The sequence below is a fragment of the Conger conger genome, chromosome 17 (genome assembly GCF_963514075.1).
Source record: "Conger conger chromosome 17, fConCon1.1, whole genome shotgun sequence".
Lineage (NCBI taxonomy): Eukaryota > Metazoa > Chordata > Actinopteri > Anguilliformes > Congridae > Conger > Conger conger.
Window position 1 is genome coordinate 34,551,813 of NC_083776.1, and position 72,089 is coordinate 34,623,901.

At 44.5% G+C, this 72,089-nt stretch overlaps 1 protein-coding gene across 1 annotated transcript; it reads left to right on the forward strand.

Annotated features, from left to right (window-relative positions):
- The first annotated feature begins 11,333 nt into the window (after positions 1-11,333).
- prkx (protein kinase X-linked) lies at positions 11,334-59,458 on the forward strand. Its single transcript, XM_061226084.1, has 9 exons — positions 11,334-12,095; positions 31,286-31,454; positions 33,156-33,419; positions 35,922-36,041; positions 46,193-46,288; positions 50,895-50,952; positions 56,097-56,174; positions 57,615-57,764; positions 58,432-59,458. The coding sequence occupies exons 1-8, from the start codon at positions 11,909-11,911 to the stop codon at positions 57,738-57,740; spliced, it is 1,098 nt and encodes a 365-aa protein (XP_061082068.1). The 5' UTR covers positions 11,334-11,908; the 3' UTR covers positions 57,741-57,764; positions 58,432-59,458.
- The last annotated feature ends 12,631 nt before the right edge of the window (positions 59,459-72,089 follow it).

The window sequence follows — 72,089 nt, forward strand, 5'->3', positions numbered from 1 at the left end:
ACCCACCGCCCCAACTCTACCCCACCCAAAAGCCCCCACCGCCCCAACTCTACCCCACCAAAAAGCCCCCACCCACCCAACTCTAACCCACCCAAAAGCCCCCACCACGCCTACTCTAACCCACCCAAAAGCCCCCACCGCCCCTACTCTACCCAAACTCTACCCCACCCAAAAGCACCCACCGCCCCAACTCTAACCTAACCAAAAGCTCCCACCCACCTTTACACTACAGGGCTCATAAGTCCAAACAAAGCAAATCACCAGGCATCGCTGATGAGAAAGCATATCGGCGAGGATGCATGTCCTCCTTGTAGCCTTGGAAACAATTTTGAGATCAATGAATTGTCTAAAATGAAGCAAAAACTGTTGACAGGCTTGTCTCTTATGAGAGACCAGCTACAGTATCACAGGTTGCCAAGTGAAAGTCACCTGGCCACGGTTGACCAATCACCTGAACAAATGTAGCCAATGATGTACTCGCACGCTTTTCCAACGATAACGCAATCAATCACAACCACAATCTTAGAAAACTAGACTGCGTTTATAACTCCATATGACATGGGGAAAGCAGAGGGCAGTAACCAAACCTGTTCCTCAGTCACCACAGGGTCAAAGGAGTCTCAATAATGACGTCTGAAGGCCCTGAAAATGTTCAAAAACAGGCAGCATAGGTGGTTTAGGCACAAACTGTTAAGGTAATAATGCGTGTGCGACTGACTGCTGCTTCTGGTTCAGGTCAGGATCATTTGGTTAATTAATGGTCCTCTTAATTGGCCTCATCTGCATGGGGTTCCTCTGGATACTGCAGTTTCCTCTCACAGTCAGAAGACACGCAGGTTAGGTTAATCGGAGAGTCTAAAACCAATTGAGTGAATGATGGATTGGCGGCCGGTTCAGGGTGTGTTCCTGCCTCTCCAGCACCCTCTGTGACCCTGACAGGGAATGAGCAGGTAACATGACGGATGGATGGATGGATGGATGGATGGATGGATGGATGGATTAATTGGCCTGATTAATTGGCCAAAGTCAGGACAGAGTGCACTGGAGCTCTAGTGAGCACGTGACGTGAACCTCTTATCACAATTTTAGTTAGTCTTAGATTTACAAACCTAAAAGCCTTTACAGCAGCTTCATCGTCTAACTTTCCTTATTAGAGACCTCAGTGAGTCAGTGTAGAGTACAATAGAATGTATTTCATTGTTTGAGTTCTTTATTTTATCAGCAGAAGTAAAAAAGATTTTTTTTTTAAAGCCCACTGTTTCAGATTGATAAAACCAGGATGGGCATCCTTTCTGTCAAACAGTTGTACTTATCGTTAATTCCAATCTGGTGTGTATGCCTGCACTGCTGGAGATGGGAGAAAATGTCCAGGATCAAGAATTATTCCTGTACCTAATTCTGTTCTTGACATATCACGGAATTTCAACAGAAAAACATTGCTGTTATTTTAGTTGTCCTGCCTGAGGAACATTCTTCATTGTGTGTGTGTGTGTATGTGTGTGTGTGTGCGCGCGCGTGTGTTTGATGGACATGCTGCACTTCAGTTGAAAGTAGTGCTACCTTGTTTTGTCCTTGTTTTGTCCCTCGTGCAGGCTGTACCATCCCCATGGGTCCAGAATAAGACCTGAACATGGCCTAATCGTACACACGCAGATTTTTCATTTCTTGTACACATTTTGGATTATGATTATTCAGTCAGCAGAACAGCATTCACAAATATTCCCCTCACTATTTCAATTCAATTTTTTATCCAGTTATACCATGTTATGTCACAGTCTAGGAATCACTTGAGCACATACATACTCATGTGCTGTGCTTTGTGTGCTGTTAATTGAGCCTATTGCTGTCGTCTGATGGCAAGAGCATCAGGGGTCTGCTGTGTATGTACAGTATGTTTCTTGAGAGATGATATAGGAGTGGAGAAATTAGGAAATCGAGTGAAGGAACTGAGGATAACTAAGGGGAGGATGGGGTAGGAGGAAAATTAAGGCTTTTTAAACAGGACGGAAGGGCGGTTTTTGTGACTTTGTGTCATGGTAATTTATATTGGAAACATTGGAGCTCAGCATGGACAGCTGATGAATTAGCATATGCAGCATGGGAGTTCAACTCATTTCCTGTTAAGCTGGCATGTGCAGTAGCATCTATTTTAATCAACAGCGCTGATTTAATTTGTCCAATTAGTTAAATATATTTCAATGGATCCAAAATCCATTGGCATGAAATGCTTCAATGTAGAACATATAAAATTTAAAGAGAATTTTAAAGAAAAGCCAAATGGAGTAAATTATTATGCTATTAAGAAATCAGCACACGGCTGGTGTTGGCTGGAGTAAAAAAGCTAATGAGACCTGAAGTTCAGAACCCCCGCATTACAGCATACTGTTGAATCCATGATTAAGTTACATTACATTACATGTCATTTGGCTGACGCTTTTATCCAAAGGAACTTACAGTTGATTAGACTAAGCACAGACCCAACGGCTATGCGGATTTTATTGTGGCTACACCGGGGATCGAACCACCGACCTTGCGGGTCCCAGTCATGTACCTTAAGTACTATGCTACAGGCCAATTGCATAACCTTAATTGCTTCAGCAAGTACCTGTATGTGTGTCTGTTATATTATAAGGGTGTCTGTTAACCAAATAGACATGCTTGTGTTGGTAAATATTTGTTGTACGTCGCTCTGGATAAGAGCGTCTGCCAAATGCCAAAAATGTAATGTAATGTAAAATATATTTTTTGTGTACAATCATTGGCTAATCATATTTTTAAGTAAAAAAATCTACATAAGGAAAGCAAAAATTTGCCTGCAGGGCAAGAAGTTTCTTCTAATTACTATTTAATGTTTTGGACAACAAGCCTGAAGGGAAAAGTCCTTTGAGACATCCAACACACAATCATGCAAAGTCAGTGGTGCTGTCTAGACTTTTAAAAATTCAGCAACAGAAATAGCACTCCAAATGTAAAGCAGTTGTTATCAGTCTTACTACAAACAGGTCAGTGTTTTCTCTTCATACATTTATGTAATATGCTATTCATAAAATACACTCTGCTATTCATGTTCCTGGAATGTGTAGCCAGACATACTGTTCTCCTGTATTGTAATATAACCATAAAATAACAAATCAATACACTTTAAACATGCTTAATAAGGCAGCAACCAATCATCTGTGTCTTTTAAAAACTGTCAATCAAGCAACAGCATAGACAAAAGGCCGTATGCTGTTGGTGTTTGTTCATGCGCTAATCCACAGTCTCTCCTCTTATCTCAGGTACATCTGTGTTATAAAAACACCTAGCAATGTCACTTCTAATTGCTTTATTATCACAAGGGACTTTTTTGAGTTGAGCAAAAATAAGTGGGTTTTCCAGACTGGAAAGAGAAAGTTCCCTTGAGAAAATCACTGACATATTTGTATTCAAATGGGACTAAGGAAAACACAAGAGAATATACTGTGTATACATACAATTTTAGATTTTTAATCAAACCATTCACATGTGGTTAAAGTCCACCATTTAAACGTATTTTTTATTTCAACTTTGTATACATATTCCCCCTTTTCTGGCTCCCATAATGTTTGGGACATATTAATGTTACGTAAACAAAATTAGTTTCTTCTCTGGTGCTCTGACAAACCTGTACTGCAGCAATCTAGCCCCAGCTTGTTTCAGTGGCAAGTTGCCTTAAGTCAAAATGCATATTCTATTGGATTCGGATAGGTTGAATGATTTGGCCAGCAAGTAATTCTCCAGTTTTTATCTTTGAAAAACTTGTTTGTACATCATTAATTCATGTTAACTACATTAGCTATTGCCAATTCATATTGGAATGAAAAAGTCAGTTAACGTAATTAGAAGTTCATCCTATGATTGCCAATAAATATAATGTAACAAATATGTTAGTTCTTAATGCATCAACAAATGAAAAGTTAATTTCATGCTTAATGTATTTGTCCACCATTAATTAATGTTAACAACTCCATTAGTCAATGCCAATTCATGAACCTCATTGTAAAGTGTGACCGGAATCATTATCTTGCTGTAGGATAAAGCACCGTCCAATGAGTTTGGAAGCATTTGCTATAACTTGAGCGGAACGTCTGTACACTTCAGAATTCATTGTTTCACTGCTATTTTTATCAGTAGTTACATCATCAATGAAGACAAATCAGCCAGTATCTCTGGCAATGTATGACAAGACCAAATGCACTTTGGATCTGGAGCAGCTCCTTTTGGTCTCCACCCGCTGCTCTTGCCCTCACTCTGATGCAAGTGAATGTTGGTCTCATTTGTCCACAACACCTTCCAGAACGCTACAGATTCTTTTAGGTACGTCTTGGTAAACTGTAACCTGACCATCCTGTTTTTGCGGCTAACTCGTGGTTTGCATGGTCTCTGTAGCTTCTTAGCCGTACAATGGCTTAGACTTTCATTAGCACAGCTCTGGTACTCATGTTGACAACTGCCAATAGCAGACTCCAAAGGCAATCAAATGCCCAAAAGCAAGACTAGATACGGCAGAAAGCTCACTTATGCCTGAATAAGGAAGCAGTTGAACAAATGACTACTCAGAAACCGAAACAGACTATGTACAAAAAGTGCTATCATTTCTAAATGGTGAAACCAAAATGTATAATAGTTATACATACAATATAGTGCCTCAACCACTATATGACAGTGCCACTGCATTACATTTGAATCCCAGGCAAGTATACTTCCAGTACAGGATTCAATTGCAGTGGCACTGTCATAAAAAGTAACAACAAACCTGATTTGCTACTGATTTAAATTTATCCCTCCAGCTTTGTAATTTTGATGACTGATCTGCATGTGAATAATGGGACTCCCCGTATGCAATCAAAACTGGAAAATATATTTATAATAATCACAAAAGCTGAACACTTCTTGTCAATTAGCTTTTTTGACAGTCGATTCATTTGAATGTTGAAAAAACATTACTGCAATTTCAAAAGTATTTGCTAGGGGGCAACAGTGACTCTCATTGCAGAGGGCACTGGGGAAACAAGACCAGAAAGCTAAATGCACATTAGAGTAAAATATGATTACAGTGAAATATTGTGAAATCAGCATGGGCCACAGGCCCAGGCCAACACTCCACATACACTCCGCATATGAATGTAAAAACACCTACAAGTAAACCCTGAAGTGCATTTCACTACAAGAATTTTAAAAGTCTCATGGCCCAGCATGCGTATGTAGCAGACAGTTGAGTAAACAATTACATACATAAAGTTGTATGAAATTAGAGCACAGGATTATCATTTACTGTGGTTCTGCAATATTTACATAACGCATGTGCACAGACTAGTAGAGATATACAGCGGGTGCTGGTTTCCTGTGCTGCAGCTGCTGAAGGGTGTCAAAATGCACCTCTCTAAATTCGGAAGCTTTAACAGCTGATATCTAAGGAAGGTCTCTCCAGCGTTTCAACACTTCCGACAGAAGCCTTTTTATAAACCCTCGGACTATGTGGCCCAAATGTAGTACGGTATATCATTTTTCTTCTGAGTTGTCTTCAAGTCCCCCTTTGCTTGGAGCTAGTGCACAACAGGGATTTGACAACCTGCCTGCCTCCATACAGATTTTCTTTTTTGTTCTGTGACAATATCTACACAGAAATAGTTTGAAATGGAACCATTCATTATTAAACAGAATAGCTTCATGTGAAGGTGAGGATTTAGGTTAATGTTGTGTATCATCTGGCTGTATAAGTCTAAATGATTTCTTATAAAATAATCCCACTCCTGTCTTTTTACTGTTTAATTTATAGGACCGTTAGCAACAGTCAGTAATGTGTCAGAATGTTACATTACATGACATAAATCAGGATGGAATTCACCCTGTGTCTCCACCTTGAGCTGAAAACATCAATTCAGACTGCTACAATGTCACTTGATAAGAAATGCAAATGTATTAAATAGGGCGAAAGGATTTAATAGACAGCAGAGTTCCTGATTATGTATCTCCTTGACATGACCTTCTGGCTTTCTTGAACCAAAACCAATCAATTTCTTTTCAAGTTGGCGTACTCAGACAGCATTAAGAGTATGCATACAAAGCCAGGTGTTTTATTTTACATAAATTTAAAGCAAAAGGTTGAAACTGGAAATGATTACTCACCATTAAACCTGCGGATCTAATTAAATGTGCTGAGAAAGGGTAACAGCTTTCGATTTCCGCCTCAGGATTTCTGAAGCACTTTTCACTGGCTTGCTATAAGGCCTCCCCCTGTGTCTCAATTCCCAAAAGTTAATCCATGTTCCCTCTCTGTGCAGCCATGGGAGGTCTCACTGCAGTACATCACAATAAACAAGACAAATATGTAACTCTTAGATGGGTTTGATTCTACTGTCACAGGCTTGCAGCATCAATTCCCTCCCATTTGCTATTGACCAGAATATACAATTGCCTTCAGTGGTGTGCGCATTATTATAAATCATAGAAGAACAAGTATTTCACCACAAAAGGTGTACCTGTTGCATGAACTGGCCAATCCCAAGATATTGATGAGAGAATCATAGCAAGAAAGTTGGCATGGGAGAGAAGTGTGGAGGCACTGCGCTTCGGCATTATGTCAAAGCAGATTACACTCACTGAGCACTTTATTAGGAAAAAATAATAATACTGGGTAGGGCCTCCCTTTGCTCTCAAAACAGCCTCAATTCTTTGTGGCATGGAGTCCACAAGATTTTGAAAACATTTATTTTAGATTCTGTTCCATTCGGTTCCATTTTGACATGATTGCATGAATCTGCAGATTTGTCAGCTGCACATTTATGCTGCGAATGTGGGGTGGCCTATGTGGTTAAGGTAATTGACTGGGACACGCAAGGTCGGTGGTTCTAATCCTGGTGTAGCCACAATAAGATCCGCACAGCTGTTGGGCCCTTGAGCAAGGCCCTTAACCCTGCATTGCTCCAGGGGAGGATTGTCTCCTGCTTAGTCTAATCAACTGTACGTTGCTCTGGATAAGAGCGTCTGCCAAATGTCAATAATGTAATGTAATCTCCCATTGTACCACATCCCAAAGGTGTTCTATAGGATTCAGATTCGTTGACTGGGCAAATAGGCTGTGGCATTCAAGCGATGATTGATTGGTATTAACAGGCCCAAAGTGTTCCCAGAAAACATTCCCCACACCATCACACCACCACCCCCAGCCTGGACCATCGACACAAGGCAGGTTGGGTCCATTCATGCTGTGGGGATTCATGCTGTTGGCACCAAATTCTGACCCTACCATCTGTATGCCTTAGCAGAAATTGACATTCATCAGACCAGGCTACATTAGTCTTCAGCTGTCCAGTTTTGGTGAGCCTGTGCCCATTGCAGCCTCAGCATTCTGTTCTTAAAACATCCTGTTTGAGTCTCCAGAAGTCCCAGTGAAAAAGCAATATCTTTTTCGCTATCTACAAAACAGTCATGAATGTACCGTTCTCCTCCGGACTCTCATTTATGGATGTAGGCGGTCAGAAGGGCTGTTCCCTACCATATGGATGGGCTTGTCACCAAACCGTTTTTACAGCCAGATGCTATATCCACTAGGATGGGTTTTTAAAAAGCCTTGCCTCCTGAGCCTACTCTGCTTGCAGCTTTGCCTATAACTAGACATGCAAAATACAAACATCTCAAATGCCAAGCCTGCCCTTATAACTTTGTCACGTTTGAGTAGATTGAAAGGACCAACAGACCGTGTAGCTGCAACTGCCAAAATTCCAGTCAAACGTATAGAGACAGTGTTATTTTTCTGTATAGATTTTTTATTTTTATTTTATTTTTTTATGTGAAAGGAATATGTATTATTGTGTCATTTTGAATTATTGATTTTTACCGCTGAAGCTATCTAAGAGGTCAGTAGCTTTGGTTGTACAGGCATCAATTTTGGTGTCTTTGGATTACAAAGACTTTACAGTCACATGACACACAAGATATAACTGCACCAACTTGGTCACATGGCACTGATGACAGCTAAGTGTGAACCCTATTTTAGGAGTGCAATGGATATAATTATTCACTGTTTGGTACACAGCAGCACAACTCTGTCAAAGCTTTCATATTGTATTATGGAGGCCCAAATTCAATGAATTTCAAATATACTTACTCAAAAAATACATATAATAATGTAATAAAATAACTCATAATTATTGTTAATGCTTGTTCAATATAACTGGAAATAAACATAAAATGTTCTCTAGGAAAAGAAAACAAGCTATTTCATTATTCAATGTTGAGGACAAATCACTAAAAGAATTGCAAATGTAATATCCCTAAAATATATATTTTGTGTGTGTGCATGTGTGTGTGCGTGTGTGTGTGTGCGTGTGTGTGTGTATTTGTGTGTGAGAGAAAGAAAGGGAGAGTGGTCGATGCGTTAAATACTGTATGAACAAAACAAGCTACTCAATCGGCCATCTAAAGATTTCTAGTTAAGCTACATAGCAAGCCTGCATGTGAAATAGAGAAAAGACAAAAATATCTGAGTCCTTTCAATTTCAAGAGCGTGTTTGAAAAGGCTGCGGAGGAACAGACCTTTTGTGTTCAGAGTGTGCTCTACACACTGCTCCACGCTGAAGAGAAAATGGAAGCACTACAGTATATTTCAAACATGGAGCTGAATTCCCTTCTCTTCCCCCTGGGGAGACGGCATCCTTCATGTCCTGGAAAGACCTCCCAGCACCAATGCAAATTGTGTGAAAAAGAAAACAAATCAGAAACACTAAGAAACTGAAGAGAATCGTTGTGTTTTAATGTGCAATACGTGTGAATAAAAAAAGCTACGTTACTGTATAATCATTTCTATCCAGCAGCCAAAGTACAATATTGCACTGCTACTGCAGTGTCTTCTGATTTCATATATACTCAGCATTCACTTTATTAGGTAGATCTGTACACTAGCTTGTTTATGCAAATATTAAATCAGCCAATCATGTGGCAGCAACTAAATGCATACAAGCATGCAGACATGGTTGAGAGGTTCAGCTGTTTTTTAGACCAAATGTCAGAATGGGGAATAAATGTGAACCAAATGTGAACCGTGGAATCATTTTTTGGTGCCAGACAAGGTGGTATCTGCTGATCTCTGGGATTTTCACACACAACAGTCTCTAAAGTTTGCAGAGAATGGTGTGAAAAACAAAAAACACCCAGTACGTGTGTAGCAGTTCTTCGGGCAGAAACGCGTTGCTGATGAGAGAGGTCAGACAAGAAGGGCCAGACTGGTCAAAGCTGGTACAATAACCATGTACTACAACAGGGATATGCAGAAGAGCATATCACAATGTGTCAAACCTCTAAATGGACAGGCTACAGCAGCAGAAGACTCAAAAGTAAAATAAATAAGTCTAATGAATACCTAATACAGTGCTCACTGAGTGTATAGTACTGCAGTGGTGCATTTGGGTTGCAAGCCCAATCAGACTGTGCTATGTGAGCTGCTCTGTTGTAACTTGTAAATTGTAACTGAAATACTTTCATGGATTTTGGTATCCAGGCAGATCTCAGAAAACAGAAATAAAAAATAAAAAAAGAACTGTGTCTACGCATGCATCATTGGTTGTGTTTGTGAACAGAACTGATGGCTGAAATCCATTACGACTAAACTCCATTAATGCTTCAGTCTCTTCTGTGGGGGATGGTGTGGCTCAGTCCGTTGGAAAACAGGGTGAGGGATTCTGTGCTATTTGTAGATGCTCTAACGGAGTGGAACTGCTGATGTTCTACTATACAAGTCAACCCCCAGTGCTTCACCTTCAGCTTTGAAGGACCCCTTTGAAGGAATCAGGACATAGTATCTATTGTATTAAATTACATTTTATGTATGGTGTTATAGTGCGTTTTAAGAAACAGTGCCACAAAGATGATTTAAAGAAAGGTCTGAGGACTCATTCAAGAGTGGTACATTTTAGTTTGTCTGAAAAATATGAAAACAATCTGTTTAAACTAATTCAATGTATTCAATTTGACTGTAATGCAGCATAACTGATGGGTATATCACCCATTTTATTTTGTTTCTGGACAATTGTAGCCATTTTTTCCAGATAGCCCCACCATCTTAAACGTCTACATAAAGGTTGTTGCTGAGTTCAGCACCAATGTGAATCACTGCTTTGTTGAAAAGAGACAAAAGAGAACAGGAAAGATTCCAATCTCATCTTATCTAAACCTGACTGAACATTCAATGTGGAACCACAGTAAAGTCTTTTTACCGTTTGGCTCTGTGATTTAAATAGATATATATATTAATTCAAGCTAGCTATAAATGCATGTTTACTTATAGTTTCAAATTTGCCCAATTTCTCTTGAGCCAAAAGCTTTTAAATAAGAAGATATATTATTTGTCAAAATAATTGAAACTCAAGTTCGCACAATCTAATGAAAATGTATGCTTGACTTTAAACTACTTTTTTTGTCATTGACCAGGCAGGCAGTATCCTTGCAGTGTGGAAATAAATCAATACATGAAACCCGATGACGACTGCACTGTCACTTTTTACAAAAGCAAATAATTGTAACATCCCCAATACTTTTAAAATCTCTATTCACCATAATGCAATTGTACCATGTCTCTGGACTTCTGCTGAAATGTAAACATTGTTAACATTTGCCTTCTTTTTTTTTCTTTAAAAATAACTTTGATGCTTACTTGGTATTACATATCTATAACTTTAACACATACACTACGAATACACTACAGCATTTTTCAGTTAAGATTCCATCAAAAAAATCTGCATATCAACATTGTGGATTGGTCACATTATGATGATGCTTTTGTTTTTTGTTTTTTATTGTTATTTTATTTATAACTCAGATTAATTAAAGAGGAGCTGCAAAGCAGTGCAGCTCAATTGCAGTGTAATCATTTTTACAGAGGCTTATAAGATTGTTAATTTAAGAGATTCTGAAGATCCTGGACAAACCAAAGAGGCTTCTCAGGACATCCTTAGCTCAATATGTAAACATGTTTGAAATTTACAGTTTACAGTGGCTTCAGCACCGATTTTCACCTGAGTACGTTGCATGGTCTTGTGGCTGAGGGCGTCCTTTTGTTCTATTACACCAGCATCGATAATTCGTTGACACGTGATGTAATGCGTTTCCACGTTTTTTTCTCTATGGTCAACTCCCAAGGTGTGGTGCAGAGGGAGCAGTGTTTCCATGGACGGAAAAACGAAAAGCGAGATCGCCTCTCCCAATTAGCCCCGCCTCTTCTATGAACTCATTGGTCAGATCTTTTGCGGCGTATCTTTTATTATTGGTTACCTTACTGTCAAGTTGAACTTTTGTGTCTCCCTTCCTTGTCTGGCGAGTTAGCCCGTTAGCTAGCTACATGTAAAGGTGTTTGAAACTGCAGCTAAGTTAACCGATGGGAAGCCGGGTTTAGGTTACGTTGAGTGGGGCGTTGGAGGGAAGTAAATAATTCAAACATTTAAAATATCATAGTGCGACTGTCAACATTAGCGTAGTGATGTAAGAGACATGTTCCGTGACTACTCCAGCCACATCCAGCTCTTGTAGAGTGCACCGTGCGAGGATCTGCCCGATTCGGAAGTTCAGTCTGGCTTTAGACTGTTTCATTTCTTTAGTGGTTGTTTCCACGCGAACTAGTGGGCTTATCGGTTGATTGGTTCGTATCGACGCTTTTGGGAATGCAGCTAGCTGGCTAGCTAGTTGCCAGGCAAACGTAATGCAATTCAGCAGGGGAAGGAAACGAGAAGAGTCGTTGCCGTTGCGGTCCAGACAAAGAAATGCGACGATAGCTGGACAGAATCAATGAGCGCTAAATCGATAACGTTTTTCGGAGGGGAAACACTTGTGTTCAGATAATAACAGGCAAGAGAGATTTTGGCAAAGTAACGTAGGTTAACGTTCACCGGGGCGGAATATGGCATCATCCAGAGCTAAGAGTGGAGTGAACAATGAAAGCAGTTCATTTCGGGAGGGTGCCAACAGCACTGCCGGTGGCACAGACAGTCCCACAGCCAGTCCCACACTGGCTGCGGCGGCATCACTGTCAGTCACCAACAACAGGACATACTCACTTGATGACTTGGATACCGTCGCTACAGTTGGTGAGTATCCAACTCCGAAATCAAGTTATCTAACGTTAATCGTAGAGAATAACGTTGTAACCAGCTGACCTAACGTTTGCTAACTAGCCTAGCCTATGTTGCAGAACTCCATCACAGTGGTTTAACTTGGTCTATTTTTTTTATTTATTTTTTTATTTATTTATTTTATACTTTGCGTGTGTCTATAACGTTGCGGCAGTAAAGTTATGTTCCCATGTATTCACGTGAGTTCTCACCGACAAAGCCTGTCAAGTTTCCAGCGAACTTACCTAGCTACAGTAGCTAACGTTAGTTGCATTTACAGTAAGTTAAGTTTAGCCATTGCTTGCTAGTTTCAGAACGACATTCTATGAGTTTGCGTTAATGCATGCTGTGACCAGCCCTGCCGCATGTTAAACGTCAGCGAAGTAACATTGGAGCTAACTAGCTATAACATTAACGGTAACTAAGTTACTTTTTCTATTTTTGTTATTGCTAGCTTGGCCTTCGGTATTAACTAGCTATTACTACTTTAGAACGGCTGATAACCTGGGCAAAGAAGCAGTTGCATTCGTAGTCCAAGTAATGGATAAACAAACATGGGCAGATTCCTAGATAATTTACACTCACCATCACAGGCGACACACAATGCTAACCAGTATGTAATGGCTAGCGTTAGATAAAACAAGTCCCAAATTGTTGCTAGCTATGGAGCCAACGCTAGTATTTTTAAGCATTAACTTATCAACCCTTTTCCCACGCAGACTTTTTATTGAAGGTGAAATGAAGACTCAAACTTCATAATAAGTGGATAGTGTTAGATAACTGGCATCCTTAAGTTACATATATTACTGTATGCATCTTATTGTAATTATGGGTTCTTCTAAAAATAATTACAATTATTCCTCCAGCTAAGATCCACTTTGGGTTCAAACAAGTTGTGACAATACCAATCGTGCTTCTTTTGGATGGAAAGCAAACTTACAATTCTTAAAATTCTAGCACATTTTAATTTGACTTACCTAAGGTGAGATTGTTAGATGTGTGAGATGAGCATTTTTATGCATTTATGGTTTAAATGCATTCACGCTACTTGAAAAGTGAGGTGAAAAGTTGTAGGCAATGGAGGTACTACAAAGTCTCCAGTGGTGTGAATTTGTTCTGTGTATTTATTCTATTTATTTCTGAAATTGTTCAGTGTGACTCCCAATTCTGAAGTTTTCTTAAAAACACTTTAGAGTAATTGTAAAGGTAAATCTGTGAATGGCATCACCCAAATTCCTGAAACTTGTTTCTCCTCTGCTCCCTGTCCAATAGCCAGACTATGATTTATAATCATATGATTTATCTATGATTTCTTTAGTGATCTTGTTGCAATGGAATGATTGGGAAAAGCTTTTGGATTTGGCAATTCTCTGCAGATACCAGGATTATACAATTATCCCTGATACACTTCAGTGGATCCTGCTGTCTGTTGGTAGTTGGCAATGTACTGTATCTCTATCGGATGTTTATGGGACAACCTGACCGCCCTACCTTAGGTTTGACAGGTGGGCATAGGGTGTTATGCTGGGATAGAGCGAGTGTGAGCTTGGTCATCAACACCCTATTGCTATTGCTTGATGGCAGACTTATATAAGGGCCATGTTTATTTGAGTAAAGTAAAATTATGGGTTTTTCCTTTTTAATTATGTATTTATTTTATTTTTTTCTGTCTGCCCACTGAAAATGTGAATGAATACTGGTTTTGTTTATTAGCTATCTTGGTATCTAATCCGTATTTCGAAAACCAATTCAGTTGGGTCCTAAGTTATCGCTTCAGCTTAAACTCTGTATTAGGGTTTTATTTCTTTTTTCTTTTTTGTTGTTGTTTTTTTTGCAAAAAGAAGTCCAGTGATCATTTCCAGCATTCCTTTCCATTAATGTAGGCTATATCTGGTGAATTAGACCTAAACTCGTTCTGGTGCACCTTTGCTGTAAAGTTTTGCATTCACATTTTATTTTGAACCTGCAGTGTACATCGTGTCCTGGAATGTTGTCAGTTAACTGATTCATACAGGATACATGGAGGTTTTCTGGGCCCAAGGTTATCGCAAAGGTATTAATGCAGGAAAGGGGACTGATGGGTCTTCCAGACATGAAATCTCTCATCACAAGTTCTCTCTCAAATCTATTGAAAGACGTTGACTCTTTATCGGTCAGCTCTCCAATTTGTCAAACACTTAATTGGATGAGCATGATATTTGCATATCTGATTGGCTGATTGGGATCCAGAACGTGTCTGAGGTTGGTCTGTCCTTGGGTTTCATCTGTCACATTAAGTTTGTAAATTGAAGATGACGCTTTGCCGTAAATCACTGGTGATGAAGTATCCTGACTGAGTGGTATTCTCTGTCAGCTCTGCATGTAAATATTTAATGCTGTTAGTTCAGCTGTACCAAACAGAACAGCTGCATACACATTGGCAATTGCGGGGGGGCGGGGGGTTAGGTGTAAGTGTTTATTTGGTCACCCAAACACTAATAATGTGCTGATATTAATAAAGTGAGCCGTGTGATTCGTTATGTTGGATCCTTTTGCTTTCTTTTAAAATTCTGTGAGCCTTTCTTCCAAGTGGGGTGCTGAACATGCTATTTTGTTCTTCTGGTACTGCTTCCTAAATATTCTATTTGTCTGGAAACGAATGCTCTTCCAATATAAACTCGTAATCTTTGAAAATGTCTATATCCCTCTGCTTTGGGGCATCAGTTAGAAAACCTTGGTGTGCATGGATTTAATTCTGAATTCAATAGATTTGATCTTAACTGAAAATGAACACACTCATTGATTTGCAGTTGGGTGCAAAAATTCAATTTTTTTTTACTGTTCATAAATTATATAAAAAAAGGAAAAGGGCCCTGTGCAAAAGTTTGGAAAACTTTTTTTGGATTATTATTTGTTACTTCAATGAGTCAGGTGAGTATAATCCCAGGGCTGAACTTTTTATTCTGGATTCTTTATTCATGCCTTCTAAAGTATGATACTGCAGTGGCTGTTCAGTCTGGTTTTGACAATCATGGGTTCCTCTAAATAGTTGTCCAAGGATTTCAGAATGAATATTGATTTGTGGTTCATTTCCACCAAGAAGGAGAATGCTACAAAAACTCAAGGTGTCATACTACCCACTGTCAGAAACATTATTATAAAATGGAAGATAAATTGAACTGTCGAAGTCAAGGCAAGGTCTGGAAGACCAAGAAAGATTTTAGATAGAATGGCCCGACACCTGGTGAGAAATGCTCAGAAGAACCCACACATCACTGCAGAAGAGCTGAAAAAGAGTAGCAAACACAGGTCATGTGAACAGCTAGACAACAATACAACATACTTTAAACAAAAAAGACCTATCAGAAAGATCAACCTCAACACAAAATTGATCGTCTGAAGTATGCAAAATAAAACATTGTTCTCAATGTGCTTTGGACTGACGAAACCAAAATGTGAACGTTTTGGCCACCACCAAAGAAAGTATGTTTGGAGAAAAAAAGGGTGAAGCTTATGTAGAGAAGAACACCTTGCCAACTGTGAAGCATGGAGGTGGATATTAAGAAATTCTAGAGGCTAATGTTCAAAGGTCAGTCCAGACATTGAAGTTGGATGGGTATTCCCCCAAGAAAATGATCCAAAGCATACCTAGAAATCAACCATGAGGTACCTCCAGGAAAGATGGATGAATGTTTTGGAATGGCCACCATAGTCCCCAGACTTATATTATTTAAAATCTGTGGAGAGATCTCAAACATGCTGTGCATGCAAGGAGGCCGAAAAATATTTCTGAGCTAGAGGTGTTCTGCCAGGAAGAATGGGGAAAAATTCCAAAAGCAAGAACTGAAAGACTCTTAGCTGGCAACAGGAAGCGTTTACAAGCTGTTATAGTTGCCCGAGGAGGAGTTACAAAGTACTAACTGACAGGGTCCCCAAACTTTTGCACAGGGCCTTTTTATCAAGCAGTGATTAATGCTGGTAAATGCAATGAGTTTCTCACCAAATTAACGACCCTACGTTTGAGATCTGCTATTGAACGCAACCACATGCACTACTGCCTTAAGGCAAAAAAATAAGGGACAGATGGAGTTCTGAAATGCCAGATTGTTTTCCCCCTCACTCGATCCACATTGTACCGTGTCTTTGTACTAAAAAATGTTGAACTTTGAATCCTAGGCAGATTGCTGCTGGCGGGAGAACTAGTGAGGGCCCAGGTCTGATAACTAAAATGTTTGAGCTGCTTTTCTGTAAATGTGGTTGATTCACATATTGTCACTTTCTGGTTACTTGTAGTGCTTTTAGATTTAGATTTCTATTTGGATTTGTATTAAGGTGTTGGCAGTGTTTGTAGAAAAGATTTGTACCTAAGTAGGCAGCTGGTCTGTGTAATATGCAATTGCTTTACACAATGATGGTTCTCCTCCCCTCCCATTCTTTTCATATCAAGTTTCAGTTTCACAATTTTATATCAATATATGAAAATATGTAGCTTATAATGGCACCAGATTCTAAGCAACATTGGCATGTGCTGTTGGCCATGAATACTGAGATACAACCTGCCGCCATAACCCATAACTGCTTGCTGTGGCAATGTAGGGCCTGCTTATTAATTTATGCTCGTATATTGTGAGATGGACATGAATTAATCATGTCTGTTTGCAAGCTGTATTTAATGTGAGTTTTGAAATCTTGGTCACCCCGAGCAGTAAGAAAACCCTCTGGCATCTCAGCAAAGGTATCTACTGGATTTACAAAAACCGGATGAACCTGTCCGTTCCCTCTCCCCTCCCCGCATTAAGCTGATGTGATTTTTCTGAATTTGTATCTGTATTGCTTTACCATACATTAGCAGTTTATGGAGAATTATGAATTGTACGGTTTCACCTGTGGCAGTCCTCTAGCTTGATTATCCACAGATGGACGTGCATCTGAATGCTAATACTTCTGTGGCTCGCATCTCTCTGCTGTCCACTGTCTTGCTCCTGAATACTGGTCTGTGGAAGCAGTTCAGCAGAAAGATGTTTTAAGGATACAGAGCTGTTGGCTGGTTTGGAATTACTAAATGTCTGATTTTACCCAGACTGTATAACCACAAATGTTCGAAAGCAAATGCCTTAAAACATGGTGTTAAGTGATTAATATTGGTGTCTAAGTGCTCCAAAACTTTTTATCAAAAAGCAAGACATGAAGGCTGTTCAGTATCCGCAAGGAAGAATACAAAAACATCAAAATGCCACATGGAAATGGAAAAACTTTCTTTTTAAATAATTTATCACATGCACAGTTGAAAGCTGCAAGCTGAAAAGTGTACCAAAAATAAAACAAGAATACTCGTTTTGAACAGTGGCTTGTCCTCAATGGTTTTCACTGATGTATTTATTTATTTTATAATTTGTATTTTCAGCCTTAATAAAAATGTCTCTGTACCAGTGCTAATGGATCAAGAGGTGGTCACAGATAGGTGACTTGACCAGGTTATTAGGTCCTAAGTCAGATGGCAGGTTGCCTTGTTAAGTTGGGTTATTGTTATGGTTTATAGCAACACAACTGTTGAAAACTGCTTAATGGTTCTGCTTAATTATCTTTACAATGGAGTTGGCTTATAACTGATTCAGAGAAAACGAAGCGAGCCAATTTGAGGTTGTTAATTTGGTCAGGTCATTTTTGCAGCTTTAAGGCATGCTCTCTGACTGACCACCTTTTTCCATTTATGTTTTGACATCACTTGTGAGTTGTGATCCTGTGCAATATGCTTCCATCTATTTATTTAAATAGCTTATCTCATTGTATTGGTTGTATTACTTGTGTTTCTTTTGCTAGCCAGCGGTACTATGTTGACGTTCATATAGTGGTTTTTACATGCTCAAGGCCTGCTTGTGCTGTTTGTTCTGACGGCTTAAAATTGGATTGTGGAAAAAAGAAAACTGCTTCAACGCAGAATAGTTTCAACGTTGTCGTCCCGGTTGCAATCACACAGCAGGGAGAACGGCACGCCAATCTCGCCTGCCCTGGAACGGCTGGCACTGCGGTAAAACATGTTGCCAGTTCTGACTGTTCTGGGATCATCGGCTTTGTGTATACAGAACTTAACACGGGCCGTCACAAGCTGCTGTCGCTTGTGATATTCCCGTCGTTCAGGAGAGACGCGCACACTCCCCTATCCATCCTCCACTTCAGTTCTGGTGACAAAAAAAGCTTTTCCAATATTTGGGATGTACGTATGACAGGAGGAGCCCATGCCGTTGCAACGTATGACCATCTGGCATATTTCATCCACATGTTTTTCACAATGCATTTACAGCAGAAGAAAATAAAATAAAATAATAAAAAATAAAAAAACAACTCTCAAGAATCTCTTCTGTAGAACAAGCAGGGAGAACCCTGGCTCAAGAGGCTCAAGAGGGGTGGGCCAACTTCCTGTAGCTGACACAGGGTGCCCAGCAAAGTCCGTCAGTCAATTGGTGGGCTGAAAGGGACTGACTGAGTATAACGGTTAAAATAAAGCCCTTTTTATATATATATATATATATAGTTATGCCACTTTCAGGCCATTTGTATTTTATAATGATCAGTATTTTATTTATTTTATTTTATTGAGAATCCCAGAAGGTTTTGAGTATTCTCATGGACATAATTGTGCCTGGACATTTTATTTTTTATTTTATTGAGACTCCCACAAGCTGTTCAGCTTTTTTGAGATGGTAACACCTGCCCAGGTTGTTGATTTGTAAAGAGATGTGATTTTCTTTTTTCCCCTGGCAGTGCTGTTAAACTGGCAACATTCCTGACATGTTTATGAAATGCAATAAAATAATAGTTATAGCCTACTTTTAATACCATTTCCAATAATGTTAACCCTTTTTAAAAACCGAGGTGCATTAGATGAGTAATAAATCCTGATATTCAAGCATAACATCTCGAAATATGTGTTAGTCATTTGGGGTCAGGTAAAATTACAATCAATTGTGTATATGTAATTCAATTAAACACTGATCAGTGCAATTTAGACCACAGCTGGTGCAGTGTGTTGGTTTTGACCTTATTCCAGATTTAGTTTTTATCTATTTTGTTTTGGACACAAATACAGACATTTCTTTTTTTCTAGAACTCAACAATTCATACGATGCATTGCTGTTTGAACTAACAAACTAATATTGGAATGGATAAAACTGGGCCTTTAAGTTTTTCCGTGATGTTTTTCTTTCCAGTTTGAATACTAACGCATTCTAATAGTCGATGCGTTTGACCCTTGTCAAACTGCCCCATCCTGCTTTGCTGTGGGTGGCGAGCAGGCAGAGCAAATCAGAAGGCAGATCAGAGTAAATCTGCCCCACGCCTGTGATTTTCCCCTCCCCCCACCATAACTGCCAAGTTCTTTCACCAATCCAGCTGCGCTAAGAATACTTCCCTCTCTGCCTGCTGGGTAAACCTGGACCATGGCCCCAGAACCGTCCAATCCCATATCCTGATCTAATCCCATCGCACACATCACTGCCTCTTACTGTACTCTCTGCTATTTACTCTCACAGACTGTAGCTATGAATTATTTATGGTAATGCTGTTCAATTTAAATTTAGCTTTACCAAGTCTATAGGGCTTGAACTAACGGTTCGGATGAAGGTCCTTTAACTATACCCAGTATTAAATTGCTGTGCAAATGTTTGTCTGTGTGTGTGCAATACTCACACATTATTTTGCTTTGCTTTTTGAAGTTTACATTTCAAATTTGGTGGCCATAGATGATCACTAATCTTACGTTTTTTTTTTTCCATCAAATCGTATGGGATTTAATGCAAGGTAAAGCTGAGCATTATCAGCATGCCAATGCAAATGAATACTGCTTAAAAATAGAAACCCAGGGGAGCAGGTACAAGGATCGGACATAAAATGGACCCTTGGTGGACCCCACAATTACGGACTATGGAGGATGGGAAATTTAATTGACTGAAAAGGTTTTCTTGTTCAGATCGGAAATGAAGCATTTTGTGATGGTACCCTGAATGCCATGATCACGATGTGCTGTGTCAAATGCAGCACTGAGGTCCAAGAGAATAAAGATGGCACAATCCTCAATGTCAACGCCTAACTACGTATCATTGGTCACTTTCTCACACTACAGCAGATTCTGTGCTATGTATTTCACTAAATCCAGGCCGATGATTTAAAGATACCATTCTGCTTCAGAAAAGATTGCTGATAAAAATAAAATAAAAAAACACAACTTGAGATAAAAATGGTAACTATTTAGAATTTTGGTGTCAAGATTGGCCTTTCTGAACCGCGGCTGAACCACTGCATATTTGAAACAAGATGGCCTGAGGCAAGGTGGCTGTTAATCATAGAGAGAATGCTAGGGCCAACCATGTCAAAAAGCTCTGCTGTGATGGAACAATGTCAAGTGGGTAGGTTGTGGGCTTCATTTGACAAACGAATTCTGTCAGAAAAGAGACACTGTCCTGGACTGATTTAAGACAGCAGTGTGCATAAGAGACCTGAAGATCATCAGCTGATGGTGAGATGTGGGATCGAGGATCAGTAATCTTGTCAAGAAAAAAATGCAATGAAAGTAGCAGGGGACACCTCGTGGCTTGTGTCAACAGCAGGATTAAGTGCTGCATTTATAGTATCAAATCGGACTATGGATCTGTGGAGATCTTTGGAGATGATATCAGAGAAATGCTTTGTTCTCACATATTTTGCAGTTTCCTGGAATTTAGCCAGATAGTCCCTCAAGTAAAGAGGTGAGTGGAACCAAAAGAATCTTCAAAAGGCAGAGGAGCGCTGTCCGCACACTGAATTAAAGGTCTGGCAAAAAATAGATTTTATTTTTAAATCTGCATCGTGGAAGTCCCTCAAAATATCAGCAGCTTTTCTACAACCGTTCAGAGACCATGGGTATCATCATTTACAGGGCTCAGGCTAGGGTTTCAGCCTCCCGGTCTTAAGAGGGGCCACGGAATCATTAATGTTTAAATCTGTGCAATTAAATAGTGACCAATTTCTCTGCATTCAGGTGAGGAGCGAGAGTCCGTAGTGCAGGTGTTGGGCGCCGCTATGTATGCACTAGATAACTGACCGGCTGTGGAAGAGTTAATGGAGCGAGAACAACGACCAGGGATACAGGGTTTCGAAATTTGACACGGTAAAGAGGCATCTGACACAAGGGGCTAGATGCAAATGTCGCATTTCCGACAGGAAACTATAAAATACAACAAAATGTGTGACTGTGTTTGCGCATAGGGCCACTGACTGGTTGAACAAGATTAAATGAGGGAACAAGAAAAGTAAAAAGAATCTAAGCAATGTGTCACACGGTGGGTGACTTCCCTGGGAGGGAGACGTGACACTTCTGGATATCTGACCATAGTTTGCCGTGTGGAGAGAGAGAGAGAGAGCGCGCCCACACCAACGCAAAATAAATAATAATAAAGGCTTCCTTCCGCCTCAAGGGTTCCAGGCAAAAATAATAAACGAACACAATAAGTTAAAATAAAAAAAGGCAGAAAGAAGAACCGAGCGACATCTTTTCAGCCTGCCAGCTCCGCTGCTTTTCAGCTGTCAAAATAAAATAACAACCCACAATACAAAACCAGCGCTCTAGGAGTGCTCTCTCGGTCTGTGCCCCTTATTGTGGAAACGAGCACACCTTTAAGCACCTGTGCTGATTATTTAACGCAGCCGTAGGCGAGGCCGAGACAATCCGCTTCTCCACCGGACAAAATTTCACACAAGGTTTCAGTACGACCGCAAACCAGGAAACAAGATTCTATCCCATCTAGACAGAGTTGAGGTCAAATATTATTAAAAGATGGTCCAGTTGTGGGTTGAAATATAGCATGAACATATAGTGCAGGCTGTAAGGTGGTGGTAATTTCTGTTTTGTATTTGTTTGTTTTTTTCTCTGTACTCGAGCACATTGGATTTTAAATGAATGAATGAATATGAGGTTCAAATGCAGACTCCCCTTTAATTTGAGGTATTTATGTCCATAGCGGGTGATCTGTGTTGGAATTGCATCTCTTATTATGCATAGTCTCCTGATTTTAAGGGACAAAAACAAATTGGACAGTTGCCTTCTCAGCTGTTTGTGATTAGAGCAGTGTTTTCCAATGCTTCCTTTGTGCAGGTATGAGAGATTTCAGTATCTAGTGTTGATTCTAGGCTTTTGATTGTCTTTTGTGTCTGTTAGTTTTTGTCAACATGAGGGACAGAGTTGGGCCAATGATAATAAAAATGTTATTATGAAGCTGAGTAATAAGTCAGAAACTGAAACGCGCATATACAATTTATTCAATATTATTGATATTGTACTCCATATTATACAGGTTTTCTTGGTATCTTTTCCATGTTTTGGAAACTATTTTTGCTTTTATTGATTCTTCAGTTCCTTGAGACACTAGGATTAGCTGGACAACAATCCCTTGGCAAAGTTGTGTGAACAGATGGCAAAAAAAGAAATAAAAAATGTTGTTGGTCCTTGTTGGCATCACAGAAGCATCCCATTTTGAATATGTGACCGGTATGTATCTGGTTAGCCATATTCACATTTGTGTGGGCTGCTCTCAAAGTTGAGGCATTATGACATTGATTTTGTCAATTATCTTTGCAGAGGCGAGGAGAGACTTGCCTCATTCACTGCTGTTATGTTGCACCCTCCTTGGCGTTGCATGGCAGTCATTTAACACCGAACATGCACTTTGTCGCCTGAAGTGGAGAAGGAGGACTTGATTTGGCCAGTTATACTTCAATGGCTGTTGATCGCTGGGACCTTTCATGTCCCCAGTGATTGGATTTAGGCCCAACATCTCTTCCGGAAATGTTGGCACCTCCAAAAGCAGCACTCTGTTGCTGTGATGGGGTTTCAGATAGTCTGCTTTAAGGTAGAGTTGCTTATTATAGAGTTTTTAGTTTTATCTGGAAACAATGCCGCTGTCCAGCTTTTCTGCTCTGGAATTCTGTTGGTTGAAATTGCGCAAGGCTGCGATATGGCTTCCTTTACTCTGCCTGCCGGCAGATGCAGCTGGGGTAGGAGACTGACTCATTTCCTGGGTGCGTTCAGAATTTTTTGACGGTTTGTCAGCTGATGGTCTGACTCTGACTGCACATGACAAAAGAACAACAACTTGGTTTTAAAATCGTACAACTTGTGCCTGCTTGTTAAAGGCTGCGCTCTGAATGAGCAAAATGTAATTTGCGTTCCCTTCAGTTTTTTTTGTTTTGTTCTATTTAACCCTGATCAATTTCCACTTTGGAGAAGATAGGCTTGAACACGAGATCTAGGCCGTGTTGCAGCACCTGGTGGTTAAGGTGGGATTGCCTTTCGTTTGTTTGAGCCGTACTCCTTGTTTGCAGGATTATGTAGGCTTATGCCAACATTGAGTATAGTGGACAGCCCAGCCGCTGTTCGGCTGTACATTCACAGAGCCCCACGCCAGAGGCATTTCAGCTGCTCCCTGCTCCAAGTGTCCTTGGAATGTAGCAAAGGCAAAGGAGTTAGTCAGGTGGAAATGGTTTATTCTAATCAGAGCCCTTTGCCCACAGATTTCAGTGAGCCTTACTCTAGCGTGTAATCTGAACACTTGCTACACGCAGACTCTTCCTGGAACAAACTGAGCCCCTGCTTGAGCCAGGAATCGAGGGCTTAGCTGTCCAGCGAAAGGCAGCTCCTGAACCGTGGGTTAGGGTCTGCGGGTGGGTTGCAGGAGGACATGCAGTGGGCTGTAGGCTACATTACAGAAATGATTCTCTGCATACAATAAACTGCCCATCCATGATGGTAGCACCAATCAAAAGCACGCACTACACTTGTTACAGGCAGTTTTGTTGACGTGTTAATTAATCTATACAATACAGGGATATACATTTTTGACAATTCCAAAATGGAAAATTCTAATGAATAAGTTGCGATATATTGCCTGACCCTATTGTTTAGAATGCTTCCCAATGTTTGGGAGCCCCTGTTTTAAAAATCATCGAGTCTTCATAAACCCTCCTGACCCTCTTTCACCCTGCGGCTGGTACTGGTGTGAATAGCTGTAGTATCATGTGTCTGTGTTGCAGGTTTTAGCCTGGGGTCGGGAGAGAAGTGGGCACTCTGGACATTAACTGCTGTTGCTAAGGAGCTCTGTTCGTGGCACACTTGTGTATAATTGGCCAGCTCCTTGTTTTACTAACTCCTCTCTGTTGTTTCTGCTGCATTTTTTCACCTCTGCCGTGAATGTCACATCACATTCGTTAAGTGGCTCCTCATAATGCTGCTTTGAATCATATTAATCGCATTTTACGTATCACTGTCTAGGAATTGATTGCCAAAGCAAGCAGATTGTTTCTGTTTTATAAAGTGTGTGTGTGTGTGTGTGTGTGTGTGTGTGTGTGTGTGTGTGTGTGTGTGTGTGTGTGTGTGTGTGTGTTAAAGGCCCCCACCTATTTGGTTCTAGTTTCGTTATGCTAAATGCTTGTTCCGTATTTTAGTTTTTGTTCTGCGCATAGTTATGCAATGGTGAGGTGAGAATAACATGCTCATGAATAAAACTAAAGCAGTTTCTCATTACGTAGCTGGAGAGGCAGAATCAAAGTGGCAGTGTGCTCCACTCTGCATTCTTCCGTCCGTCAGTCAGAAGCACAAATGTTAACTGTTCTCTATACTGTACAGCAACCTTTCAAATGTCTGTCCACATTTTATGATTGCGGGGGGTGGCTTCCATATTTTTCTGCATTGAAGGTGACAACCCTAACACGTGCAGTGTAACCCATGCTGTCTAACTCTGGGACGCCATTTTCATTTTTAAAGCAGGAGTTGTGTGGGCAGGAGATGGGAGGGGCACCCTTGTCATTGCTGATCAAATAACTAATGACGGCATGGACAGGGTGGTGGTGGTGGTGGGGGGGGGGGGGGCGGGGGGGCGGCATCTTGTAGCACCCACCCAAAACTGTTCAGCTCAAGGAGAGAGAGATGGAATGCTTTTGATTTTATGTTTTTGTGGGGGCTTTTTTTTGTTGTTGCTTCTAAAAAATAAAATAAAAATCTTATCAACATGCTTGGTTGACGTTGTGGAATGATATGAAATTGCAAAGACAAATGGAGTAAGTGCTGGCTGTCAGGCCTGAGGTTGGGTCTGTGCTGAACTGTGAACCTGGGGAAAGGTGTTTGCGGGCGTGTTGGTTGTTCAGGCTTTGTGATTTCATTACTTACTCCTCCTGCACTGCTGCAGATGGAGATTGAGCTTTCCTGCTATCTGCCGTCGAGCAAAGTGTACTTTCTCCCTTTAATTTTACATGGAGGCGGCGGGATTGCGCTCGTTCATCAACACCGCCTTCCTTTCTTCAGACGGCTGGCGCTGAATATTGTTTAATATATTTATGGTGAGTCTCTTTGCCAATATAAATGTGAACAATAGCCTCCTCTCCACACAGGGCTAATGAATCATTCAAGGTACTGAAGGGGAGAGGGGGAGATAAGGTATCTCTGTCGCATATCAGCCAGGCTAATTGACTGGATAGAACTCTTAAGCAGATAAGGAGTGATCCAGGGAATAGAGGAGTCTCAACGTTGTATTCTGTGATATGCGCCATATATCAGCACAGGACGTGTCACCACAGACCAAGATATCAACCTGAGCTGTGTCACCACAGACCAAGATATCAACCTGAGCTGTGTCACCACAGACCAAGATATCAACCTGAGCTGTGTCACCACAGACCAAGATATCAACCTAAGCTGTGTCACCACAGACCAAGATATCAACCTGAGCTGTGTCACCACAGACCAAGATATCAACCTAAGCTGTGTCACCACAGACCAAGATAGCATCTTAACTTTATTCTAAGTTAAGTTCATTGGTTAATTATATTGTAGCAATTGTGCATAGCAGGCAAAAAAGGTCACCTGTAGCATAGTGGTTAAGGTAAATGACTGGGACACGCAAGGTTGGTGGTTCTAATCCCGGTGTAGCCACTATAAGATCCGCACAGCCGTTGGGCCCTTGAGCAAGGCCCTTAACCCTGCATTGCTCCAGGGGAGGATTGTCTCCTGCTTCATCTAATCAACTGTACATCGCTCTGGATAAGAGCTTCTGCCAAATGCCAGTAATGTAATGTAAGTTGTGAAAGGATTGATGCCCAGTCACCTTTTTAATTAGTATTTTGTAATTATTTTGATTAGAGTTCCACAGATGTCTTGTGTCCTAGAGCATGGGGTGAAGGTTAGGGATGCCTGACTGTACCGAACGTGGCGTACCTTCCTGCAGTAGCGCGGAGGACCAGCTGGCAGTGGTGACTGCATTCCCCCTGCGCTCAGTCTTATCTCTGATATTAGCAGTCTGCAGGAGTGACGTGATCGGGCCTGGTGCACTCGGCGGGACTGGCGATCGCGCAGAACGGCGTGTAATTTGTGCAGCCGCTTTGGAGGTTCTCCAACTGCTGAAGGTGTCCTTGCTCCCGCGCTGGGAACCAGCTCACGCTCCGCTATGATGGGCTCTCTGCTGTGCCTCTCTCTCTGCTCTGAATCTGACCCTCTGGAGCCTCTGACTCTGTAGATCCAGTTCAGGGTTGTGGGAAAGGTTGCGCTGGGTCGTGACGTTGAGCGTAAAACAAGTCTGTTCGCACAACCTTCCGTTGACATTGACGAGCCGCTGTACTTGTATGCAGTGCACTGTGTCACAGTGACAGTGTGACTTTGTGTAGTTGCTAATATGGCTGACATACTGGTACAATCATTTGTTGTGGTAATGTAGAATAGGTCGGTGATTTCGTGCATTAATGTAGAACTGCATGGTGATTTTGTGCATTAATGTAGAACCGTGTGGTGATTTGGTGCATTAATGTAGAACTGCATGGTGATTTGGTGCATTAATGTAGAACTGCATGGTGATTTGGTGCATTAATGTAGAACTGCATGGTGATTTGGTGCATTAATGTAGAACTGCATGGTGATTTGGTGCATTATTGTTGAACTGTGGTGATTTGGTGCATTAATGTAGAACTGCGTGGTGATTTGGTGCATTAATGTAGAACTGCATGGTGATTTGGTGCATTAATGTAGAACTGCGTGGTGATTTGGTGCATTAATGTAGAACTGCGTGGTGATTTGGTGCATTAATGTAGAACTGCATGGTGATTTGGTGCATTAATGTAGAACTGTGTGGTGATTTGGTGCATTAATGTAGAACTGCATGGTGATTTGGTGCATTAATGTAGAACTGTGTGGTGATTTGGTGCATTAATGTAGAACTGCATGGTGATTTGGTGCATTGATGTACAATAGCTTGGTGATCCCTCATCCTTGCTGTACTTCACTATTGGACTGTAATCTTTCTCTGGGGTTGGTCCCCATGCTCTGGGATTATGTGTGAAATGGCTGCTTGCTCATCTAAGATACTGAGCCATGTGCACTCACCAAGCACTTTATTAGGAACATTTTTACTCTATTTCACTTACTTATTCATGCCTTTATCTAATCAGCCAATTGTGTGGCAGCAGTGCAATGCATGCAGTCATGCAGATACGGTAAGGAGTGTCTGTTAATGGTCACATCAACCATCAGAATGAGGAAAAAATGTGATCTAAGTGACTTTGACCATGGAATGATTGTTGGTGGCAGACAGGGTGGTTTGAGTATCTCAGAAACCGCTGGTCTCCTGGGATTTTCACAGAGACTAGTCTCTAGTCTCTAGAGTTTGCAAATAATGGTGCAAAAAAAAACTAAAATCCAGTGAGCAGCAGTTCTGCAGACAGAAACTCCTTGTTAATGAGAGACATCAGAGGAGAACGGCCAGACTGGTCAAAGCTGACAGGAAGGTGACAGTAATGCAAGTAACCACACATTACAACAGTGGTATGCAGAAGAGCATCTCTGAACACACAGCACATCATAACTCTTAAGTAGATGGGCTACAGGATTAGAAGTAAAAATGAATCAATAAGTCTAATAAAAACCTAATAAAGTGCTCGGTGTTTATGAAGGATGCATCACTGTGATACAGTCGGTAGTCCGCGCGTGTTTTCTGTAGATGCGAAATGCAAATGGCTTGCTGCGTCTCGCTCTCTTCAGTGTGTCGGGTTTGACTGTTCAGAGGACGGCAGTGCCATGGTAACCTGTCGGTTCACCTGCAGGGCGTATGCTCTCTGCAGGGCGTATGCTCTCTGCACGCCCCGCCCTGCGGGCTGTGCTCGCCCTGTTTGGATGTTGCTTTAGCTGACTCAAAATAAATCCGCTTAATTGAAGCAGATGCAAAGTGCATTTGCAAGTCGGAAAAGGTCTTGGAGACGTCGTGCTTTTCCCTGGAACCGTGAACCTTCAAATGTGGTTGGAGGATGAAATTTCAGCTTTAATCTCTTAAAGATGTGATTTTAGCATTTATTCAGGGTTGTGGGTTATCTTACTTGCCTCTGAATATAATTGGTTCATGCAGTGTTGTCCTGAGGTAACCTGACTCTAGAGCAGACAAGTGCATGATACAGGAGATAGTTTGAATTTGCACAAATCTTTACTTTCATAACTCTGCAGAAGAGAAATGTAAAACGCATCCAGATTTAGTTCAGTGTCAGAAAGCAACTTAAATGGTCGCCCTAGTCTTTGATAGACTGTTGCTTTATCTGCGACACAATAGAGGAATCTTCTTCCTTTAATTCCCCACCAAGGTTCTTTTCTTTAGCTTGGAGCTCGGAAGGTTTGTGCATGGCTCATTTGTACAAGAACAAAACCATATAATTAATTTTCTGTTCCCCCATCCTGGATTCTGTTCACCTAAACTTGTAGCTACTGATTCAAGCCAATGCTGTCCGTTCAGAATGCTGAGTCTGGTACCACAGTGTGTCCGTGTGTCTGTGCATGTATGTCCATGTGTGCGCATGTACGTGCGTGCATGCATGTTCTGATTTTGTCAACATTTCTCCATTACTACCTATGCTTACCCCTTTGTAGAAACAAAGTATAAATGCTCCTTTCTCTCTCTAGTTAATAGAGGGTAAACCTGCACTTGCTTTAAATATAATTAAAACTATCTTGCTCGGTCAGGCCCAAAGGAATTTTATCTATTCTTGAATGTGCAGGTTGATGCTTCTGTTATTTCACAACATGTTTTGGTTTTATGAATTGTTATTGTCTTGTCTACATTAGACCACAGTAAAAATGTATCTTATCAACTTGGCGGCAAACATGTCGGTTTAACTGGGCAATCTTTTTAGATTAGAGTACATAAACCCTGGCTATAATACCGTATGACACAATCATTTTGCATTAGGAGAAGCACCTGGTCATTTGGACCAGTGCTGCAACGGTGTCTCCGCAGCCGCATCACGCAGTGACCGAGCGGACTTAGTCCATTGAGAAAAGTGAACCATGCATGGGAAGGATTGCTGTGTGAAAGGGCTAATGTAGCACATACTGTCAGCATCCCGACTGGTTAAGTATGTCCAGTTTTTGTTAAAATGGCGTTGAATGACTTGGATTGCAGACCTGGTGCAGCGGACCACGCCTGTGGTCTCTTACTCAGTTTGCTGTGTGGAACAATGAATCGTAATGGCATGCCCATAAAGTCGCTCCAAAAGGCTATATTATGTGTCATTGTATCATTGTGCTACTGTGGGTGTGTCCTTAATTCTCTCCTGTACTCATGGAGACCAACAGATATTTTAATGCACAGCAACTGTAAAATATTTCCCACGCCTTTTCATTTATGTACTTTCCTGAAATGAAATGGATCTCGGAGAAAAGTCAGATGAACGTCAGTGTGATTTGAGGAACTGGGGGATGACAGAGGCTGCTGAAAACAGTGTGTTGAGCCTGTGTTTGCGAGCTCCTAGTACCGCAGCCTGCACTGGACTTTAAGCAGCTGCTTCTCCTAGATGCCCGTGTGCTGGGGGCTTAAGGACAGCACAGGATAATGCACGCAGCATTCAAACAGCAGGTTCTGACTGCTGATGAAATGGCCTGTATTCAACCTTCAGTTGGAAGCGTTTAATGTTAATGGGGTGATTTTATCCATGCAAGTTCAAATATTTCTGATGATTAAACTGATTTTATTAAATATAACCTTTTAAACATTTTACTTGGATAAAGATAATGCTGCTGCGTGAGAAGGTAGCTAATAGTACGATCATTCATTCATCCATTCATTCATCCGCTTATCCTGAACAGGGTCGCAGGGGGCTGGAGCCTATCCCAGCATACATTGGGCGAAAGGCAGGAATACACCCTGGACAGGTCGCCAGTCCATCGCAGGGCACACACACCATTCACTCACACAATCATACCTACCGGCAATTTAGACTCTCCAATCAGCCTAACCTGCATGCCTTTGGACTGTGGGAGGAAACCGGAGTACCCGGAGGAAACCCACGCAGACACGGGGAGAACATGCAAACTCCACACAGAGAGGCCCCGGCCGACGGGGATTCGAACCCAGGACCTCCTTGCTGTGAGGCGGCAGTGCTACCCACTGCACCATCCGTGCCGCCTAGTACTATCATAATAATTATAATTATAGATCAAGAGCAAGGCTTAACATACAAGGTTGTTTATCTGCTGCAGAGCTATTTTTCCAGTAATATTTTCCCCTTGAAATTTGTCAGCAGGACATAGATGGTATTTCTCACAGTGAAGCTCTATATATCTTACAGTAATGCTGCGTATTTCATAACATAATAAAATTCTGTATGCATTGTTTTCAAATGTACTGATGCATCTTGCGCATGACAGCAGTTGCATTTGTAAATAAATTGGCTTCAGCCTGGTTTCATTCTTGGGTCCACGTGCCTTGCAGGCATGGGCCCACTTATTAAGGGCTTTCTATAGGGATAGTCAGGCCATTGTCCTGACTATTCCTTTCTCCACTGCAGAAAGAGGCTGCGCTCGGTTCATACTGCAGAAGACAGAACACAGCAGCAAGCTGAGCTGTGCCAATGCTCAGGGCACTTCTAACAAAACTGAGAAATCGGGTATGGCAGTCCCAATCAAAAGAAAATTAATACCGTACCAGGGGTGTGCACTGAGGCTGTTAAACTCTCAGGGGAGATGCACACACTGACTTCGTTCCTCCCTGGCCAACCCCGACCAGCAGTTCCCGTTTGTGACTGCAACAGAAGAACAGCTGTCTGACTGCATTCTTCAGCACGACGTCAGGCTATGCCTGTCCTCCCTTTGCGAGCTGTTATTCCGAAACTGTGGTTGAGTTTGCCTTGTGTTGCAGGCACGGGCACCTTTGGCCGGGTCTTCCTGGTGAAGGATAAGAAGGCCCGGGGCTACTTCGCCCTGAAGGCCATGAAGATCCCCGACGTGATCCGGCTGAAGCAGGAGCAGCACGTCCACAACGAGAAGGCCGTGCTGACGGAGGTCTGCCACCCCTTCATCATCCGGCTGTGAGTCTGCATCCGGCCCCAGAACCTCCCCCCCCCCCCCCCCCCCCCTTTCCCCGTCCATCTGCCATCCAGCCCCAGAAACTCCCCCCGTCCGTGACCCACATAATCGGCGAATACCTTTACGGTGACCCGCCCACTTATTAAAACTCAGCCTGACACGGGCTGAGATTGGTTGTAAACATAAACCTTTTTTTTTTTTTTTTTTTAAACCACAGTACAAGTACAGAGGAAAATGGTGGCAGGCTTGTAATGGGTGCAGCGTTCCATTTGCCAGTAGCAGTGTCAACAGAAAGTGAATAATACACTGCACGCTATTTTAATCTTGTGTGTCCCACCGCCACCACCCCACAGCCTCCCCGCCCCTGACCAGTCCCTGCCCCACAGCGCATTTTTTAAGCCTCCGTATACCTTTGGGTCCTCTCCCCCCTGGGGTAGACCTCGATACCCTTAGCACTGTCAGGGGAGGATGTCAATAGCACCTAATGGCTACATCGGCCGTGCAGTCACGCAGAGGCTAACTTCATTTGGAGAGCGCGGCTCCTAAGCCCGTGTCTCGTGGCTGGGCCCCGGGGGGCCACACTGACCGCTCGTTCAGCCTCTCTCTGCTTCTGCTGCCTGTCCCTGTGATGGAGCTGTGAGGGACCTGCTCTGAGGCCCATCTGGGCTGGACTCCATTGGTTTTAGTCTTTGTCGAGCGAGGGCTCCTGTATGCTCGGTAATACAATATTCCATATTCATATCCCAGCACTTTTAATCAGTCAAATCAACTAATACATTAGATTACATAACATTACGTAACAGTGCATTTTCTAAATGATTCCTTTACAGAGGGATTACCTTTTTGACAAATAAGTACATGACAGGTGATATCAGCTCATATTTGCTGAAAGTTTGGACCCCAAGATGAAGCAGATGGCAGTGTGTGAAATCTGAACGGTTCAAGTGAGGAAAATAAATTCTGGAAGGCTAAAACCCATTTTCTGCAGCCTTATTTTACCAGAGCAATAGCTGTAAAATGATCCAGCGCACACAGGGGTCACCAGGTTTGAGAAGCCTGTGGTTGGAGGCTGAATTGGGGAAGCGCAGGTGATCTCTGAGTGGGTGGAAGTGTGGGATACTGAGATTTAAACTTGAGCGTCGCTGAGAGGGCAAGAGATGAATATGACTACGTACTTAACTCCAGAATTCCCAGCGGTGTGTGCAGCGGGTTAGCGACTAGCAGCACTGTTGAGGGATGGGTCATTGTAGCGGGTTAGCGTCTGTAGCAGTGCTGTTGAGGGATGTGTCATTGTAGCAGGTTAGCGTCAGTAGCAGCGCTGTTGAGGGATGTGTTATTGTAGCAGGTTAGCGTCAGTAGCAGCGCTGTTGAGGGATGTGTCATTGTAGCGGGTTAGCGTCTGTAGCAGTGCTGTTGAGGGATGTGTCATTGTAGCGGGTTAGCGTCTGTAGCAGTGCTGTTGAGGGATGTGTCATTGTAGCGGGTTAGCGTCAGTAGCAGCGCTGTTGAGGGATGTGTCATTGTAGCGGGTTAGCGTCAGTAGCAGCACTGTTGAGGGATGTGTCATTGTAGCGGGTTAGCGTCCGTAGCAGTGCTGTTGTAGCGGGTTAGCGTCTGTAGCAGTGCTGTTGAGGGATGTGTCATTGTAGCGGGTCAGCGTCAGTAGCAGCGCTGTTGAGGGATGTCTCCTTGGCCCTGCCCAGGTTGTGGACGCACCATGACGAGCTGTTCCTCTACATGCTGATGGACTACGTGCCGGGCGGCGAGCTCTTCAGCTACCTCCGCAGCCGGGGCCGCTTCAACAACGCCACGGGCCTCTTCTACTCGGCCGAGATCGTGTGCGCCATCGAGTACCTGCACACCAAGGAGGTGGTGTACCGGGACCTGAAGCCCGAGAACATCCTGCTGGACAGCGAGGGCCACATCAAGCTCACAGACTTCGGCTTCGCCAAGAAACTGGCCGACAGGTACGAGCCCGACCGGGAGCTCTCACCCGAGCGGGAGCTCTCACCCGAGCGGGAGCTCTCACCCGAGCGGGAGCTCTCACCCGAGCGGGAACTCTCACCCGAGCGGGAACTCTCACCCGAGCGGGAACTCTCACCCGAGACCGCGTCTGGCGGTGGTGGAGCTAGCAGTAGCGGAGGCTTGTTTCGGTGTCGTTTGAGATGATCAGGAAAAGCTTTCTGTTGGAATAGTGCTTAGCGTAGCCATTTCTCCGTTGGTATTGGCAAGCGGCGGGGTGCCCTGGCTGCCGATCAGGGCGGTGAGCACGGGGCGTGCTGATACTGGAAGCTCAGGCCTCCCTTCCGTTCCAGACACAACGCTCGAGGACACGCAGATACCCGGAGAAATGGGAACCAACCAACAACAGTAATCTAATTCCAGTCAGGTTTACCAAGTATAACCCCCGGCTATCATTACTTTTCTCGATTTGAATGAGAGTGATTGTACAGACCTTGTACAAGAAGAGTGGAAAAATAAAAGCATTGTCTGAGGTAAGAAATCGGTGTACTGCGTACTGTAGACACTTTGATTGTTTTCTGTTAAAAAAAAAAAGTCTGACCGCCCTGGAATGTAAACATAATGGCTCACATTTATATTTCCCCCGCGCAGCATAGGGAAAATACAATTGCTGTAGATATATCTCTGATGTGCAAGTGACCCACTTATATAAATGGAAGGAAGGGAAATTGCATCAAATGCAGTTGGAAGACAACAACTCAGACTATAATGGTCCTTTGGCTGCAGTTTGGTGAAGGAAAAGGAAGAAGACACTCCCGCCTGGAGTTGTGGGTTCACAGTGCCATCTAGTGGACAGACTGGGAATTGCCCTCCATCCCAATTGTTAAAATTGGTTACTGAGAAGGGCTTTTAGTGTACTGAGAATTGCATTAGGTTTATTGAGCAGTAAAGAGCTGCTCATTGTTTGAAGCCGAAAGACGGGGAAATGAGGGGGGAAGAGAGAGGGAGCCGGGGCCTGTTTTCTCTACGGACAGCGACAGAGACCCGGGAGCCGTACGGCGCCCTCACAGCCCGGCTCTTTAAGAGGAGCGCTCACGCAGTGATCGCAGACGACGGTGTTGAGCAGCGTGAGCACGCCGGGCGCCGGCCCGACCCTCGTTAAGGGGCTCAGAGATGGCAGCAGGGGTCCCGCAGGGGAACGGCCTGTTTTTACAGCAAATGGGCCCCGATCTGCCCGCTCACCCCGGGGGGCCCTCGTTCAGAAAGACTGAACCGCTCGCTCTTCCCCCTGCTGCGGGCCGTGCAGGGCTTAAAGGGATCTGGTCTGGATCTGAGCTGCACGGTTTAAGGGGATCTGGTCTGGATCTCAGCTGCAGGGTTTAAAGGGATCTGGTCTGGATCTCAGCTGCAGGGTTTAAAGGGATCTGGTCTGGATCTCAGCTGCAGGGTTTAAAGGGATCTGGTCTGGATCTGAGCTGCATGGTTTAAAGGGATCTGGTCTGGATCTCAGCTGCAGGGTTTAAAGGGATCTGGTCTAGATCTGAGCTGCAGGGTTTAAAGGGATCTGGTCTAGATCTGAGCTGCAGGCTCTGCAAGGTATAAAGGGATCTGGTCTGGATCTGAGCTGCAGGGTTTAAAGGGATCTGGTCTAGATCTGAGCTGCAGGGTTTAAAGGGATCTGGTCTAGATCTGAGCTGCAGGCTCTGCAAGGTATAAAGGGATCTGGTCTGGATCTGAGCTGCAGGGTTTAAAGGGATCTGGTCTAGATCTGAGCTGCAGGCTCTACAAGGTATAAAGGGATCTGGTCTAGATCTGAGCTGCAGGCTCTGCAGGGCACTACACAGGCAGGGTTCCCCAGCAGTGCGCCACATTCTAAGAGCTGAAGTGCTTGTAAATGAAATCACTGTTTTGATTTGGTTTGTTGTTATTCTGCAACCCTGATTCCCTTGATGCATCTCTGTGTAGCAGACCAAAAAGGAACAAAACAAAACATTGTTTTTCATGAATTATTTTTGATAAAAAAGGAGTTGCTCGGCGGAGAACTTCTCTGTTAGCAGGTACTCCTGCTGTCCCTCCCTCTGGCGGTGTGCGCCGCCGTTACCACGGAGACGGTCACGACAGACACCTTCGCCAATTAATGGAGCGCCCGGCGCGGCGGTGACGGCCGTGCCCAGCGCCCGTCCCAGCAGGCCCCGCTGCGCCCCTCTGAAGCGGAGCTGCGTGTGGGGCAGCCGGCCGTCCGCGCGCGGGCGTGCGGAGAGGAGCGCTGTTAATTAGGCCGGGGTAATTACGGTCGGCGGGGGCCTTTTGAAGGGCTGCTGTGCGGGGTAATGAGCTCAGAGTCCCGGACGAGCCCCGCTGCGTTCCGTCTGCCCTCTGCAGCGCCCCCGCATCGCCCTGCACTCCCCCCGCTGTGACAGAGCTCCGCGTGGCGACGCCCTGTCCGTCATGCCGTGCGTCGGATCGTCACTGCGGTGCTCTGACGGGTCCCCCTTTCTCCGGTGCAGGACCTGGACTCTGTGCGGGACCCCAGAGTACCTGGCCCCGGAGGTGATCCAGAGCAAAGGGCACGGCCGGGCCGTGGACTGGTGGGCCCTGGGGGTCCTGATCTTCGAGATGCTGGCTGGGTAAGCTACCTCACCCCAGTCACTTACAGATACTCCTAACTACACAAACCCTCACAGACACTGCTAACTCTACTGAACACTCACACACTGCTAACTCTACTGAACCCTCACACACTGCTAACTCTACTGAACCCTCACACACTGCTAACTCTACTGAACCCTCACAGACACTAACTCTACTGAACACTCACACACTGCTAATTCTACTGAACCCTCACACACTGCTAACTCTACTGAACGCTCACAGACACTAACTCTACTGAACACTCACACACTGCTAACTCGACTGAACCCTCACACACTGCTAACTCTACTGAACCCTCACACACTGCTAACTCGACTGAACCCTCATAGACACTCCTAACTCGACTGAACTCTCAGAGATTCTCCTAATTCAGCCAGAGGGATTCCCACTGCCACCCGGGGAATGAATCTCTGCCACACTCTGCCACAAATCCATGCTCTGATGTTATTTATTGCTTTGGTCATATTTCAAGCACGGCTTTAAGGAACGTAGACAGAGCACCCAAAATTGGATGTGAAACTGCGTGCCAAGGTCGCCCCCATCAAACGGGTACCTCAAGATGAAATGCCAAAGCCCACAGAGAATTTCAGACTCATCTTCATCGCAAGAGAGGCAGCACTGAGTGCCTATTCTCTCGAGGTCTCTGACTGTCTCTGATGTTTCCGTCTGCGAAGGGTTTTGTTCTTCAGATCTAGCAGCCTTCACTGAGATGAACTTCACTGTGCTTCACCCTTTCGGCTGCCTGTCTCTCTCCCTCTCATGCTTAGTTCTCTTCCCAAACGGTCTCTCTATGAAGCTCCGCTCAGCTCCCCCTCAAACTGTCTCTCTCTTTATGAAGCTCAGCTCCCTCTCAAACTGTCTCTCTCTTTATGAAGCTCAGCTCCCTCTCAAACTGTCTCTCTCTTTATGAAGCTCAGCTCCCTCTCAAACTGTCTCTCTCTTTATGAAGCTCAGCTTAGCTCCCTCTCAAACTGTCTCTCTCTTTATGAAGCTCAGCTCCTTCTCAACTCTTTCTCTCTATCTTGACTGCTCAGCATCTCCCTGCCCTCCTCACTCAACCCGTCTCTGCCCTCCTCACTCAACCCGTCTCTGCCCTCCTCACTCAACCCGTCTCTGCCCTCCTCACTCAACCCGTCTCTGCCCTCCTCACTCAACCCGTCTCTGCTCACCTCACTCAACCCGTCTCTGCCCTCCTCACTCAACCCGTCTCTGCCCTCCTGTCTCTGCCCTCCTCACTCAACCCGTCTCTGCCCTCCTCACTCAACCCATCTCTGCTCACCTCACTCAACCCGTCTCTGCCCTCCTCACTCAACCCGTCTCTGCCCTCCTCACTCAACCCGTCTCTGCCCTCCTCACTCAACCCGTCTCTGCCCTCCTCACTCAACCCGTCTCTGCCCTCCTCACTCAACCCGTCTCTGCTGTCCTCACTCAGATTGCGTCTCTCTGCCTCTCAGCCAGCAGGCAGAATTAGAGCAGAGCTTCGCTTTATCCCTGCCTCACTCTTAAATAAGCCATCCCCCACCTTCTTTTAAATTCTCGCCGTCAGTTTCCAAGTTTCCAGCCAGAGAGGGTGTGCTGCTTCAGCAGTTTGTTCTGGTTTCTGTGCAGGCCTGATGGGATGGCAGCGTTAACGGAGTCTGTTTAGCAGCTGTCTCTGCGGAGGGTTTCTGAACCCCGCAGGGCATTCCCCTCACGCGCTCAGACCCCGGCGCTTTGGCCTCCGCATCAACCTCCACCACCAACCAGTAAACAAGTGCATCCATCGGCCGACATCGGCACATTTAGGGAGAATATGGGGGGGAACTAATTATGGCCCCTCAAGATCATAATAACTATCAAAAACAGGTTTGTAGGCCATAGAATGAAAAACATTCTATGTACTGCTGAGCTAGAATCACAGGTGAGGTAAATTATGCACTAGCAAATAAAACTAGAATAATCAGCCAGCCAGTCAATAGGGATTAGACAAAGGATGAAAAAGATAGATGATATCTATGGCCCTTTCAGAACTGATTCTCAATAAGAATTTGAAATTGTGTTTTTATTATTATTTTGCTTGTATCGGGAGAGTCACAGTGCAAATTGACCAGTGCTCCGGGTGAAATTCCCAGGGGCCGGGACCAAATCTGTGCGTCATTCAATAATATTTACGGCAATTTCACAGGCCGTTTCCCCCCCACCCTCCACCCGTGCATAGGACACCGTGCTGGGCTGTCCCCCGCCACCACCCCCCATGGTGGCCCTGTTTCTGACGGGAGAACTGGGCCAACCCCAGAGCTGCATGCTCCAGCTCCTCTGTTCTCTCTGCGCCATCGTGCCAATAGCTGGAGCAACATCTTCCTCCCGGCGTTCCTCCCGGTGTTCCTCCCGGTGTTCCTCCCGTGTCCCCCGCGCCGCGGCTGGAGTCTAGCTGTCTGACGGGCCGCACGAGGGCTTCCCTGGGAACGCTCTGCTGCTGGATATTTCGGTCATTCCTCAACGCCGTGTGCATACTGGGCTCTCCAGAGTGCAGCGCATTCCTCTTGCTCTATTTTTACGCCGGGCTGAGCGGAGTGGGATTTATAAAGAATGAATGATTGCGGTCGGAGCTGTTGAGATGCGCTGCGGCTTCGGCAGAACGACACGAGCCCCACGTCATTCAGGCAGTCAGTCCGTTTATTTCTTTATTTATGAATAAACGCTAAACGCTTACACGGAGCAAAACATGCATTTACACATTTAAACAATGGTGGTTGTTTTTTTTGCTACATTTCCTGCAGTTCAATTTAAGCCAATGTGCTACCCAAATTATAGCCAAGATGTGCTTTTAAATGCAAAGTTGAGAGTAGCCACAGAGCAGACTTCAAAATGAAATACTGGCCTACTGTATGTAAAAGTGCTAATCCCAGAAGCGTTAGCGGACAGGTTCAGAAGCGTTAGTGGACAGGTTCAGAGGCGTTAGCGCACAGGTTCAGAGGCGTTAGCGGACAGGTTCAGAAGCGTTAGTGGACAGGTTCAGAGGCGTTAGCGCACAGGTTCAGAGGCGTTAGCGGACAGGTTCAGAGGCGTTAGCGGACAGGTTCAGAAGCGTTAGCGTACAGGTTCAGAGGCGTTAGCGCACAGGTTCAGAAGTGTTAGCGGACAGCTTCAGAAGTGTTAGCGGACAGCTTCAGAAGCGTTAGCGGACAGGTTCAGAGGCGTTAGCGGACAGGTTCAGAGGCGTTAGCGGACAGGTTGAGAGGTGTTAGCGCACAGGTTCAGAAGTGTTAGCGGACAGCTTCAGAGGCGTTAGCGGACAGGTTCAGAAGCATTAGCGCACAGGTTCAGAAGCGTTAGCGGACAGCTTCAGAGGCGTTAGCGGACAGGTTCAGAAGCGTTAGCGGACAGGTTCAGAGGCGTTAGCGCACAGGTTCAGAGGCGTTAGCGGACAGGTTCAGAGGCGTTAGCGGACAGGTTCAGAAGCGTTAGCGTACAGGTTCAGAGGCGTTAGCGCACAGGTTCAGAAGTGTTAGCGGACAGCTTCAGAAGTGTTAGCGGACAGCTTCAGAAGCGTTAGCGGACAGGTTCAGAGGCGTTAGCGGACAGGTTCAGAGGCGTTAGCGGACAGGTTGAGAGGTGTTAGCGCACAGGTTCAGAAGTGTTAGCGGACAGCTTCAGAGGCGTTAGCGGACAGGTTCAGAAGCATTAGCGCACAGGTTCAGAAGCGTTAGCGGACAGCTTCAGAGGCGTTCGCGCACAGGTTCAGAGGCGTTAGCGGACAGGTTCAGAGGCGTTCGTGCACAGGTTCAGAAGCGTTAGCGGACAGGTTCAGAGGCGTTAGCGCACAGGTTCAGAGGCGTTAGCGGACAGGTTCAGAGGCGTTAGCGGACAGGTTCAGAAGCGTTAGCGTACAGGTTCAGAGGCGTTAGCGCACAGGTTCAGAAGTGTTAGCGGACAGCTTCAGAAGTGTTAGCGGACAGCTTCAGAAGTGTTAGCGGACAGCTTCAGAAGCGTTAGCGGACAGGTTCAGAGGCGTTAGCGGACAGGTTCAGAGGCGTTAGCGCACAGTTTCAGAGGCGTTAGCGTACAGGTTCAGAGGCGTTAGCGCACAGGTTCAGAGGCGTTAGCGCACAGGTTCAGAAGTGTTAGCGGACAGCTTCAGAAGTGTTAGCGGACAGCTTCAGAAGCGTTAGCGGACAGGTTCAGAGGCGTTAGCGGACAGGTTCAGAGGCGTTAGCGCACAGGTTCAGAGGCGTTAGCGTACAGGTTCAGAGGCGTTAGCGCACAGGTTCAGGAGTGTTAGCGGACAGCTTCAGAAGTGTTAGCGGACAGCTTCAGAAGTGTTAGCGGACAGCTTCAGAAGCGTTAGTGTACAGCTTCAGAGGCGTTAGCAGACAGGTTTAGAGGCGTTGGTGCACAGGTTCAGAAGCGTTAGTGCACAGATTCAGAGGCGTTAGCGGACAGCTTCAGAGGCGTTAGCGGACAGCTTCAGAGGCGTTAGCGGACAGCACGGCTGCTGCATGCTTGTCGCTCAGTCACTGGCGAGTGTTTGTAGCGCTTGACTTAGCATCGCTCTAGTGCTGTTGGAGCATGTTAGCTCAGTGTCTCAAAGTTTATATTTCACTTTATTTTCTGAAATCCCTCAAAGTGAGATCAAATGGCACTTTCTCTTTTCCCATTTTTTGCGAAGCATTTTCAGGATTGTCAGTTTGATTTCTGGCATGCTTCGAAAGCAGACGCCTACAGTATCACTGAGAGCTGATCAAGGAGCATATTCCCCATGTCCTTATATCACAACTGCGCTCAGTTGAAAAATCCAGCACCAGATGAGCACAAATGCTTTTAGGTGCAAACCTATGGCAATCACCGTGAGAGCACCTCACAAATGTTATGAATGGTTATAACATTGTTGGCACAGCAGAAGAAAAAAAAAACGATTTCTTTAAATGTTTAGCATTTTTGTGAACATTTGTCCATTAAACATGAAGTCACACCCTTGTGTGTGTGCGGGGGGAATGCAGAACTAGGGCACCTAACACCCTGTGTGTCCACAGAAGAATGAACAGCAGTGAGGTGAGAGAGGGGTCAAGGGTTCTGCTGCTCTGGACTCGCCACTAGGGAGCAGTAGAGGTTACAATAATTGTGACCCACCAGTGGTTTGAGAGTCCAGGCCTACAGCAGGTCGGCTAGTTGGTGCCACAAATCAGCCCCGCGTTTGAGCAACGTTCCCCATGCTGTGCGTCCCAGATTCTCTAAAGGGACACAGGCATGCTTCGGCTGCCTGGCGCATGATGGACGCCGCCATTATCAGGCACTTAGAGGTGTGCCGGCACCTTCCGCAAGGCCCAGTGGCTGGTCGACATCATTCGCCCGTCTCTGTAATTGGGAAAAGAATTGTAGCATTATTGTATTTCTCGATAATTGTTCGAAGTGGTTATACCCGCAATAAATTCTGTCCAAAATAAAGTTTGGGCACACGATAAATGATCTTTTTCTTCCAAATGGGCGCGGGATGTTGAGCAGAAGGTGGTTAGCGGGACATGGGCGGTAATTGCTTTGGGACAGAAGTGCTTGCTCAGTGAAACCCTGTGATGCAGAAGGTTGCTGGGCTCTCCCCGCTTCTCAAGTTTGGCGTTGCTCCTGGAGACTCCCTGACGGGGCAGCCTCACACAGGCCCAACGAAAGACTTTGTACAATCAGTCATATTTTTCATACTTAATCCATAAAGATTCCAAGAAAATGGATGACATTCAGGCCTTGCTGCAGAAAGCTGCACTTCTCATGCTGCCCACTGCAGGAGGATTTGATGTTCTTGGACTTTGTGTCAGTGATGTGGCATGTACATGTGTGTCAGTGATGTGGCATGTACATTTGTGTCAGTAATGTGGCATGTACATTTGTGTCAGTAATGCAGCATTTTAAGCCGTGGAAGGTGTCTGTTTAGCAGGCTACCAGTCAGAAAGTGACTTGAATTGAATATCCATGCAGAATGGACATACTGTGTAAAACCTCCATGTTTTAAAAAATAATAATAATAAAAACTCAAAATAAATGTATACATCTTTATATTTTGCCTTACAGTCACTTAAAATAAGTGATAGCACATTCTTTAAAGCATAAATGGAATGCTGCATTTTTGCAAAGGTAGCCTGTCCCTGTTCTCCCCTCTGCTCTTTGCCAGCCCTGGGCGCTTCAACATTTGCAGGTTTCTGATTGAAACAAGCCCAACGGTTGTATGTTCTGGAAGGTGGAAATATCTGGCCAATAGGGGCAGTGTTGGGCAGCAGTGAGATTAATTGTCAGTGTCTGGAATTTGGAAATCCAGCTGTGCAGTTAATTTGCCCATGCAGTTAATCAGCTTTTAATTAGCAGTGCTGCAATTTAACCGCCCGTGTAGTTTGAAGCGCACGCGTGTGTGTGTCTGCATGGTAGCAGAGAAGGGGTAATTGAGTATACAGAGGAAATACCCAAATTGCTCTGGTTTCCTACCTGCAGTTAAAGGCAGGAAAAGGAGCGCATCCATCTTGCATTTTGTGTCATGCTAATTATGTGAGCCACAGGCTCTGGGGTATTTTAACCAGGAAGTACAGGGCATCTGTATCTCCATCTGCTTCCTTTGACCTGTCCTACGGAGAGCCTACTGTCCTCCTGAGGCGTTTGATGGCTTCCAGATTGTCAGAATATGGGTTTGTCAATATGTCTCAAACCAATGACATGTACGGAGTCACTGCCTCTGTACCAGCCAAGAATGCTTTTGTGAAGCATTTTATTTTTGCTGAATTTTGCTGTCTGCAGGTGAAATTTGAGCTGGCTGATCAGCTAATGACTAGCTGCACAGATTCTGACCAGCATACACCATTGGCATAGTGACAGGGGGGCGACATGGCTCAGGCAGTACGAGCAGTCGTCTGGCAGTCGGAGGGTTGCCGGTTCGATCCCCCGCCCGAGCTGTCGCCCGGGCTGTCGAAGTGTCCCCCAAATGCTCCTGACGAGCTGGTCGGATGACCTGTGTCCCAGCGAGATGGGGGACGGGGTCGTGTCCCCTCATTGATGACCTGTGTCCCAGCGGGACGAGGGGGACGGGGTCGTGTCCCCTTCCCCACCCCACCTCTGTGTACCTTTCACAGGGCCTGAGGGTCCCCCTGACCCCCTCTGCTCTCCAACACGGGCGGAAGGTGTTATCGTTAGCATTGCCTGCGGCTCGGCAAACGCTGAAGCGGGAAGGGGGCTGGGCTTTCCACGGTTTGCTCTGCGGCACAAGCAAATAAGACGGCCCTTCTGAGGAGGGGGCCTGCTTCTGCACCCGTGTGAGAGCTCTCTCCCCCCCGAGGCAGAGTGGCCCCCTCTCTGGACCGCACGTACGTGCAAGCGCACCTCGCGTTTCAGCTGCCGCTCGCTGGGAGGTAGAGCGAGCGTAAACCACAACCCCCCTTCCATGCGTTTCTGTTCCTCCATTTTGTTGTTTTCGCCCGTCGGTCCTCGTTGGGCGAGGGACCCCACGTGGCGCGCGTCTCGATGGGGGTCGGCTGGCCGGCTCGTGGCCCCGGGGCCCGCGCGGCGGCTCGTCCTCCCTTCGTCCCGGATGAGGATATTTACAGCATCCTGCCTCCTCAGACGCGCTCCTGTAAATCTGGGGCCCTTTGAAGTGTCCGCCCCCAAAGAGATCTGTTCCTGCGGTCTTCGACACCGAGGGAAACGCTCCGGAGCCAAAACAAATGTTCCTTTGAGTCCCGAGGTGTGCGCGGCTTTACGATTGCGTGCTGATTTAGCCGAAGGTCTTGCACTTTTCTTTGCGGGCGGGGGAAGGGGGGGGGGGGATTGTAACAAGGGCTTCTGAAAAAAAACACCTCTCGGGAGGTGTGTGAAGCAACGCTAATCCTACACAGCAGGGTTACCGGCAGGGCCCATAAGAGCCCGGGTTCAGAGCCCTCCACCGGCCTGTAGCAAGGCAACCGACAGGCCGCTTCCACGTTTCAGCTCCTCGCTCATGTAATCTGAGCCCGGTGAAAATTTTATGAACTCTGCTGCATATTTCACTGTGAAAGGTTAGACTCCTCCGTGCTTTAAGCCTGGTTAGCGCTCTGCGTTCACTTTAAGCCTCGTTAGCGCTCTGCATTCACTTTAAGCCTGGTTAGCGCTCTGCGTTCACTTTAAGCCTGGTTAGCGCTCTGCGTTCACTTTAAGCCTGGTTAGCGCTCTGCGTTCACTTTTTAGCCTGGTTAGCGCTCTGCGTTCACTTTAAGCCTGGTTAGCGCTCTGCGTTCACTTTAAGCCTGGTTAGCGCTCTGCGTTCACTTTAAGCCTGGTTAGCGTTCTGCGTTCACTTTAAGCCTGGTTAGCGCTCTGCGTTCACTTTGAGCCTGGTTAGCGCTCTGCGTTCACTTTAAGCCTGGTTAGCGTTCTGCGTTCACTTTAAGCCTGGTTAGCGCTCTGCGTTCACTTTGAGCCTGGTTAGCGCTCTGCGTTCACTTTAAGCCTGGTTAGCGCTCTGCGTTCACTTTAAGCCTGGTTAGCGCTCTGCGTTCACTTTAAGCCTGGTTAGCGCTCTGCGTTCACTTTAAGCCTGGTTAGCGCTCTGCGTTTACTTTAAGCCTGGTTAGCGTTCTGCGTTCACTTTAAGCCTGGTTAGCGCTCTGCGTTCACTTTAAGCCTGGTTAGCGCTCTGCGTTCACTTTAAGCCTGGTTAGCGCTCTGCGTTCACTTTAAGCCTGGTTAGCGCTCTGCGTTCGCTCTGAGCGGAGGTGAGCGACTTTGACAAAGACGGATTTCAGCCTTCGCTTTTACGGGCTCGCTTTGTTCCTAACGGGAGAGAATCCGTGCAGGCAGCTGTTGTTTCCCCGACTCCTGGCTGCTCTGAGTGGAATATTGGCCATGCCTCGGGCGTTACATAAACCCTGGGCCCCGGTTGCGTAACGCCAAAGTGCCGCCGCCACATCTGTTACGAGCCGCCGTGCGGCCGCCCCTTACCGGTTACCAGGGCAACCGCGCCTCCAGCGTGCTGGACTGCTGCTGGGCTGTAGGATGGCCACCGCCCCTGTGCCAGCATCCGCACCTTCCAAGCTCACACCGCCCGGGCCCTCTGCTGTTCCTCCAGGGCCCGCCCTGAACATGGAGTCAAGGGGGTTGGACCTTGAAGTAAGCCCTGCTCTTCCATGTTCACAATTTGGCCTGCCCCGGTTTCCCCACTGCTATGCTGCTCCCTTTAATGCATTCGGCTTGTGAAGCCAATCTGCCTTTTTTCTATTATTTATTTTTCACTTCAGTGCAGTACTAAAACTTGTGATGAGATTTTCACTCATGCAACTTGTTTAGTCAGTCAGCCCAGACAGTTTCAGCATGCAAAATCGACTCGGTCCCTTATTTATATTACTTAAACACATGAAACCCAAGAAATGTTTTTTTTGCAGTTTTTGTAGTTTTGTTTGCCAGTAGTAATACATACTTTTTCATCTGTCCAAAGATGAGACCTTCTTTCTCAGCACCAAGTATTAGTTTGGAGAGACTAAGAACATCCTGAAAACCCATTTCCTTTTTCCAAGTTACGCATTGACTTGTTCTGCAGGCAAATTGCAAACAATCGTCTTAAATTATGCCTGTTACAAAAACTGGATTGAGGTATGTCCTGCATTTAAAGACCTGAAGGGTTTCTGACACCTCTGTGTTTGGTCAGACCAGAGGATGCCTGGTTTTATCGGCCCACTCTGTGCAGACTTGTGTTACCCCCGTAGTTTGATCAGTTACACGAGCTCGGGAAATGATTTGTCCAGTTCTGTCTGGCACTGAGAAATGGTTTCGCATAGCATCCCTGCCTTCGGGCGGGGGTATGAGCACACCTGCTTCTGTGCAGGTTAGCAGAAGACGAGGTCAGGGTGCAATGGCGGGGCGTCTGATGGTGCAGTCTGGGGCGGGGGCGGGGGGGATGGTGCACTCTTAATTGCAGTACATCATGTTGTCATAAAGCCGTCTCTCCTTCAGGGTTGTTTTTTTTTAAAGCCCTCTTCACAGATTCCTCTGAAAAGCCCGTCGTGTCCAGCCGACGGGACTCCGAACGGCGGTTCACAGGAGAGGCGTTTACTCACAGCACCCGACACAGTGCTCCCGGGCCTTTCTAATCTCTCTCCTCGGACGGGATGATGAATCACTCGCTCTTTTTTTCCCCTCCTCCCAGGTATCCGCCGTTTTTTGATGACAATCCATTTGGCATCTATCAGAAGATCCTCGCTGGAAAACTGGACTTCCCTCGCCATCTGGACTTCTACGTCAAGTAAGGAGACCCGAAACGCCGGAGACTAAGACCGCTTTGTCCAAAACTCACACCCTGTTACCGTGCAGATTACAGTTACCTGAATTATTGTTCAGTTGCTTGCATGCTTCATTCAGATAGGTCCACTTCAAAATCACTATTGCCTCGATCTGACTCTGTTGTGATGGTTTTTCCATGCAAAACTCCCACGTGGTCGTTTGCCTTAACCTGACCCCGTGGAAACAGAGAGTGTTTGTCTGAGAGTGCTTGGGGCTGACATTCAGAACCTAATGCTACATTCCTGGCCCAGCACTATATCACTTTCATTTTGTGGTCAAAGACACCATTGAGTTCTTCTGCTTTTGCACATCGTTCATACCATCCCTTTAGTATTCACAAAACCTTGAGAATTCGTCCCGTTGTCTATTGATTTTTCATATTGATCTAAGGCAGTCTTTACGACAGGTTTGGGGTCAGTTCCATTTTCTATTCAGTCAACATTGGAAATTGGTTCATGAATTGTAAAATTGACTGCACCATCCTAATGAGAGTCCTTCAGTTCATATAGAGGTGTACATATTGCCCTGTATTCTTGGTAAAGTGTGGAATCAGTGATCTCTAATTTGGCCGACGCAAACGGACAACACCACAATGCAAAAAACCTCTCAGCTTGTGGGATGGATGCATAGTTGCAGGAAGGGGGATTCTGAGCTTTGTAGCATGCTGGAGGCTAATAATGAGTCACCATCTATTGGTAATAGAAAGTCTTGAAACGCCTTCTAATAGGTGCTGGTTGACTTGAAGACGGTGGAAAACTTCCCTTTAGGCTGATCATTGGTCTCAATCTGTTTTCATTCATTTTCTTCCTTAACAAGTGCCCCCAACAATCCCCCCCACACCATACTAGGGAAAAATCAGTTTTAAACCCCAAGTATACAATTACTGGGAAAAAAGACACCCAAACAGTTAACTCCAGCATTATCTTAACTTGTATTAAAGGCTTTACAGTCACAAGATCACACGCACTCACGCAAGTGTTGGCTGTGAACGGCAGTTCAGTACAGCACATAGTGTACGTATCTTTCATGTATGTTTGTATGTTTGTTCATATGTGACTTAATTGAAGCATTTAGGCAGTGTTTTAGTTTAGTTCATTATTGTTTGTCATCCGCTACTGCTTTCGATAATTGAGGCCGACGCCTCTTTGGGCTAAGATGTATTTTGCACCCTATAGCTTAATGTAAGTTATTAAGATGGGATAATGGGTAATTTTTTATGCTGCCGAATAAGCAAATTGATTATGCTGCACATTGTGCAGCCTATTTGGAAAAAGTGATTGTTTAACGCCTGGGAGCATACTTGAAAAAAATGTGCATAACTCCAATCACAGAATCCTGCTTATTTTCTTACACAAATGAATTGTGACAATTTAATTGAGCAAACCTGCTTGTGGTCTGTTTTCAATCGCCCCGCTCCCTCCACACAAGATGGCCGACGGCGCGACACGCACAGAGTGAAGCTGAGTCTGCATCATCACAGGCTGGAACCAGACCACTAAAAATGACTGAATCCACATTTGCTCCATAAATCGGTGTCATACAGTTTGCATGGCATTGGCACCAAAAAATCCAGATGGGTGCATCCCTAATTTGCTGAATTTCAGTTTGTTTTACGTGAACTGATGAGGTTGATTGCGCGTCTGTTCTATCCCAGCGATATTACATTACATTTCAGTGCATTACATTACATTTGGCTGACGCTTTTTATCCACAGCGACTTACAGTTGATTAGACTATGCAGGGGACAATCTTCCCCTGGGGCAATGCAGGGTATAATGCAGGGGTCAAGGGCCCAATGGCTGTGCGGATCTTATAGTGGCTCTTATAGTGGATGGAAAACACCGACCTTGCGGCTCCCAGTGATGTACCTGAAGCACTACGCTACAGGACCCCCCATATGATTGCACAAGCCCCCCCTGTTATGTTTTTACGAGGGAAAAGCAGGACTCCTGCAGATGTGCTGTCTCTCAGGCCGGCGGGACGATGGCACACGCACAGATTACCGGCCCCGGCAGCCAATCAGGGACCGGACAGGAGTGGACAGGAGTGCCCCAGAGGTTAAGACGGCGCCTGGCGTTTACGAGCCAGGCGTGCAGACGTCTGAAACCTCAGAGCCTTCCCGCGGCCCTGCCGCGCGGCAGACAGGGCGACAGCGCTGATGATGCGCGGGCGCGCGTGTTTCACAGCAGGGAGGGATTACAGGACCAGGCCCGTGGCTGGGCTGGCAGAGAGGGAATCCCCGCCGTAAATAAGCCTGCGCTCCTCTGACAGGCAGAGCGATGGCGGGGATTACAGCACGCGTCCCGCCCGGCGAAATGTTGGATTTTCATGCCAGGTTGTCAGATGGAGACGATCCAATTCATTTCCCCCCCCCCTCCGTCTCGGAGGTGTTGAGGCCGTGTGCAGCCTGTGTGCTTTGCCCATGCCTTTAGCCGCCGAGATTCACACACGCCGTATTACGATTCTGCGGATATTTACTCAAGAAGTTTAGGGGCCGGGTGAGATTTTTCTCACCAGTATACAAACCTGCAACTGCTGCGGCTGTATCGGGCTCGGCTGATGTCACATACCGTGTTATGTACGAACAGGCTTGGTGTGCACTCATCCCCGTAGCTGCAACATGTTTCATAGCTCCACACAGAGAGCTAATATCATGCTGCACGAGGGCTGCAGGTCACTCTCAGTGCAAAGCGGGTACTGGAGAGGGCATGGCTGCATCCTGGCATCTGCCCCTGGCCGTGTCACACAGGGGGGAGGGAAGGAGAAATGGAGGGAAGGCCATTTTCAGCCCTCTCCCGGCTGGCAGGCCTGGGAGGCAGGAGGCCTAACAGGCAGAAGCACACCATGCTTACTGCCCGGCCCTGTACTGTGATTCAGGCAGGAGCACCACACTGTTACAGCCCTGTACTGCGATTCAGGCAGGAGCACACACTGTTACAGCCCTGTACTGTGATTCAGGCAGGAGCACACACTGTTACAGCCCTGTACTGTGATTCAGGCAGGAGCACACACTGTTGCAGCCCTGTACTGTGATTCAGGCAGGAGCACACACTGTTACAGCCCTGTACTGTGATTCAGGCAGGAGCACACACTGTTACAGCCCTGTACTGTGATTCAGGCAGGAGCACACACTGTTACAGCCCTGTACTGTGATTCAGGCAGGAGCACACACTGTTACAGCCCTGTACTGTGATTCAGGCAGAAGCACACACTGTTACAGCCCTGTACTGTGATTCAGGCAGGAGCACACACTGTTGCAGCCCTGTACTGTGATTCAGGCAGAAGCACACACTGTTACAGCCCTGTACTGTGATTCAGGCAGGAGCACACACTGTTACAGCCCTGTACTGTGATTCAGGCAGAAGCACACACTCACAGCCCGGCCCTGTAGTGTGATTCAGACAGAGGGGCCCAGCACCAAAGCTGTTCGTACACTAGTCTATGAGAAGCATCCAGTGATTGTTTCAGATCCATGCCGTCAGCCGTCATTAGATGCAAAACCAAAACCACTGAAATTCGGTTTGAATCCGTGACTTTCAAGGCAACCATGAAGCAGGATCCTGGAGGCACTGCCGTAGCATATTGCTGAATGCTCACTCCCAGTTTTGAGGGCGGACTCCATAGGCTTACCCAGCCATCTGGAGAGCTGAGGGAACCTTCCGGAGGGGCTAGACTGTGTAAGGAGATTCCTGCAGAAGGCGCCTGATGTCATAACCGCGGAATAAATATGTAAGAGGGCCACTTTCATGTCCTCCCGGCCTCTGGGCCGTCAGCTGCATGCGCTGACAGTGGTTTGGCCCGAGCCCTGGTGTTCGTCACCAGCTCTCCAGTGCCTGTGCTCAGCCCGCCCTCTGATACTACGGATGTGAAACAGAGCCCAGGTCTAAAGGGTGGGAACAAGGGTTATCAGCGACTGAATCCAGATCCGCAGCCGTGCGGGATGGGATCATCGAATAATGACGTTTGGCTTGTCAGACGCAGACCGTGCACTCCTCTCCTCAGCTCACCCGTCTGGCCTTCCCACCGGGCCAGACCGGCACGCTCTGTGCTTTAGACTAGGACTCTCCAGACCTGTCACTGCCTCACCACTAGGACTCTCCAGACTTGTGACTGCCTCACCACTAGGACTCTCCAGACTTGTGACTGCCTCACCACTAGGACTCTCCAGACCTGTGACTGGGACTGGGGCGTCACACAGCTCCTGCCACAGAGGATGATGATGATGATGCAAGTTTGGACTGCGTGTACAGCGCTTGTAGTGTGTTATTACTAGTCGTAATGTGTTTTGGTGGATGCGCCTGTAGTGTGATATGGAAAGACCATCTGCTCAGTGCACACTTGAGTATTTTATGAATACGTATAAAATGATGAAGAAATTATTGTTGGATGAAATGTTTTTATTTTTCTAATCTGGCAGGTCTTCAGATGAAGTGTTTTTTAAGTTCTTTATGTAACCTTAGAGCGGAATGAGAACATGAATCTTGGTTTGTCATTTACCATCGGACTAGAGAGTAAATGCTAAGAAAATAAGAGCAGGATATGAAACCTTTTGCTCTCTGTTTCTCCAGAGACCTCGTCAAGAAGTTCCTGGTTATCGACAGGGCCAGGAGGCTAGGGAACATGAAGGTGAGCAACGAAGTCTGAGAACCTCTCTCTTTCTTTCTCTTTCCTTTTCTTTCTTTTTCTTTCTATTTCTTATGTCAGTCCAGACTTTGAATAAGTCTTTCCTCCCACGGTGTGTTTGTCATTGCCGTCTCATTCTCGGTAGCTAAAGGCTAAAGGCTCTGTTCGTTTTAATCCTTCCCACGCACTGCATCGAAGGTCAGTACATAAAAAAAAAACAAGAAATCTCAACACTGAACATTAGGCTAATTTGACGGTGGTGGTATGTCTGGGTCTGTCTCCCCTGTAGTTGAGTAGAAAGCGGGAGACTGCTGTCTGTCCGTAGAGCCTGTAGTTTTCTGAAGTCTTTATTTGGTTTATGAGGTGAGGCCCGGAGCTAACAAGCTCCAGAGTACAGTTAACCTTTTACAGAGGAGCCTGCGTGGTCTCTGTGTTTTTAGAGCGGGCAGATCACAGGACTCGCCGCTGGAGGAGTTTCGCAGCTTCTGTGTGGACTTAAAGCCCAGCCGCTTCAAAAATATTTGGCCCTTTTTGTCTTCCGCTCTGTGTTTTTCTTTAGCATTTTTTTTTTTTTTTTTTTTAACCACCAAGTGTTACATCCGTAAGCACTTCCCAGAAGTGGCCCCAGGCACAGTGCCCCATTACAAAGCTGTTCAAGGGTCCTCAGGTCAGAGGTCAGAGGTCACAGAATTCTCGTCTGTCACAGGGCAGCGTCTGCAAGACAACCGGAGGAAAAACACCAGGCCAGTGTATAGGAATGTTCTGTTAGTTATAGTCTACTTCTTATTTATTTAACATTTGTGCTTTTCCATTTTAGGAGTCTGTTTTCCCATTCGCATCGAGTGAAGCAACTCTGCAGAGAAAGGGCGTTACATTGGTTGTCTCGGTTTCATTATGCATGCATGATACGTTTTAATATTTCATTTTCTTAAACTTGTGGCGAGAAACATTGCACGAAAGTGTGCAGCGATGTGTTATAGTTCAGTTTCCATCTTTCTGATTCTATTTTCGTATTGTGCCTTTGTGGTACCTGTGTGCTCCACTGTTTTGGCTCCTGTACAGAACCTGCCATGTAGCATTTGGTCTAACAAATTGAGTGACAGCCATTCCAAGCAGCCCCTGGGTGGTATTAAAAAGCAACTGTACGTCACTTAAGTGGAAATATGCTATTGCCAGACTCGAGGCAGAATTTTTCATGTCTAGTTTTAATGAATATATTGCAGATTGATATTGGTTAACAGTAAAATTCCTTTTAGGTGTTGCGGCTTTTTCCCTGGAGAATATTTTGAATATGATTGCCAGGTTATGTTATGGGTCTTTTTTGTTTTGCCGTAAGTGCATGATTCCATTTTGTAATTAATCTGAAATATTGAGATTATACATGAATGTGTTGTGTAAAGAAGCCCCTTGAGGCAATGCAGTGCAGTGCTTTTTTATGTGCAGCCCAGTTCCAGGCCAGTGTGTTGTGCAATGCGCTTTCTGTAAGGCAGAGCTGCTCGACCCTGCTCCTGGAGATCTACCGACTACAGTCCTGCATGTTTTCGCTCCAATCTTAACAAAGCTCACCTCTTTCAATAGCTAGAGATCTCGTTCAGCTGCAAATTAGTAGAATTAGGCCTGCCAAACTAGGGTTGAAATGGAGACATATACCTAGAGGAACATGCTTGGGCAGCCCTGCTTTATGGTTTGTGCAGTTGCAGTGTCAAAAGGAGAGTTTCTGTAAGGTTTGTGCAGTTGCAGTGTTAAAAGCAGAGTTTCTGTAAGGTTTGTGCAGTTGCAGTGTTAAAAGCAGAGTTTCTGTAAGGTTTGTGCAGTTGCAGTGTCAAAAGGAGAGTTTCTGTAAGGTTTGTGCAGTTGCAGTGTTAAAAGCAGAGTTTCTGTAAGGTTTGTGCAGTTGCAGTGTTAAAAGCAGAGTTTCTGTAAGGTTTGTGCGGTTGCAGTGTTAAAAGCAGAGTTTCTGTAAGGTTTGTGCTGTTGCTGTGTAAAAAGCAGAGTTTCTGTAAGGTTTGTGTAATTTTAGTGCAGTCTTACACCAAGTTCACACCAAAACTGGTACAGCAGATAAAACATGAATGGGGAATGTAGTTTTAATTACAAAATGTTAGAGTAGGGACAGAACAGCCCACATCATGACAACAGCTAACAACACTGATTATGAATCGATTGAACAGGTCTGTCTCCCCTGTAAACTATAGTTAATCCCCGCATGTATCCAAAATATGTAGCCCCGGGACTACAGATGAGCCTTCCTGGCTAACCCTGGTGCATTTACAGAAATGTTATTAACATAACATTTGTCCCCGTCAAATAAACTAATGAATTAAATCAGTTGGTTCCGTACCATATGCATCTTGGTAGTTCTCACTGGAAGCATTGTAAAGACTAAACCTGTTAAATGGGCTCATCAGTTTGCCATCATGTGGCACCATTTTAGCTCACGCCAATGCTGCAGAGATGTGGCGTTTTGCGTCCAAAGCAGCGTGCGTTCATCCCGACGGCGACATTGTGGGGGGAACAGGGTTATCAGCTACTGAATCCAGATCCGCAGCCCTGCGGGATGGGATCATCGAATAATGACGTTTGGCTTGTCAGACGCAGACCGTGCACTCTTCTCCTCGGCTCACCCGTCTGGCCTTCCCACCGGGCCAGACCGGCACGCTCTGTGCTTTAACAGCGTTTCTGCGCTCTTTTCCCCCGGAGCTCGGTGATTCAGCAGGCTAGCCGAGCGCACAGGAAGCTATGCAGGATGCTCCACTCTGGAGGCTGGGTCAGCAGTGCAGGGCTGCTTATTTAATGCGCCCGTCACAAAGTAGTCCAGCGTCACCAGGAGAGTCTGCTCTGGACAGTGGGTCTGCTCTGGAACGTGGCTCTGCTCTGGAACGTGGCTCTGCTCTGAAACGTGGCTCTGCTCTGGACAGTGGGTCTGTTCTGTATACAGCAGGGCTACCCAACCCTGTTCCTGGAGATCTGCTGTCCTGTAGCTTCTCATTTCAACCCTAGTTTGGCACACTTGATTCCACTAATTATCCACTCAACGAGATCTCTCGCTGTTGAATGAGGCGTGCTTTATTAGAGCTGGAATGAAAATGTACAATATGATAAATGTCTAGGAACAGGATTGGGCAGTCCCGGTCCAGAGGGCCTGCTGGTTCTGTTCTGGGCAGATGGTCTGCTCTGGGCTGCAGTCTCTGTCCGGGACCCTCCTGACAGCACCAGGCTTGAGGGCAGAGGCCCGTTGTTAGCATTTGTTTTGTATTAACGCATTAAGAGGCTTTGGCAGAGGTGGGCCTGCCCCCTCGACCGTCCTCTCCCCACGTGGTCCGGAGCTCGTGCGGCCTTCCTGGTCAGCGGCCATGGACACCAGGCTTCTGCGCTGTCGCGAGAACATCCAGGGCTGGCCTGAGCCACGGCTGCACCGGCCTGCCAAAAGTCAATGTACAGTTTATCAGGATTTGCTTGTATCAGGAAGGCTTATTGTTTTCTAAGTACCCCCAGTCTGACTGGCTGCTTTGTTTCCAGGCTAATGTGCCTCTGTGTTAAGAGCAGCGAGACCTCCGTGTTTTACCACTCTCATAATGAGTGTAATTTGTAATCCCAGCGGCACGGTTTTCTCCTTGGTGTCAGCATGCCAAGGCTGCGCAGCCCAGCTAGCAGAGCTGGATAATCAGGGGCCAAGCTGTTTTAATTCAGCATCCCTCATTCAGACAGGCGAGATAGCCCTCGGGCTGACGCATGAGGGTGCTGGGGGGGAGCGGAGCGGTTAGGAGAAGGAGGAGAAGGAGGAGAGGGGTGTTGAAGGGGAGGAGGAGGAGAGGGGTGTTGAGGAGGAGGAGGAGGAGGAGGAGAGGGGTGTTGAGGAGGAGGAGGAGGAGGAGAGGGGAGTTGAGGAGGAGGGGGAGGTAGAGGAGAGGGGAGTTGAGGAGGAGGGGGAGGTGGAGGAGAGGGGAGTTGAAGAGGAGGAGGAGGGGGAGGTGGAGGAGAGGGGAGTTGAGGAGGAGGTGGAGGAGAGGGGAGTTGAGGAGGAGGAGGAGGAGGAGAGGGGTGCTGAGGAGGAGGAGAGGGGGTGTTGTGGAGGGGGAGGTGGAGGTGGAGAGGGGTGTTAATTGACGTCAGGCTCAGCAGGTCACTGGCAGGACCCAGTTACTTGGACCGCTGGACCAGTGTGCCGCGTTTGCTCTGGAGCCAGAAGCAGACTTTCGGAGAGGTTGAAAGTCGTCGAGCTTTAGTAGCTTAATTCTTACGAGCTCTTTGGCGCGTGCAGGACCGGTTGGCAGAGAGCGTGTTTTTTCCGCTCTGAGCCGACTTTCTTTCCCCTCCAGCTGAGCTCAGTACGCCTCAGGTAGTGCCTGTTCTAGCAGAAATAAAACAAAAACTAATAGATTTGAAACCGTGTGGTGACAATGAAACCTGTGCTTTAGAATTTAATGTGCCATATTTTAACCTGTGTCTGGGTGTTACTGTGCAAAATGCATTACACAATCAGCTCTGCTCTCTTAGTCTTTAGATGATCCTTTATCTCCTATTCTAACTTTCAATGCCGTGTCTTCACTCGGTGTGTAAATTCAGAGTTTCTTGAAGCTGAGATGAGTACTCTGGTTTTTCCTCTGTGGTCTCACTTATTGAGATTAGGGGTCTTACAGAGCTGATTAAACTGGTCCCTGTTACCAGTGTGTGATGGAACTCATCAGCAGATCAGGTGTTAAAGATCTATCCCTGACGGGGACAAACCGGCGTGCCAGTGGGGGTTACGACTCCCAACCGTCACGTGCTAAAACAAAGACACACTGAGGGTGGCTAGTTCCTCCTGGCATCAGCCAGGCCCTGTCCTCAGCTCTCCTCAGGCAACAGACAGGCAACTTTCAGACTCTGTGGAGAACACGTAAGGGGAACAAAGGCTTGTGAGAGAAGGACAGAGCTTCTTTGTGAGGTCTGCTGTCGATATCACGGACAAGGTATTTCTGCATTTTTTCACCGGTAAACTTCGCAACACGAAAAGTTCCAAGATGTTACAAACCCAACGCAAGTTAAAATGGGGAAGGACAAGCTATGCGAGAGATGGCCTCAAACAAACGGGTATTGTTGGGTGGTTCAAGTCAGGAAATGAGAGAGGAAATGGAAAGTGACCGGCAGCGATGTCTCTCTTTCAGAACGGAGCGGAGGATGTGAAGAAACACAGGTGGTTCAAGTCCGTGGACTGGGACGGAGTGCCCCAGAGGAAGCTGAAGGTGAGTGGGGCCGTCTCAACTCGCCGTGAACCCCGTGGCCAAACCCCACGCAGAAAGGAGCGCTCATCGTTAACCACCAACCGCCACCTGGTCCCGGGCACGTTAAAAACAAACGAGCTCTCTGCAGGTCTTTTCTCTCGTTTCATTTCTGCCACCCTCGCTCAACACGGGTTTGCGCTGGAAACATGGCCTTGTTTCCTTTGGCAGGGCTCAGCCATTAAGCACGCTTTTTTCCTTTGTGCACCCGCAGTAGAGCAGTTTGATAAGCAAGCGCTCATGGGTTTTATTTCATCGTTAATGGTACTCCTCATTATAATACTTTATACTGTAGTATGGAATCAGATTTTCTTTTAATTGTCCCCAGTACCCCCCTTAAACAGGATCGAGTTAATGCTACATTCACAGATTTAAATGACTTGCCCTGGATAAGTACCTCATCCAATTAAATTTGTTTAACGTTCACCAGTAGCTCTGGGGCTGTGGGGTTGAGTCTCAGCTGGGACGCTCGTCCCCTAGCTGTTCTTCCTCAGTCACTGCTCTTAATGTGCTCGCTGGAGGAGCCAATCAGGCCAGAGACTTTAGAAAAATGCAGCACGTCTACTGAAGACAGGAAACGAAATGCAAGCAATCGCATGGGTCCTTGTCTGAACACTGAATAGATTAGCAGAGGTAAATTAATACAACTCAATCTGATGTGGGGTGTGTACTGTGATACTGAAACATGATCACGTCGGCAGAAAGATTATGACATTCTTCACAAATATTGCAGACCACAGAAAAGCTACATGACTCGGTGACCCTAACTGACCCTAATCGAGTTCTGTGATACAAAGTGTTCATCTGCTCAACATTTTCTTATTCTTATCGTAAATTTCTCATACTATTTTTTTTGTTTGTTTAAGAGTTATTGTGAGCCAGGCGAGCTGTGCTAATAAAACAAGACAACAGTATAAAAATCTGAAAAGAAGCATGCAATTAACTAAACTAACCTTTTTCAGCTTTATTGGACAGTATATAGTATAGAGAGACAGGAAGAATGGGAGCGAGAGAGAGAGGGGAAGACATGCGACAAATGGTCGGATTCGAACCGCCGACGTCGCGGCTCGCAATGAGCATGCGGTCAGTGCTCTACAGGCTGCGCCACCGAGACACCCTGAGAACTTTTTAAACTTTGAACTTTTTATTTTTCTCTGTAAATGAAAAAGATAGGGAAAATTATGAAGGGGGTTGCTGGAGTTTATATCGTCTCACCAAATAATCAAAGGGCCCACTCAACCTTTTTCATTTAGATTTGTATTTGTCTCTCATGTCATTTACTATTGTTGATGTGGTAAATTCTACAGCAAATACAAAATGGCTACCAGATTTCAATATCCCTGCAGTGAACGGTGAGGTGTTATCACTCCTTCCACATGCTTTACCTCTCCTCTGTTCCCCCAGCCTCCCATCGTTCCCAAAGTGTCTCACGAGGGGGACACATCCAACTTTGACGCGTACCCTGAAGATGACTGGAAGAAGGAGCCTCCTGTGCCTGCTAAGGACCTGGAGATCTTCAAGAATTTCTGAGGAGGCTTGGGAAGCAAGCCCCTGGTAAGTAAGAGGGTCTCTGATTGGTTAGTTGGGGGCGATACCAAATAAAGAGAATCACTGGGATAGGTGGAAACTAGTTTGAAGATTTATTTTGATAATTCAAGAAGTGAAATTTGATGCATTTTTCTGGCTCTGGGCCTCAGTCTCTCACAGCTATGACTGCTCTCCCCTCATCACCGGTACTAGACCCCACTCACTGCCTTCTGTAAAAACTGTGTCAAATTTACACCAGCCTTTTGGTGTGGAGGGCCATTCTCTGAAGTCTCTAAACTTCGCAGTGAGATGGCGGTTATGTTGATGTTGTGTGTGTTTTCATTAATTTAATCTTCAAAGGTTTTTTTTTTTTTTTTTTCATCCATGAAAATGCATTTCAAATGGACTTCTGGTTAGAATCATAGTCCATGCATCTGGTTTTGTCTCTATAGCAAGACCGTTTGAGGCTGAACATCAGGTCTGATCCAGTAGTAATTTTGTGTCCTTGAGATCTCAAGTGTGTTTGATTTCAAATGCTAGACAGATTAGATTTAAAACTAGTCACCCCCTGTTGGCATACATATGGGTTTGTGCAAGGCGTGTCGTGGAAAAAAGAAATCTAATCAAATGTTTTATTCTGGTTTTGAAAGGAGCTATAACTTCTGTTTTTGATTTTGTGTCTTTTTATTTCCAGTCACAGAGCATCCTACGGATGAACGAGTGAGGAGTTTTCTGCCTGTCTTATACTTCCGAGCCTGTTTTCATTATGCAAGCATCTTCTCAAACGATCCCTCTGGAAACTGAAGACCTTCTTTCTTTCAATGTGTGTGAAGCACAATAATCAGGTCATTCTTTATTATCTTGTTGGACAAAAAAAAAAAGACTTTTTCGGATAATTTCACTCACTGTTGGAAAGAAAAATGTTACATTACCTCTGAGATCGCTTTGAACTTTACAACAGTATGTATATACTGGGGCGGTGGGGTGGTATGCAAGTACGTGGATTGTCTAACTCTTAATTGTTCGTACTTGAACTTTTGTCGGAGGGTGAATGTTTACCAGCACAACGAGCCTTTGTGCTTTGCGCTAAATCAAAGGCAGAGCCAATGCGAAAACAGGGTGTCGAATCATTGTCATGCCAGTGTGGGCCATGCCCACAACGATCGCACGCGTTTACAAAGTAGTTACAGAGATTCGCAATGAAAGGCCGCCTTATGTCATAAGAGAGGCAAGGGAGCGTGAATAACCAAACGGTACACTACACAACCAATAAAGGCTATGTTTAGATACCGTGGCCAGTGGCGTAAAAGACAAACATCTTCTGGGAGTATGCGATATCCAGTTCTTCCTTTTTTTATTTATTGTTATTATTTGACTTGCACTTATCTCTGCAGTATCTCCGGTTCAGTGCTTTGTTACTGTATCTGTAACCGTTTAGCGAATTGTATCTTTAGGCTTTCGGTTCTTTAGGTTCAATAAGGCTGTCATTGACTAATTATTAATAATGAGGTCCAATAAACAGCTAAGCAGGTGTTACTCATTTATGAACTGGGCCTTGTTGAGGGCCAGAGGCCATGACGGGACTCCTCGGAGGATCAAGGTGAAGAGGCTTCCTCTGCTCGCATCTCATTACCGATGAAAGAGGCTTTTAGACCTCTCCAGGACAAGCACAATTTCACTTACCTACAGGCTTGCTTTATCCTTCAGTCAAATCATTTACACCACACACTTTTTTCTTTTTTCTTTTTTCTTTTTTCTTTTTTCTTTTTTCTTTTTTCTTTTTTTCTTTTTTCTTTTTTTCTTTTTTCTTTTTTTCTTTTTTCTTTTTTCTTTTTTTATTTGTTTTTTTTTTACTTTTTTGGGGGGGGATATTTTGATGAAATTAAGCAAATTTATTCTGGTGCTCCCACTCTCTTGTATTCAGCCTTGACTATTCTGTAAAGCAAAGTTATTTTATTTATATTTAATTTAAAAATAGAAAAGAAAAAACATTCTTTGTACTGAATTCTTTGTTGATATGAACCATGGGGACGTTTTTATATCCACTTTTACCAATGCCTTATTTTTAGTTGTTTTATTATTGTTTTGATTGTTTTTAATTGTTATTAAATTATGTTGTGTGAAACATTCAGTATTGATCACTTATGACTGTTAGGAAAATGGCCTGACAATAGCATTAAAAACGTATCCTCTAAAGGGGTGTTACCATGCTTGGTCTCCTGTTCTTCACTTGTTCTTCTTGAAATGAAAAATAAATAAATAAAATACAGTGGCTTTGTAAAAGCAGGGATCTCACTAAAAGGACTTTCTATTTTTATGCACCCCTTGTAAATTGTATAATTTGTAATGGGAGAAGGGTGCATTTTAATACGTATTACTTAAGGCTGCATATTTTTGTGTCCCAGGAGTTGTAAACTATATTGTTGTATGTTTTCATAATAATTAGTGCTGTATGTCGTAAGAATTTTAATAATTGGTAAAACGTGAAGTCCCTGCAGGGCTCTTAAGCCCTCAGTATTATATTGACTCACCAAACTTAATTTGCTTCATCCAAATAATGGTGCATTGCATTATTTTTTAGGGCCCTGAGTTGCAGCCATTGTCCTAGAAAAATGCCTTTGCGTTGTGTTAAACTGTTGATTATTAGGTCATTTTCACTCTCTGAATCCTGACCGAGCAGTCTCTGTCCTCCCCAACACACTTCTTAAATACATTCATTCATCAGGGAAGTGCAGTGGTAAAGAAGCTACCGTAGTAGCCTTGAGCAAAGTGCTTTAATGTGTGTGTGTTTCGGTTAGTATAAATGAATACTATGAAAGTCAAAAATAAAAAATGCTTAATGTATAAGCGGAGGCTGTATCCCTGGTGAGTCTCGGGGACGAGTGTTGACTTTGGAGTGACTCCCATAAATTAGTGTAGTGTAAATTAAATTGGTACATCTAGAGGAAGTCAAACCCAAGCCTCCATATAATTAAGACCCCAGTAATGTTTTATCAAGCTATATACAGGTTATATGCAGGTGTGTTTATCTCTAAACCTTTATGTGGTTATTTAGCATGTTTCCTTGGTTAGTTCAGTAATGCAAAAAACCACTACGGAAGCTTGTTAAATCAGGCATGCTTTTCAGTGCTATTTCTGTTACAATGGTAAGCATGCAATTTCTGCCTTACCCTAGACATCCATCAGATAATTGCTAATCTCTAATCCATAGTCTGTTTCTCAGTGTTGATTTACCATAGATTGTATCTTAATGCCATTTGTCGTTTCCTATGACATTGAGAAGTGCATTTAAGTGAGTGGTTTTGTGGTTTTGCAGTTGTTTCTTCAAACAAATGTTGGTTTATACCTCAACCACTAAATGTGAAATTTTAATCACGGAATTTCACAGAAGGCCAGAATGCAATGTTCTGGTTTAATGGAACAAATTGTGTTTCCTATGCCTGCCATGCCTTCATGGAAATTCTGTAATTTCAATTAAATTAACTTTGGCCATTCGGAAATTAAAATTTCCAAAAGAAAGTTAAAATAGAAATAAACCCGAAAAACCAACTTCAGTACTCACAGATGACGCCAAAGCATAATGCAGTTGAATCCAGCCCAAAGACAGTTATGCTGAAATTTACATCAGACTTCAGGGGTAACGTAACCTATGTGGCTTATTTCACTGCTGAAATGGAAGCACTTTTTTTTTCTTTTCTTTTTTTCTCTGTGATATTCAATTACGCTTACAGTATTTGGACAGTGACACACTTTTCGTTGTTTTGGCTCTGTACTCCGGCACATTGTATTTGAAATAAAGCAGTATAGTATTTGACTGTAAAGTTAATGTGCATATGTTTAGCTTTAATTTGTGCATATGTTTAGCTTTAATTCGAGGGTTTCTACATCCATATTGCAGGAAAATAATTGCCTGCTGAAATGCTTCTTGTACAGGCGTCTTAAGTTTCATTGTTAGTTCATTCATGAAAGAGCTAGAAAAAGGTCTAGAGTTCATTCTAGGAGTGCCATCTGCATGTGGAGTCTGAGAAATCAGGATAAATCAATCAGACGTAGCCAAAACATAAGGTGCGTCAAAATCTAATGTCGGGGACATTAAGAAGCAAGAACGCACTGGTGAGCTCAGCAATGGCAAATGACCTGGTAGACCACAGAAGATCTGTGCAGTGGATGACTGAAAAATCCCCTGTTCAACAGATCAAGAACACTGCAGGATGTTGGTGTAGATGTGTCAAAGACTATGCTAGCATAACCTCAGAGGGTTCACCACAAGATGCAAACCCCTGCCTCAAGAATAGAATATCCAGATTACACTTAGCAGAAATACATCAAAATGCATCAAAACTTACTGGGCAATGCTTTATCATGCATTACATTACATTACATTACATTCATGGCAGATGCTCTTATCCAGAGCGATGTACAGTTTATTAGACTAAGCAGGAGACAATCCTCCCCTGTCATGCAGTAGGACAATGGTCCAAAACATACAGCCAAAGCAACCAAGGGGTTTTCTGGCCAAAAAGTGGAATGGTCTTGGCTGACCATGTCAATCACCTGAACTCAATCCAATTGAGCATGCATTTGACTTGCTGAAGACCAGACTGAAGGCAGATAGCCCAATCAGGAGCTCAACAGGGCTGCTGTACAGGCCTGACAGAGCATCACCATCACCCAGCATCTGGTGATGTCTATGGGTCATATACTCTACTTCAGGCAGTCACTGTTTGCAAGGAATCTTCAAGAAAATATTCAATATGATGATTTTGTTAATTTGTCCAATTACTTTTGGTCCCCTAATATTGGTAGGACTAAGTATAAAAAGGGTTGTAATAAACCCTCAAATTGAAAGTTTGCGCTTTAACCGCATCGTGAATGTTTCATTGCAACTGTTTCTTTGCTAGAGTACAGTGCAAAAACAACAAAGAATGTGTCACTGGCCTTGAGGGACTTTTCTCCTGGAGAAGCTTCAGTCTAACTGGTGGGTGTGCAAGCTGCTAATTTTCCGCAAACATTTAGTTGGAGGAAATCCTCAAGCACTCGGTCTATTCAAAAGGCTAGTACATTTTGAAATGAACCTGTATTTCATTCTCACGTTCTTGCTTCTGTGTATTGTTAGTGCAGTTTAAAAATGTTTCCCTCTGTGCACAGCCTGTCAATGACTTACTTTGTCCTTTAAAAAATGCAGTCGTCTTGACAACACAAAGCTTTCCACATGGGACTGCTAAGCCCATCATCCTGCTAATGGACTGGGCTCCAGTATTTGAGTTCACCGCCTGGTCTGATACACCGTCTTTTCACCAAGCCAGTGCACATTGTGACTAGTAGCAGGCAATTATTTTATTCACCTTTGCGCTCTTTTGCTATGATGACCTGGGGAACCTGTATGGGTGAGGAATGAAAGGGATTGTGTAGCCAATTAGAAATGTTGTGTTTAGGTGGTTAAATGTAGAGAGGACAGTTATTGTGGGAATTTGTGCAGGACACTGCAGTTCATTTTGCAAAGTTCCTTGGGACCATAATGATCACAGTGGGTTCATTAAATGTGCTTATTTTATCCATTCTCATCTCCTCGGTCCTTGCGTGACTCAGAAATTGATCAAGCTCAGTCATCTTTAAGGATATTCCATATTCTGTTAAATGCAGGACCGAGGTGACTCCTGGTAGATGTTTCAGCTAGGATACAGGACAGTCTTTCAGCTAGGATACAGTACAGTATGTCAGCTAGGATACAGGACAGTCTTTCAGCTAGGATACAGTAGTCTTTCAGCTAGGATACAGTACAAGCCTTAGCTGAAGTCTTCTTCCGGGAAGCACAACATATAACAGTGCAGTTGTGGATCCACCTCTCCGCATCTGCCACATCTGTAATTGATGTAGCTTCACGCTGACGCTTGACTGAGCGAGGATGTTCCGTTTGCCTCATGCATGCTGCCTCGACCCGCCCGTCCTCGTGTTTCACCCCTGCGTCTCTCCCTCACGTCCTCCGTTGGGTGGAGGTAAAGAGTAAGAAAAGGACATGAGAGAGCAATGCAAAAAACGGAGCAAAGGAGTGAAAATAAGCGCTTGGAATGGGCCCAGTGAGTCAGGACCTCGATTTAACATCCCATCCCAACAACAGCACTGTGCCTTCTGTCCTAGGGAATTGGGTTTGGTCCAGAAAGAAGATTGCACCCTGCTTGCACGCTATCATCTTTTCCAGTAGCAACATTGTTTTCCACCTGGAGGTCTCCCATCCAGCTAGTAGCTGAGCCCACACCCCCTTTGGTTCAGCTCTTTGGCACAAGAATAGTGCAGGGTGGTATGGTTACAGTCAGACAGATTAATGTACATGTTTACTTGGGCTGTCTACCACTTTGCTTAATGCCTTTTTTTCACCAATTGCTTAATTCACCATTATGCTGGTAGATCTCCCATTACCTCCCTTTTGCCATTTTGCCTAACTCTTGGCAGGCCTGTGAGTGATGTGCTTCTCTATTGCCTGGTTCTACCAAAGATTTCCACCTTCAGGTTTGTTTCTCAGCACTGTTAGGGTTTTTTTTTTTTTTTTTTTTTTTTTTTTTTCTTCATGACAGGAAAAGTGTTGCACTCAGTCAAAAAGTATCATGAAGGCTTTATTGCAGGTGTATGGGGCCAAATGCTGTCTTCACATTGCAAAGGATGAGACAGAAGTCTTGCAAAAAATATGAATCAACTACAGTGCACAGTGCTCCGGTGAATCAATATTTTGTTATAAAAATGTCTTAAGGCAACCAGCTTTCGTAAGCACCAATACTACGGCAGACATTAAAGGTTCTATGCAGTCTTGAAGCTGGTATCAGTACATTAATTTGTTCATAACAGGCAATTTATTAAAAGCTGGATGAAAGCTGGTTGCTGAAATGGGTGTCTGACAGATGGCCATTAAAAAAGGTATTGTGTGCCATAGTTGATTATTCTGTTAGACCTCAGTATTTCATCTTTTGCAGTTTGTAAACAGCATTGCTTCTTATTCGTTTTTTTGAATGCCTCGCTGGCTTTTTGGGGAGGTTCAGACTCTTTGCCACTTTCCCTGTAACATGTCGGTGACGGTTTCTTTGTCCTGGATTGACCGATTCTGTAGGCATGTGACTGCCCGTTTGTATTGGTGGGGACGTTCAAATTGTTAGAATAAAAACTATTTCCTTCAAGTGTTCCACAGATGAGGAAGGAGAGAAAAGGCTTAAACCAGGGTTGCCAGATTGGCTCTTTTGAGGCCAAATTGGGAATGTCTGGCGTCTTAATTCTCAGCTTCATCTCAAACCTTTCATTTGCCCCTTTGTCTTGTTTTTGGTGTGTTATTAACAATATACCCATATTCTCTATTCTCTAATGAAACATATGGTGCATTTTTAGTCAATTGTTTCATCGTGTGGTATAACAATGAAATGTATAAGTCTGACTGATTACAGAAGTTTCTGGTCACAAAACAAAAGGCAAGAAGACATCAGCTGCACTGTAACAATGCAGTTGATTCGCGCTTATTTCTAATACATTAAATTTTTGTCAGGACTGGATATTTATATATGATATCTTTTTCTAAATATGTTCATTTGAACCAGCTACTGTTGTGATTGTCATCTTTACATGCAGGTAAATAGTGCAAATAATGTGATTGACAGTTCCCCCGAGTGAGGCAGCTCCGTTGATTTGAGCTAGTTTAATCGTATTATTCAATCCATGAAAAAGGTAGTATTTGTGGTAGTTATTACATTTACATTACTACATCTAATAAAGCATGTATGCTTCATATATGCCATATAATATTTTGTCTTTTTCTCTAGTACTTCATATGATTTAACAATACCTCTTCCCAAAAAAATGAATCGGGACTAAAACATGAAGGGACAGTGCATCCAAATTGCATAATAACGTCTGCCAGGCAGACATAATTATTATTATATAGATAAGTATTATTGGCATAATATTGTCACATTTAGAAAAACTAAACTTCAAAATGCTGCTTTGTTATAACGTATTCATATGGTTTTACTTTTCTTAAATGGCTGTAATTATTCATTATATAATGTAATGAAATATCCCGAAGTCTGGCCTTTTTTAGTTCCGCCTGGCTTCTCATGACATCACATCTGGCTTCAGAAAAACCCTGCTAAACTCAATTTAGACCAGGAACGCGCTCAATTTATTTTTCACTTTCCTAATTATGAAGGAAATGCTGATAACAACCCTTATAGTTTCAATATACCTCTTAATTGAAAAAAAATATTCCATCGGTTAACATAAGTGCTAAGTGTGTGTGGGTGGAGTGTAAATATAATATTCCTTCTGAATGTAATTTCTGTGTAATTTACAATATTTCTGTATTTCTACAAAAATCGCTACATTTGATAAAGATTTTACTTGAGCAGAGAAAATACAATTTGACTGTTAAACCAGTAGGCAGCACCTTGCCTCTGCCAGGTTAATCATTTTCTCCATCTGAGTAACCCTGCCCAGAGACCCTGCTCTGAGCTGAGTTGAGGGCACTTGTGAGTGCATGAGGGCAGATCGCTCTGGAGTGAACTCGCTCTGAATTGAGAGCCTGCACTGATGAAAGACAGCCCTGTCAGCGGGGAAGGGCATAGTCATGAGGCTCATTGTATTGCATCATTCGACTGTAAGGCTAGTTCCGTGTCATCAACCTTGGGTTGTGACAGGTGATGAAAGCACCTCCTCTTGAAGGCTCTTCAGAAGTATGGGATGAGGACTAGGTTTGGAGGGGGTTTTGCCAACCCCCCTCTAAGGTAACTGGTGATGACTGACAATCAAGTTGTGATGTTTTTTTTGGTGTTTTTCTTTCTTTTCTTTTTTTTCCAGTAGCACTGTGCTTTGTCGTTAATGTGGAGGAAAGCCGTTAGGCAAACGCTCGTCACATTGTTCCTGGAACCCAAAGAACTAATCTCTCTTTGTGGTTAAACTGGGGCTGGGGACTGTCCTCACTGTAGAATTAACAGCTCCCGATGCAGTCTCATCCCTCTTTGTGGCTTGGTCCAAACCACTGCTCATTTCCTAAATACAGACCTCTGTTAGGACAGGATGCATTAGTCTCCAAGGGTATCAAATGACCCCCACATTTTTTTCCCCCGCTAAGTACTTTTGCAGTGACATCCAGTCTGTCATTGAAGCCTCTTTACCGTCCAGAAAATTAGCACGCGGTGCGCTGGTAACCCCACGCCCCTCTCCTAATTCATCAAGGAGGGGGAGCACTCTGCCAACAGCTCCTGGACAGCGTGTGTTAAAACCTGGAGAGCCCCGGCCCTTAATGGAGAGGCCAGAGGCCTGCGATGCATATCTCTCTGGGTTGACAACGCTGTGGAAGATACGACCGGGCTAACGTCCCGTACCGGAGGAGGAAATGAAGACAGGGGAGCCGAGCTGTCCTCCACGAGAAGAGCTCCCTCCTCTGCTGCCATCTTCCGCCACAGATCGTCACAGAGCGCCGAGTTGGGAATGAAGAGACGCGCTCGGCTGATTCCACAGCCTCGACAAAGCCTGTCATCCTCACTGCCATGTGCTTCAGCCTAGAGGACAATGGCATTACTCCTATTTCTGCCCATAAATCCCACATCCCTTTATCACAGTTCTCCCGCTGCGTCAGTGATGCATTGATCCACATTACAAGGCAAACACAGAGAGAATATACTATATACTTTTTTTGCAGTTTTCAGCTGTGCGGATCTGTTATTCTTTTGAGACAGATGTAATTCCACAGCACAATTATGATTATTTTTTTGTTATAAGTGTAGTGTTTTTCCCTTTGATCAATGGCACAAGGTAAACTAGTTTCCCCATGCTCCGTGGTTACTGGCACAGAGATGCATCAGGGTGAAATAGACTTAAAACTGATGGTGCCTCCCTTTGATTTATGGTGGTTTGGATGTTGTCTTAGATGGGCTTTGCCTTCGGCCCAGAGCGTAAAAACACATCTGATTTATATTTTCTACATTCATTTGAAACGGCCTCAGTTTTTTGGAAAAGGTCCTAGAATCTCTCCCTGGCTTTGATACATCTGTGGTGTATCCACCTGCGCTCATGCAGTCTGCCCCAGCTCTGGCGTTCTTCCCGCCGTGAAACGCCTCGTCCAGCCCTTCCTGACGCTCAGGGACAGGTTCATCTCTAAGCCCCGGGGTGTTACAAACGGCCAAGAGGTGGTCCTCTCATTTCAAGGATTTAACCCCATGATGGGACGGATTGCAGACCTTCGCCAAAGTAAAATCATGTTATTTTCTTCACATGAGATCGTTGGTGCCATGTGGTAGGATGCAAAGAAGGAAGATACAAACTTTCTACTGATAAAAACAAACTTCCTCCGCTGACATGACCCCCCCCTTACTGCACGTCAGGGACTGCCTGAGGTATTATAGACGGCAGATTGGAAAACAGTTATCAAAGCAATTCCATATATTTTGGATGAAGATTAGGATGTTATATGGAAGGGGTTTACAGTTGATGATGACGGACGTTTATTGTTATACGCATCTGCATTGTTAGCCACTTGTCATGTAGCATTTCTAAAATACTGACAGGCGTTCCCTGTGGTCTGTTTTGTTTCTGCTCAAAGCGCTGCAGATGGTGTTGACAAAAGCTTAAGTTCGATTTCATTTGGAGGTCGTGCAGTTCTCACAGAACCAGACCAAAGACACAAAGAAATGCGAAATACAGCCAAACGTAAAGGCATAAAGCGTCCTCCCGGAAGATAAGGCTGTTCAATGATTAGCGCACAATTCTTCCATGGTTTTTATTCATTGCATTGTTCTTGACCCCGGCTGTAGTATGAATTTACACTGAAAGGCAATCATTTTATTAAGCAATAAAACAGGCTCATTTGGAAATCCTTTTTGGCCCCAAATGAAGTAGATTTTCACTTCAAATAACTCCAAAGTAGTTTGCACAGTGATGTTGAGCCTCCAGAGTTTGTGTGTGTATATTACCCAGATATCCATCACCAATTATGTTTGAAACCGTTTCCCATGGCACCTGCAACCTGAGATCACTGCACTGGAGGAAAGGTGTCCCGGCACACCCACCATACTGATTACAGAAACTGATATCTGCTCTATGTCTAAAATTGTGAATAAATGGCATAACCTTAATCTATTCTAATATAGAGCCTCTGAAGACATGATATGACTCTACAAGATGCATTAGAGTTTATTGATGTATATTGTCTTGCTTTAGATCATAAACAAATGCCCTGGTACCAGCCATTGTGAAGTTGGCTGGACATCAGAAACCTCTGTCAGTTTCTAAAATACCCGTAATCACACATAAAATTGTTGGCGCTAATCAAAAACACACACTAAAACTGGAATACTATGAAGAAGGCCCCAAAAGTGAACTATCCCTTTAACAACAGATTTCCAAAATACACAACTTTGTTTATACTGACGTAGCTACATCAGTAAGTAACTGTCATCTATCATGACCCCACTTTTAATGACATTTGGCTCACCAAACTGAGCTATGTTTCCCGGACCGTCTCCTAAAGTATCTGTGAATCAGCTCAGCCCTGCTCCAGAGCCCTGCTCCCCCTGGAAAGGCTACAGGTTGTAGTAACTTCTGGCTGAGGGTTGACCGTGGTGCTGCAGACATGTTTCCATGATGTACATCTCCAACCTCAGCCCAGCGTGAGACTGCCTCAGAAGATTCCGAGCCAGTTGAGTCTGTATCCATGGCAAACGGCTAACTGCCAATCTCGGTGATTCAACCAACAGGGACGAGGAATCGTTATTCACTAATCCTGCTATCTAAATTAGCACCCACCTCAGTGCTATGCTAATTACAGGGCTCCGTACACTCTCTGGACATTAAATTCTGAGATGAGAAGAAGCAGTAAATATGCTTGCTGCAAAATAGTCATTTTTGAGGTTTCTTATTTTTTTTAATCCATGACTTGAGGCTAGGCAATCATATGCTAATCATTAGCTGGTCCCTCAGATGGATGTCCAAAATAGTAATTCTGAAATGTTGACTGGAGTGGTTAGAGATATGGTCCTAAATGTGTCATCGGTGCCTGCTGCACTCGTTTTGCCTGAAGTGAAATTGTTCTGTTACTCGTTTGTGGACAGATTTAAAACTTTCCAGTGCAATATCATTTATTATTTTTTAAACAAATAAGTCTGTTTTAATTTTCTTAAAGTTGAGATCCAATTTTATACTATTGGATTCTGCCACTGTTTGTGTTCCTCCCTTTTAACATTCACTGCATTTTTTCAGCACTAGACAATCTATGCCAAATCCCTGAATAAGAAAAACTGGACTTGGACAGTATCATACACCTGCATTATGTACTCTGCAGTTTTGTAATCTATTTACATAAGTGGTGAATAGAGAGAAATTGTTCATTTCACAGTCATGGGTCTGTGGTTTGCTGACCCAGCACACAGGCCTGGATTCAATCAGCATCAGCAGTTACCAAAATTAGCCAATGCTTGCATTTATTTTAAAATCTAATTTCACAACGGAATTGTTTCCAGAATACTGGGTTCATAAATCAATACAGCAAACAGCAATTTAATTGATTATTATGCTGTAATACCTCCATGTAAAAGGACATTTTGTACAATTTTGGTTGTTAGAAGCAGAGGGGTGTCAATCAGGTGTTTAAATGGGCTTTTAAAGGCCCTTCTCGTACAAGGTTTGACACTCCTGATTGGAAGCAACGTTCTGCCCTGTGTCGATTTGAGTGCCATTGGAGACATTTGACACACTTCTAAGGGTGTTACTGCCTTAATTACAGACATGTGCGAACAGCCTGGAGGCAAGGATCAGAGGAGACTGGTTCGTCTGGGCGGGGCTAATGGCTTGTTGCTTGCATAAGGATGCCAGAGTGGTCATTTAGTTCCATTGTACCCAGTAAAGGGAGGTCCATGAGAGCTTCTAGTTAACGCAAGTAAAGGGTCCCAGTTTAGAACACAGTGTATGATGGAAAAATAGTGTTTATTACGCACTTATGATGCAAGTCAGTGGTGTAGCACTCAATTATCTCTGATGGAGGAAGCTTGTCTGATGTATGTTTTTGCTGCCATTGTCCTTGCAGAAAGCTTAAATAGTACAGTATGCACAGTAAAGTAAGGATGCAGATTTTATTTCATGCCTATTATTCTGCATTATTTGGTCATAAAATGTGATCCGATCTTCATCAAAGTCAGAAGTATAGATAAAAACAATGTGCTTACAATTATAATCTTTCATGTCTTTATTGAACACACTCATTGAGCATTCACAGTGCTGTTCTTCCTTACGGAATTGCTTCAGCTCAGTCTTCTTAGGATGTCTTCATGAACGGCTCTCTTGAGGTCCTTCCACAGCGTCTCAATTGGGTTTATGGTCCAGGCTCTGACTGGGCCACTCCAAAAGGCAGGTTCTTTGTTGGATTTAGTTTTTTTGTACATTTTGTTGATCTGCATTTTGATAGGGTCATTGTCCTGCTGCATCAGCCAACTTCTACTGAGGTTCAGCTGGCGGACAGCCACCCCGACATTATCCTGTAGATAGCTTGATAAACTTGGAATTCATTTTCCCCTCGATGATGGCATGTTTTCCAGGCCCCGAGGCAGCAAAGCAGCCCATGCTCCATCCACTGTACGTCACTGTCTGGATAATGTTTTCATGTTGGTATGTGGTACCCCTCTTACACCATGTGTAGTGATGTGTGTCCAAAAAATTCAAACTTAGTTTCATCAGTCCACAAAACATTTTACCGGTAGCGTTGTGGAGTGTCAAGGTGCCCTTCAAGCATGCAGCAATGTTTCTTTCGGAGTGCGGTTTCGTTCGTGGTGTCCTGCCATGGACGCCTGTGCAATGTTTTGTGCATCGTGGACTCATGAACAGAGATATTAACCAGTTAAAAAAATTCCTTTAAGCCTTTATGATTATTTTTTACCTTCTTTTGCATTCTGCTTTGTGCCTTTGGAGTCATCTTGGCTGGGAGCCCACTTCCAGGGAGAGTTCAAAGTACTATAAATCATCTCATCATCAGACAATTTGTCTAACTGTGGACTGTTGAATACCTAAACTCTTTGAGATTACTTTGTAACCCTCTCCAGTTTCATGCAAATCAACAATTATTGATCGTAAGTCTTGTTGTGGCATGGTTCAGCAGATGCTTCTTGCGAATAGCAAACTCAAAATGTTTGTGTGTTTTTTATGATTAAAGTAGCTTTAACCCACACCTCAAATATTCTTTCATTGGACTTTAGGTTTGTTTACTCCTCTTCCAATTTTTGTTGCAGTCATTAGCCTAGGGGCTAATACTTTTTCCAACCTACTCTGTGAATGTTTGAATGATGGACAAGAACAATAAAATAGTGTGTGTAATTAGTTATAACAGATTGT

What these genes read in the sequence shown, in the direction of transcription:
- prkx (XM_061226084.1), top strand. Translation starts at nt 11,909, where the DNA reads ATGGCATCATCCAGAGCTAAGAGTGGAGTGAACAATGAAAGCAGTTCA. An exon ending in GCCAAGAAACTGGCCGACAG is followed by an intron (nt 33,420 to 35,921) that starts GTACGAGCCCGA and finishes TCTCCGGTGCAG; the next exon opens with GACCTGGACTCTGTGCGGGA. An exon ending in CATCTGGACTTCTACGTCAA is followed by an intron (nt 46,289 to 50,894) that starts GTAAGGAGACCC and finishes CTGTTTCTCCAG; the next exon opens with AGACCTCGTCAAGAAGTTCC.